Here is a 71,436-nt window from a genome sequence, read left to right as displayed (position 1 = left end):
TACCTTGCTTTACCAAGTTTTACATTCTTTACCATGATTTAAAAAGCTTGACTGTGCTTAGCCTTGCTCTACTCTCTGTTTTGTTATGACACAAAAAGAAGAAAAGTTCAATTATTAAAAATTTCATGATGTCTTTACAGTGTTGGATGACAGGGGAGAACACTGTTGTAATCATTTTCATTTTCATTTTTCAATCATGTGTTAATGTTCACATCTTTTAATGTTCAACTATAACCGAAATTAAAGACTATTGTACTGTATATACAGACAAGAGTTGTTGGGCCGTCTTGCCACTAGAGGGAGTATAGCTGCTGCTGTCAGGGGGAAATAGGACCATACAGTACATTGTACTGCAGTGCAAAGAGAAAGACTGGACAGAAACATTTAACATTTAACATTAACATTTTTTGTGAAATTCAATAGATAGATAGATTCATAGATTTTCAAATTAGTTGAAATACAATACATAGTAGGTGTTGGTATTGATGGTATTGATGGACCTGTTTTTAATTGCCCATAATAAATTAATTTAAAGAGTGTTTTTTCTCAACATGACTATTAAGAAAGAGACCGCATGTTTATTGACAAATGATACTATTTAAAAAGAGTACAGTTCAGATATTCAGATTTGTATTTCTATTAATAGCAATTCCTGTATTTCTGTGAATATAGAACATCCTAACTAACCTATCGGCCTAACCTTAGCTCAAACAGCAGCCATATTTTACAATAAACTGTCAAATAAGACAATATCTACTGTATGCCTAAACAGAGCAAGAATTAGAGTAATAGTCTCTTTCCAGAACCATGTACACCCCCAGAAAGTGTCATCGTAAGGAAGATTAATGTTTTAATTTCAGGAAAATCTGAAACGTCATGGACATTATAGGCCTCACCAAAACACCCCACTAGTTTGTTTCCCCCAACAGATATCTAGATTTTCATAATACTGATTCATTCTTTATTCCTTCCTAAAGAAAAATGATATCACTGCACTGTTTTATGCTTACAGCTATACAGCTGACTGTAGGAGGTCCAGAAAGAGAGGCAATGCTGAAGCTTGAGAGGACATGGGCAAACAAGTTTTCAAAGAGGGAGCCATGCAGTGGATGAGAAGTAAGCAGAGAGGGAAATGGGGCAATAAGGGAGTATGAGATGCAGCATTTCAGCATGCTGGGGCAGATGTTGATAGGGAAGCCCATTGCATCCTCCCAGAATAGGTACTAAAAGAGTAGGAAGCCACAACTGAAAAGGCACAATCACCTTTTTTTCAGTAGTATTTTAGTCACCAAAGACCTCCCTGAGGTCAGAGGACGTAGTAATGCTGTAATATAAAGTGTAGCCACACTGTGTAGAGCTTTATAGGTGATTAAAAGAAATATAATATCAGTTCTACATTCAAGTGGTAATTAATGTAGATTAGCCCATGCTGGTGTAATGTGTGACCTGCAACATGTGTTAGTTAAAAGTCTAGCAGACACTTCTTGAAGCAGCATTACAGTAGTTAAGACAGAAAAAAACATGAAAAACACATTCATTTTTTATTTTGTCAATTCTTCGTAGTTGGAGAAAAAAAGGATTGCTCCACAAAAGTTCATGTTGTTTTGAGGCTGCTAAGGCAGCTGTGGATCAGGAGGTAGAGTGGGTTGTCCACTAATTAGATGATCGGTGGTTTGATCCCCAGCTTCTCCAGTCTGCATGTCGAAGTGTCCTTGGGCAAAATACTGAACCCCAAATTGCTCCCTGTACGTTGCTTTGGATAAAAGCATCAGCTAAATGACTAAATGTAAATACACTAACTTAATAACTGTTAGGCAGTCTTGCAGAGAGAATTTACTGAGGCAGTTTAATTGGCTTGATTTGATTTGGTCATCCTTGTGATGAGCTGGCAACTTATCCAGGGTGTACCTCACCTTTCATCTAAAGTCAGCCGGGATTGACTAAGCGGTTACAGATAATAGATGGATGGATGATTTGGCTATCATCAGCACAACAGAGATAAGAAATACACACAAAAAAAGGAGAATCAAATCCTGTGTAGCATATGCATCAAGTGCAGCATATTTGTAAATCAGTAATAATGTACCTTTACCTTTAAGTTTCACTACTTCCACACAGGTCTGGGTTCTGTACATTATTTAAGAGTGGAGATTGCTCCTGAAAACAGACATAAGAAATGCATGAAAACATTTTAATCCACCTGTTTTCTTCCAGCTGGATCTCACATTTAGACTCAAATGCAACTTCACAGAAAACAGTGACATCTTCTGGTCATGTGCCATTAGATGACCTCTAGTCATTCTGTTGTCACTGCCACATTCTGTTGTCCTCTTTAGTGCGCAGGACACAGCACCCATGGTTTACAAAAATAATTTTAATTTTTCATTGATCTGACCTCAGAACAGTTTTCCATTTTTCCTCAGACCACTTTAAATGAGCTTTGTCCCAGAGAAGATGAAGGCATTTCTGGATCATGTTCACATGTGACTTCTTCTTTGCATGATACAGCTTTAACTTGCATTTGTGGATTGCACAATGAACTGTGTTCACAGACAGTGATTTCTGGCAGTGTTCCTGAGCCTGTGCAGTGATTTCCAGTCGAGAATCATGCCTGTTTTAATGCAGTGCCACCTGAGGCCCTGAAGATCATGAGCATCCAGTTTTGTCCTTTGCACACAGAGACTCCTCCTGATTCTGTGAATGTTTGATGATATTTTACACTGCAGATGCTGGGATCTTCAAAGTCTTTGCAATTTTACATTGTTACACCATTTTTAGATGTAGTTTGTTCAGATTGGTGAACCTCTGCCCATCTTTACATCTGAGAGGCTCTGTCTCTCTGAAATGTGTCTTTAATACCCAGTCATGTTACTGACCTGTTGCTAATTAATCTAATTGACTGTCAAATGCTCCTCCAGTTGTTTTTGATTTGTGCCGTATAGTTTTCCAGCCTTTTGTTGCCCCTGTCCCAACTTTTTTGAGATGTGTTGCTGCCATCAATTTCAAAATGATGATTTTTTTTGTTTGTTTGTTTGTTTTTCAGTTTTGCTCCTGGTACTATAAACAACGTACTATAACAGACAAAATGACTAAACTCCAAACAGCAAGGAAAACAAAGAACAAACAATAAACAAACAACAAACAAAATAAAATAAACAACAAACGAAAGACACATTCAATTTCAAGACCTAATACATCAACTACAACGCTTAGCAAAACACCAAAACACACAGTGTGTTCTTTATGTGAATTTTGCCATTTAGAATACAGTGATATATTGATGATTTAAAATGTTGTGTTGGGTAAAGTTTGTGATTCTTGGTTTGTAGAAATTGTAAGTGATCCATAATAACATTTCATTTTCAAATGTCTTTGTGCATGTCAATTTTGTGATGTTTTAATACAGAATGTGAGATGTAGACATATTGTAAATGTTCAGGAAAAGAAAGCTTATTGAGTTTGTTTGTTCAAAATGAGGGATGAGAATAAATGTTACAAAACATGAGTAGCTTTCGGCCATTTTTATTTTGTAGAAGTAGCTCTCGGAGGAAAAAAGGTTGGAGAAGCCTGTTCCAGAGCAATATTGAACAGTAAGGGAGATAGGGCGTCGCCCTGTCGCACACCACAAAACAAAAGACAAACAAAACAAAAAAAAACACCAGATTTTGATTTGATTGCATGGATGGCCCGATTAACTTGCTCACCTCTAAGCTGATTTGCTAATAATCTTTCTGGTTTATTGCCCAGTTCAAATTGTTTCTGTTTAAGCTTTAGTCATAGCCTGTTCACACGTTTGCTCAGAATACTATTATATTCATATTTTGATTTTGAGATCTTATAATAGTCAGACTGTGAGAAGTAGGATCTATATGATTCTTCAAGTGCTGAAAGCATTTTATCAGTTTCCATAAGATGGTTATTACGTTCTTTTTTTAGATGCTTCATATGATGTAGCCTCTCATCACAGCCTTAAGGGCCTCCCATAGAGTGAAATCAGAGACTTCCCCATTATCATTGATGTTTAAATTCATCTAGACGTGCATTTATATATTTAATAAAGGATTGATCATTAAGGAGCAGAGGATTGAAGCGCTAGCTGTACTTTTGTTTGGTTCAAATGTCCTTAAATTGAAGTGATACTGGACTATTATCAGAAATCACAATATTATGATAACTTATAATCCTAGATAGTAATTCAGAAGAAATCAAGAAGTAGTCAATCCTAGTGTATGATTTATGAATATGACAGTAAAAAGAAAAATCCCTGTCAGTGGGATGCTGCAGTTGCCGGACATCCATCATATTCCTTGTCTAAATTAAATCATTCAGAGTTTGTACTGAAGCTATGGACACAGCTGGTTTTGTTGAAAGTCTGTCTAGAATTGGATCCAAATAGCAAGTAAAACCACCTGCAATAATAACATTGGGGCTAGAAGTGGGAACCTATCAAAGACCTTGCAAAAGAAATCAGGACTGTCAATATTTAGAGCATAAATATTGAGCATTGTTATTGGTAAAGAATTTATGTGACCTGAAACCATTAAATATCCTGCCAACATAGAGTCAAAGCGAAATGGGACATTTTTACGGAATAGAATAGCAACACCCCAGGCTTTACGGTTAAAAGTTTCTTGAAAAACTTGAGAAATCCACTTTGCTCTCAGTCTACACTGATCGTTCACCTCACTAAACCCTCGTCTTTGTTGCATAACATCTGGTGTATAGTCTGGGAAAATAAGCACTTTGTTTCCTTTATACTCCATCTCTCGCACCCTCCGAAGACGCTGTATCAGCTCCTTTTCCCTGTAGAAGTGCTATGAAGGCTTGGCTACCTCCGGAGGTAGTCGTCGCAGGATCTGATTTGCCCGGTTGATGATCACTCTAGATTGAAAGTTGTCTTTTCCCAGACGTTTCGGTATCAGAGACTCGATGAATTCAGTTTTCAATTCAGATTTCCCCCCTTCCTCTCGCTCAGGTATGCCGATAATTTTGATGGTATTGTGACGAGAGTGGCCCTCTAGGTCATCTACTTTCGGCTTTAGTACGCTATTTTCATCCTTCAGGCCGACAAGTGACTTTTCCAGACTGCTGATACGGCTTTCCTGTTCCAGTACCTGCTCTTAAATAGTCTCAACTTTGTCAATCAGTTCTTTTTGGGAGCTTTGTACTGTCTGCAGGGTCATCTCCAGTTTATCAAACCTATCGTTCATATGTTTGAGGATCTTATCGGAGATCTTCCCCCACATCTGTGGCAAATCACCGGCATCATCACCGCCTGTAGCTTGATTAGGAGATTGCTCTCTAGTGTTTTGAATTTGAGTTGAGCAGCAGTGTCCATTTTTAACCACTAGATATCGGTATTCTGCATCCTACATATTGTACCTTTAACCACAGCTTTATTACAGCAGGTATTCATGGCAAAAGACAACAAAGTCTTAAAGGCCTTAAACAGCTCCTTCAACAACAGACTGCTACTCTCACCATGTAAGAAGGAGCACTACAACAGGTCCTTCATTCCTACAGCTGTCAGACTCTTTAACACCAACATGACTTCGTGTAGCATTAATAAATTACTAAATTACCCTTTACCGTGTACATTTAAGGTTATATAGACATCTTATCTTATCTCATCCTAACAGATGATAAAATGTGCAAGTTCAAATTATTCTGGATATGCTGCATTATTAAACTGGTGGTTTGAGGGTTTAGTCATTTAAACCCTGGTGGCTGTGGTGGAGAAACACTGTTCCTCCAAAGGTTCCTTACCTCTAGACAAGAAGGTGAGAGTTCTCTACACCCTCCAATTACTCTGTATTAGGGGATGCTACTAGTGACAGAAAAGAGAACATTTGGATTTTACAAAGTATGAATTTTATGGAATTCATAAACTGAGATATATCATATGTATGTTTCAGTTCATTTAGTTATATTATGTATTAGGTAAGAATGTCACTGTAGGAATATTTTCTCACTTTGAAATGAGGCTGTAAATGCTTCATCTGTGACCCTTACCAAGTCCATCATTCTGACAGTCATTCATTAAATATGACGATATAAAACAGGTTGAATATGTTCATGTGCACCTCAACTACTGAAACAGTTCAAACTGACCCACAACATGAATAATCCGTGAGTGGAGAGTTTACAGGATAACATGAACACACTGCCTTCTTCTTCTGCATTACTTCCCTGTCAGTTCTTTCGTGTGTGTGTGTGTGTGTGTGTGTGCATGTGTGTGTGTGTGTGTGTGTGTGTGTGCGTGTGTGTGTGTGTGTGTGTGTGTCCAAACAGTAGATGAAAACCTGATTCTGCCCTGAAGATATATTAGTGATCTAATTAGGCACACACTGTCACAATGTGTCTGCTCTGTCACTTCAACACATGAATGGAAGCAATATGTAGAAAATTGACCATTTGCATTTTCTCCAGCGTTAAATCTGGTTAAGTGTCCTCTGCATGCTTGACCAGAACCAATCAGAGTCACTGCTTTGCATGTGCTTCTGTGCTCAGGCTGGGTCCAAGCTGTGTTCACTTCCTCTACCCTTTTCTCAGGGCTTCAGAATCAAAAGACAAATGGCTGAGTACACCCATCAGATGCTTTCAGATCAGAGTGTTGGTGAAAAGTGCACGGCCCAGTGATGGGAATAAGCTCTGACAGCGTGAGGTCACGTGATCCGATGTGCGAATTAGGGGCTTGTGCATTTCACAAGATTAAATAGATAACTCATCCTCATACGGGCTGTTGACCACTATTTACATGATCTTACAACAACACACACACACAGAAGGCCATTCCATTAAAAAATGAAACATCAGCCAACCAACACAGATTAATAATATCAAATAGGAATGTTAGAAAAGTGTGCAGATGTGGAAGGGAGGGTAACAGTAAGTCTAGCCCTAAGAGCAGGCACCTAGGACAGCAGCTGAGCCAAGGCCTTGTTTGGAGTTGATTTGGTAGGCTCCATTTTTAAATGTTTGAAAGCATAATTTTAATATTACTAGAAGAAACTAGAGAACTATGAAATAATTATTTTGCTCTTTATTTGTTGTATAAATAGTTTGTAGATATTCTATGTGGGTGAGGGACTGATTGATTGAATGATTGTTTAAAGACTTCAACCAAGAAAAAGTTACACTCAAGCAGTGCTGAGAACACGATTATCTCTGAATGTAAACTCCAGTCACCTGCATGCCCAACTGGGAGAAGGGATTATGTTCATATTCTTAATATGATCATCCAGTGATGTTGAAAATGAATTTGTGTTGAATCTTGAATCTGAATCTGTGAGTGTGTGTCACAGTAGAAGCACCTTTAGCATTTAACGGCTTCTGGAAGAATACATTACTGGTCTAGTACTTCTCTAAACTGGAGAAGCATCAACACACTACAGTGAATTTAGGCTGTTGGCATCATCAGTATAAATGAGCAGTGGTCTTTCAAATGTTTTAATAAAACAGCGAGAGAAACAGTTTAGGATTGTCAGATGGAAAGCACTCTATTACACACTGCAGTAAAACAGGATCTTCCGCATCATAGACAGTGACCCATCCCAAATAGTGCTGCTCAACTGCTCAAACAAAAAAACCATGAATCATTAAAATGACTGCCCACAAAGCCACGGATGCTCCATAAAGCTTGTGCAACTCTGATGCAGGTCAGCACCAGAGGTGTAGTATTCTCATTCATTACTAAGTAGAAGTATAGATTCTAGGGTTTAAAAAGACTTCTGTAGAAGTTGAAGTATCAACTCAAGCTTTTTACTCAAGTAGAAGTGTAAAAGTACTGGCTTCAAAACTACTTAAAGTATAAAAGTAAAAGTAATGTAAAGAAAAAAAAAATCCATCAAATGCCACAGGGGCCTGTAGTTCTCTACACGACCTCCCCCCAAAAACCCTTTTCTAAAGGCCATGTTGTTCTATTAAAATGTCCATGTTGAAAAACACATTAACATGTGTTTCATGGAGCGGAAGATATGATGACTAGTTATATGCCTATAAGTATTGTAATGGTAACATGCTATGCTATGTATAACAGCTCTATACAGTATAGTGCTGTCAGAATGAATGATTAATCCAAGTGATTCATCAAAAAAATAATAATTCTGACTAAAAAACAACAACTCAGATTTCTCTCCAGTCTCTGCCACGGACACTTTCGCACTAGGCTACATAAAGTCAGTGACAGTCAGTCAGCTCCTTGCTTGCATGTGACATGATTTGTAATGTGCAGGCCGATGCATCACGCACAAACCAATAGTGTGTCAGAATGGTATATGTTTATACTTCTCATCCAATCACAATCAAATTCACTCTATCATGGATTAAAGCAAAAAAAATCTTTTGACTGAAAGTTTTTCAAGCTGCAGCCAAGTCATATTCCACATTTGCAATTAGTGAAAGATGTTACAGGTAACGTAAGAAATAAGATAAGTGCTCTGATAACCATGTTCTGTAATGCAGACATCAAGTTTAAATATTTGACCGACAGTTAAAGAGCTGTTCTCTAATCATGCCAAGCTTATCTCAGGTTTTAAATAATCAAGCATCTACAGAACTTCAGTACATTCTTTTTCTACTTCATCTTTATCATTAATTATTATTATTAATATTTAATATTGTTTCCAGTGAGCCTCTTGTCATTTAACAGACAAATACATCAAACAGCACCAGGATTAAATAACAATCAGAGCAGCTTTTGCAGCCTTGTGACAGTTTCAGTGTGATGGTGAGCTCTCACCTTTCTGCATCACTACATACTGTTGATAACAAAGAAGCTCTGAGGCTTTAAATTTACACCACTTTCTGTGAGACATCAAAACTTAAAGTAGTCTTGAGCAGAGCAGTGGACAGGCACATCAGTGGACTGATGCAGTGACCTGATAAAAATGTGGTTTTGTGTAAAGGAAGCATTTGATCTGAAATTGGAAAAAAGAGTGTTGGTGTGTTAATGAGGCTACCAAACATGTCCACAATCTATGTATATAAGATGGTATATTACATATTTGTATACAGTTATTACACCAAAGATACTACAGTTAATCTGACAATGATATATTGATGTATGCACCACCTAACCTTCCAACTCTTCACTGGCAGTATAGAATTATTCTGAAAGAGCTCATCTATTTCCCTCCACACCATTGCTCTGTACTCGCCCATCTCCATGCCTCTCTTTTTCTTACTATTTAATTAATCATTTTTTTTAAATAGATCGTGGCCACTGAAGATAAGAGTGCAAATGTTATTCTGTGGAACAGCTAATTATGACTTTCTCTGACATTTTTTAGAGAAAATTATTAAAAACCCTAGACAGATGGCTTCTTTCTTATGTAAAACTATGCAAATAAATGTCTTTTCTATTAGCATATAATAAAGTGTCAAAGACGGTGTCAGTGTGCCTCTCTCTGTGCTTCACCTGGCTCTGCATCCCTTTACTTTCCAGCTAGAGACAGACCTAATTACCTGCAACATTAGGCAGCACATAATAAGACGACAATTTCTAGTCCTAAAAAGGAGGGTGGAGCAGAGGTAGAATATTGAAGAAAGTAGAGACAGATAATGATTTGACTGAGGAAATCCCCATGTCTCCCCTCTAGTCTGAACAATACAAATAGCTTTAGTACCGTTATTTAACAGAGTATTACAGACATTTTTGCAACTTTAGCATGACTGTTTAGATGAAGTTTACGATTTCATTTGACTGTTTATTGACTGATTATTCATAGTTGTGATGCTGCCTCCCAGGGAATTCGGACACAAAAGGGGAGAGTGGCACAGGTGTCTCAGATCAGACAGGGGACAGCCATAATGTTTTTTGACCACTCTCCTTTTTGTTTTTGTTTTGTTCCTATTGATAATGGTGACTTAAGTTGTGGACACTGAAAACCAGACACAAATAAAACACTGTAACTCAAGAGAGGCAGTGATTGTTTTATTTGGAGCGCGTCACGACCACAGCGACCCCCGAACAAAGGACGGTGTCTAGAAGCCGGTTGCCGTCACAGTTGTCAAAAAACAATCTCAATCTGTGGATGATTCAAAAGTGCTGGACTTTTATGGACCTAGACACAGACTTCGGCCTTAGAGGATTGTGAGTAAATGTTGTGCTGGAAATTATGAAAGAATGATACATTGTTACAATAATGGAGAGGGTTTATCAGCTTCATCTGACAAACAAAACGAAATCCAGTGATATCTCGAGTCTTAAAGTTTGGAATGGAAAATATGGAAGCTGGAAATGTTTTGTGGAAAAGTTTATCATTCTTTGGGGATCAGATACTTGTGAAGTGATGAAATGAAAATGTATATAAATTAATTTTACAAACACGGGCTAAACTTTATAAACAAGTTGAACTAAATGTGTAAATAAAGATGGAAGGAAAATGAATGCTGATGAAATTCCAGCTGATGCTGGCCCAGAGGAGAGACTTAAATCACTTAGTGCGCCTGCAAAGGGAAACTTAGAGCGTGCATGCGCAAAATTAATGAAATAAAAGCCTTGATGGAAACCGAGGGGAATGTTGAAAAGGTGAATGAGTCTGTTGCCTTGTTTCAGAGATAACTTGAAGATTTCAATGAGATTCATGAATCAGTCCAAACGTTTTTGTCTGAGGAAGAAAAGGAAAATGAGAGAATTGATTGGTATGAACCAAAAATGTCTACATTTGCGGATTTCCTTAAGGATGTGGAAAAGTGGAAAACTTCTCAAACAGATCCTCAGTTCTTCTGTTGCCTCAGCCCTTCTTAAAGTTGCCACAGAAAGAGCTTCTCTGCTGGCCCGGGCAGCAGCTCTGGAAAGGAAGCATGCCCTGGACATGGAGAAGGCTCAATTAAAAACCAAAATGGAACAAATGGAGTTGGAAATGAATCTGGCTGAATCTGAGGCAAAATTAAAAGGGCTGGACAACTTTGAATCTCAAAATGAACAACAGCTACCAACACATGCACCACAAGCACAACATGGGGATGGCATGAATGGATATTTGGAAACTTACCATGAAAACACAGATGCAACAGCAAATTCAGAAACATCTCCAGTTGAATTTGTTAAGCTTGGAGCAATTCCCAAAACGCCACTTCAAAGATACTTAAACCAATAATCCAAACCAATAATAAGCTCCACCACAAAATGAAAACAGAATAACACACATTTCTCTACCACAGCATGGTCCCACTGTTCATAGTTCTCCACAAACAGCAACAGGTGCTGGGATTAACATGACAAACAACAATGACAATTTCTTGACTGCTTGTCTTGCAGAGACAAAATGATACTGCTGATTTATTGGTTTTACAGCATAAACAAGTATCACTTCCTGCACATGAAATTCCATTTTTTTATGAAAAAGGATCAAATCTTTTAGGGCATTTCAGCGTAACACTGAAGAGAAAATAAATAACTGCCAAGACATGTTATATTACCTGGAACAGTATGCATCAGGACCCTGCCAGGAGTTGGTCCATAGCTGTCTTCATATGGATGCTGTAGCAGGCTTTGCAGAGGCCAAGAAACTATTAAAGGTTCATTTTGGAAATTAAATAAAGATTGCAAATGCATATGGCTAAAGCTCTGAACTGGAACAATATAAAGCCAGAGGATGGAAAAGCACTGCAAAGTTATACACTTTTCTTAAGAGGCTGTTGTACTGCCATGAGAGGTTTGCAGGACATGGAGGAGCTTGACCTACCGTCCAACTTAAAGCTCATTGTGTCAAAACTTCCTTATAAACTGAGGGAGAGGACCAAGGTACTTTTTATTATTCTGTTTTCTGGGCATAATGGACACAAGCTGAAACCAGAAACGAGCCGTTTTTTCGTTTTTTCGTTTTTGACAAAAAACGAAAAAACGAAAATTCGGCTCAATTTCTCGTTTTCTGTTCCAATCACCAAAAACAACATTTCCACTTCCACTTTCCGTTTTAGTGGTGGGCGGGGCTCGTACGCTTCTTTGCCCGGCACTCTTCAAAATAAAAGTTCTTCCGTTTGACAAAAATATTACTTTATTAAAGGGAGACCAAACGTCCTCTTTTGGCCGGACATTTTTTGTCTGGGGCTCCTGAGGATTTTTTTCTTTATAAGTTCATGAAAATGTCCGGTTTTCAATTGACTGGCGCTTTGCACAGGCTGTGTGTGGACCTGCGATGCGCACACTGGCTCAATTCGTGGCAACGGCCACTACTAGATGGCACTATCTGAGGCATTGATTAATCTCTCAACTGCTGCCGCTGTGTGTTGGCGCAGCGCAGTGCGCACGGCAGTTTGCTGGTTATGGTTATTTGTTTTATTTTATAAAACAGTCATTGTGTATACACGCGATGGAAGTAACAATTCTTTTACGTGATTTCCGCATTAATTTGCGAGGTGTGGCGAACTGCCACGGACCTGCCGCCGCAGCTGCCGGTACCTGAGGCTTTTTAAATGTCCCAAGGCCTACTCCGACTGACAAGTAGGTGGGCGCTCGCCCCCTTTCGTGTCTGAGTTGACCCCCAATTGGTTGTCAGGAGGATGAAGCTAATTTAAATATCCGATCTTAAAATCAACCTAAAATGTTCCAACATAAAAGGTATGTTATAGAGTAAAAAAGCATTCGGTTCATACCACTTATGTCATAAAGTGCATATCCTAGGACGGTGTTGTTTCTTCTCACACTTGATGGTCATTTTTAGTTTTTATAGATGAATTAAGTGAAAACAAATGACCCGCAAGCAACCACAAATAATTGCACTTTTATTTCGGGGTAAGCATTCCATTCTCCAAAGTGTCAGAAAAAAAACACAATCTAGCACCCATTCAAATATTTATTCTTTAAATGAACAATTGTTTTCACACTTTATTTAGTTGCCTACCTCACACCGCTTACACACAGCAGCACAGCGGCGGTCGTGGCACTGCAACCACACATGGTTAAGAGATTATTTTAAACCTCCCAATTAATGCGGAACTCACGTAAAAGAAAGTTACTTCTCATCGAGTGTAATACAACAAGGACTGTTTTATAAAATAAAATAAAAACAAATAACCATAGCAGCAGCAAACTGCCGTGTCCGGCGCCGCACACCACGCACAGCTGTCGAGTTAGGTTCTTTATCTCTTAATAAAGATGCTGAGACGGATTTCACGTTGAGTCTTTACTTTCCACATTCACATGAACTTTGACCGGCTCTATAACAAAAACATACCTAGTTCCCCTGTAAACCGCCCCCTGTTGTCCTGGCCTAATGCTACACATATATGCCATATGACACAGATTCACCACACACACGCCCACGCGCACACCGCGATCACAGTTGAGAGATTAATCAATGCCTCAATAGTGGCATCTGGCCTCTACAGGTCAGCGGCAGTTGCCTCAGATAGTGGCATCGTAGTGGCATTTCGGGAAATGGCCACTACGAGATGCCTTTAGATGCACGAATGAGCCAGGTGGCGTGTCGCAGGTCAACCACAACAGGACATCTGGGCAAACGCGCAGTCAATTGAAAACGAACATTTTCACGAATTTAAAAGAAAAAAATCCTCAGGAGTCCCAGACAGGAAGTAAAAAAGTCCGGCAAAAGAGGACGTTTGTCACACCTTTCATAAGAAATACTTTGTCAAACGGAAAACTTTTTTTGAAGGAGAACCGGGCAAAGCAAGTGTACGAGCCCCACCCCCACTAAAACGGAATATGGAGGTGGAAATGTTGTTTTTGGTGAGTTGGAACAAAACGAGAAATGAGCCGAATTTTTCGTTTTTCGTTTTTTGTCAAAACGAAAAAACGAAAAACGACTCGTTCTTGGTTCAGCTTGTGTCCATGAGCACGAAAACACAGAATAATAAAAGACTTGGTCGGAGAGGTAGAGAACTGCAGCTTGTGGCATGTTTGGAACAGCAAAACACACAAGCAAGATTGCAGGACCTTGTGGCATTTTAGCGAAAGGCGAAGCTAAGAACTACAATGTTGTGGGATATTATTTATGTCATTGTTAATATATTATTCAAAGTATCTCTTAGTGACATTCGTGGGTCCCTAATATGGTTGTGTTTAAATAAAAATCACACCTCCCCTCCACGCTTCTCAGTGGGACGACCAAGGTACTTTTTATTATTCTGTTTCTGGGCATAATGGACACAAGCGAAACCAGAAACGAGTCGTTTCTTCCGTTTTTTTCGTTTTTGACAAAAACGAAAAAACGAAAATTCGGCTCAATTTCTCGTTCTGTCCCAATCACCAAAAACAACATTTCCACTTCCATATTCCGTTTTAGTGGTGGGCGTGGGCTCGTAACTTCTTGCCCGGTACTCTTCAAAATAAAGTTCTTCCGTTTGCAAAGTTATTTCTTTATGAAAGGGTGACTAAACGTCCTCTTTGGCGGACTTTTTTACGTCTGTCTGGCTCCTGAGGATTTTTTTTTTCTTTATAAATTCTGAAAATGTCGGTTTTCAATTGACTGGGCTTTGCACAGGACTGTCCTGTGTGTGGACCTGCGACACGCACACTGGCTCAATTCGTGGCATCTAAAGGCATCTAGTAGTGGCATTTCGGGAAATGCCACTACTAGATGCCACTACTGAGGCACATGCCGCTACCTGTGGAGGCAGATGCCACATACCGAGGCATTGATTAATCTCTCAACTGCTGCCGCTGTGTGTGTGCGCGCGTGCGTGCGGTGTGGTGGTGTAATCTGGGTAGTGCAGTTAGTGTAGCATTAGGCCAGGACACCAGGGGGCGGTCTTACAGGGGAACCTACAGTTATGTTTTGTTAGAGAGCCACGGTCAAAGTTCATGTGAAATGTGGAAGTAAAGACTCAACGTGAAATCCGTCTCAGCATCTTTTAAATAGATAAAGAACCACTCGACAGCGCGTGTGTGTGGCGTCCACGGCTTTGCTGCTTATGATGGTCATTTGTTTTTATTTTAAAAACAGTCATTGTTGTATTACACTCGATGGAAGTAACATTTCTTTTACGTGAGTTCCGCATTAATTTGGGAGGTTCTTAAATAATCTCTTAACCACTGTGTGGCGCAGCTGCCACTGATCTGCCGCTGTGCGTTTGTATGTGTGTGAGGTAGGCAACTAAATAAAGTGTGAAACACATTGTTAATTTAAAGAATAAATATTAAAATGGTTGCTAGTTGGTGTTTTTTGCTGACACTTTGAGAATGGAATGCTTACCCCGAAATAAGTTCATTCAAAAGTGCAATTATTTGTGTGCTTGCAGGGTCATTTGTTTTCACTAATTCATCTATAAAAACTAAAAATGACCATCAAAAGTGTTGAGAACAACACCTGTCATAGGATATGACACTTATGACATAAGTGGTATGAACCGAATGCTTTAACTGTTATAACATTACCTTTTAGGTTGGAACATTTTAGGTTGATTTTAAGATCGGATATTTAAATTAGCTTCCATACCTGACAACCATTGGGGCGTCAACTCAGACACCGAAAGGGGGCGCCTGCCCACCTACTTGTCAGTCGGAGTAGGCCTTGGGACATTTAAAAGCCAGGTACCGGCACTGCGGCGGCAGGTCAGTGGCAGCTGCGCCACACACCTCGCAAATTAATGGCGGAACTCACGTAAAGAATGTTACTTCCATCGAGTGTAATACAACAATGACTGTTTTATAAAATAAAAACAAATAACCATAACAGCCGCAAACTGCCGTGGCCGCCGCGCGCCCCCACACACACGGCAGCAGTTGAGAGATTAACAATGCCTCAGATAGTGCCATCTAGTAGTGGCCGTTGCCACGAATGAGCCAGTGTGCGCCGAGGTCCACACACAGCCGTGCAAAGCGCCAGTCAATTGAAAACCGGACATTTTCATAAACTTAAAGAAAAAATCCCAGGAGCCCCAGACAAAAGTCCGGCCAAAGAGACGTTTGGTCTCCCTTTAATAAAGTAATTTTTTGTCAAACGGAAGAACTTTATTTTGAAGAGTGCCGGGCAAAGAAGCTACGAGCCCCGCCCACCCACTAAAACGGAAAGTGGAAGTGGAAATGTTGTTTTGGTGATTGGAACAGAAAACGAGAAATTGAGCCGAATTTTCGTTTTTTCGTTTTTTGTCAAAAACGAAAAAACGAAGAAACGACTCGTTTCTGGTTTCAGCTTGTGTCCATTATGCCCAGAAAACAGAATAATAAAAAGTACCTTGGTCGGGAACCACACATGCAGATACCATTTCATATTTGACCCATTGACCAAATCCAGATGGTCTAATGTCCATTCTTTGTGTTCTTGGTCAATCAGTTCTATTATCTCATTGTTGTTCCTCTTTACTAGTGAGTAGTCCTTGCCATAATATGAATGACTACAGTAGTTTAGCATTATCTCATTAAGGTAGTTATTGTTCATATATACTGTATGTTTGCAGTCCAGAGCAGTAACATAAGCAGTCTCTGATATCAAAAACACACCAGTCTCAGCACTACACTCTAAGGCCCTGTTTACACGTACACGGGTATTTTTAAAAACGGAGACATTTCCCTTCGTTTATACCTATCTTTTACACGCAAACGGTGAATTCGCCTCTGAAAACGAATCTTTCTAAAAACTCCGGCTAAAGTGAAGATTCTGGAAAACTCCGGTTTTGCGTTTGCGTGTAAACTGAGATAAACGGAGTTTTAGGCAGCGGATGCGCCAAAAGTGCGACCAATGTTTACTTGTTGCTATGACGATGCTCATGGAAGCATTATTCTGATTGGCTTGCAGAGGATTCGCCTTCTTCCTACACTGCCACCCACAGGCTTGGCGTAGTTATGACGGCGCTCGATGGCGTATTTATGCGGGTTGACTTTTTTGAAAACGATGCTATGTGCACGATGTTATTTTGGAAAACGGAGGGAGGGAAATATTCGTTTCTCAACATACCCGGCTACGTGTAAACGTAGCCTAAACACTGTAATATTGCAACAAACAGTGCATCAAGTCTGACAACAGATTTCCACACATAGTGAAATAAATAGAGAGCAAAGCTGTTTGACAGTACCAGCTTGTAGTTTACAAATGTTCCTGAGCTCTTTGTGTGTTATCCTCTTTTACTGTTGCTGTGTTTTTAAGGCCTTTCTCTCCAGCAGACAGCAAAGAAAGGAGCTGTAAAATGTTTCTCCCCACTATCAGCTACAACTAGTGCATCCAATGTCACCTGCTCTGTTTCCCTGCTGCCCCCATTCAGAAGAGAGGTGTGTGCTGTAAACAGTGGGAGCATGGAGGAAAAGGAAGAACAATATGAAAACCCATTTGTAGAGTTCTTTTTGTTTTTTGAGGACGCGAAAGAAGGTGAGTGTGTCACCTCCCTTGCTGTGTTTTCTGAAGCTAACTAGTGGAAGGAGAAGCATAGTGGTGTAACAAGCTTGTAAAAAGTTGTGTGTAGGAAGCGGTTTTGCTTTGAAGCTTTCAATGAATACATTTTGAAAAATATTTTCCCTCTTTTCTCTTTACTGTAAAACCCCTAAAGCATTTGCAGGACTAGGAGTATAGGATTCTTCCCAGCTTTACAAGACAACTGAGAGCCATGGCAACACTGAACCATGAAAAAATCAAACCTATGGAGGACTGTCATTTACCATTTACAAAACACATTGTTTTAAATGTAATGATGAGTTTCATTCATTGATAACATTCAGTGGCAGTGAATGAATACTGTGACAGAGTGAGAATGAAATGTCCGTATGAGCTGATGCTGACCCAGTCTTCCTCCTACATGTGGCCATGTGGGAGGATTTTCTTTGGCTCTTTAATCTTGTTCATATCAGGCCTTCAAAGAACCAAAGGAGGCTCAGGACATGCTTCAGACAACCAGTTCACTTGAGCAGGACAGAAAGCAAAGATCAGCACTCTGAGCTTCCTTCCCCTGGATCAGGGCATCTCTTGTCTGAGCCTGCCTCACAGAGCCGCTGATCGGAGTGCTGAAGCATGGCTAAGTCTGGACTCTCTGAGACTGTCAGGCATGAAACTGGATTATTAGCATTTTGGCTCTGTGTGTACACACACAGTGGCTCGTTGGCTGTTTCAGCACTGGAGCAGAGAGGTTAACAACTCAGCTGAAGGAAGACAGACTGGGAGCCAATGAAGCATGCACACTGAGTCCATCTATTTGTCCACATATCAACCATCTGCCTCTGACACACCGCTCTGTCACTGCTTCACCTCCTCCAGCTGCTCGTCATCAGCATGTCTGCATTCTTTCAATTGGCTTTTGAAATCAAGATTTCTACTACTTCCATGTTGTTCATTCATGGTGTGCCTGACTGGAGAACCTCGACAACAACAGATATGTATTTTAGACACTGTAATTAGGGTTCTTGCCTTCAGAGTTTTCGAGTATGAAACAAGTCCATGTAGAGAGGAGGTTGTTGTGGATGAATGTGTCAAACACAAGATACTGAGTTATTGTCCCATAGCGTTATTATATAAACATTATTATTCATTTTAGTTTCCACACATGGCCTGGTTAGGTTTAGGAAGAATCATGGCTTGTGTTCATATTATGACGTCTTTGTTTAACTTGACTTTTGGTTCCATGCAGGACAAACAGTGGTCTCTTATCTGTGAATGTGTTTCTGGCAGGAAGCAGAAGGTAGACTTCTTCAGTGTCTGAGCCGGGTGACTTCGGGAGTGCTTCAGTGCTATAAAGAGTTGTACTAAGGGGTGCTAAGGGGTTTCTGCTGAAGAATAAAATGTCAAACTCTGTACACTATGACAACATGTCCTGCATGGATTGTTCTCTTACAGTGACTTCAGTCTATTCTTCAGCCTGCTGAGGCTTTTTTTCTATTTTTACAGAGATGAAACAAAAAGTTTACTGTTGTGTACTACAAATGTTCCACTGGTGCAACACATAAGCTATACATATTTTCTATGCATACATTACTAGCTACAGATGTTAAGCATGGAACAGTGTGGGCCGGTGTTTAGCTCAGTTGGTAGAGCAGCCGCCCCATGTGCAAAGGCTCAGTCCTTGCTGTGGAAACCCAGGGTTTGAATCCGACTTGTGGCTCTTTCCCACATGTCATCCCCCATCTCTCTCTTTCCCCGCATTCCTGTCACTCTTCAGTTGTCTCTATCAGAAATAAAGCTTTAAAAGGCCCAAAAAAAAATAAGAACAGAACAGTGCTTATGAACCCTGCTACATGTGGCCACATGCTTACTCTTCTCTGAAGACATCTGAAAAATGATCTTCTTGCATGCCTGTCCCTTCCCTGGTAATCATCTGCAGACATGTCCACACATCCAGCATAATGTCCAAGAAGATCTGATCCTGTGGCTGGTGTTCATCAACTTTCCATCTTATTTTGTCTTGAATAAGACCATTACTTTGCAGGATACTGTTCAGTTTCTCCACTAAAGGTAACATGTTCAACCATAGACATATATACATAGACATATATACATAGACGCCGCATTGAGCAGGTTGGTCGCGATACGTCAATGGGTCCGCCATATTGGATGTGGCAGATCTGCCCGTAAACTAATACAAGGAAATGGACTGAACTTCATAAAGCGCCTTTCTACAAAGTTCTTTAAGTTAATGTCTCTTATACACCCATTCACACACACACTAATATATCTGGGAAACAAACAGGCACCAAAAACAACGTATGTAACTTTTAAAGTGATGATTATAAATGTTTACTCCTTATGTAAGCACCAAACCAACGTATGTATTTTTCTAATGCTGAGTGTTTACAGCTACTAATGTGTGTAACACTGTTACTGTGATGATAAATATTGAAATATTTATATTTAACATTTAATCTGTGTCTATAATAACCAGATCCTGAAATGTAGATGTGACATGAGGGTTTTCTGAATAAAGAGCACTAACGTGTAACATTTACACGTGAACATATTACATACATATAGTATACACACACACACACACACACACACACACACACCACACACACACACACAATATATATATATATATAGATATATATATATATATATATATATTATATATATATATATATATACTTGTATATATGTTATACTGTATACGTGTACATTACACGTGTATATATATGTATATATGTTCATGTGTACATTACACGTGCACATATATACATACATACACACACGCACACATATATATGTGTATATATATACACACACACACACATATATATATATATATGTATATGTATACGTGTACATTACACGTGTATATGTATGTATATATGTTCACGTGTACATTACACGTGAACATATATACATACATATACACACACACACACACACACATATATATGTGTATATATACATATATATATACATATATATACACACACACACAAACATATATTATATACACACACAAACATGCCTGTTTGTTTCCCAGATATATTAGTGTGTGTGTGAATGGGTGTATAAGAGACATTAACTTAAAGAACTTTGTAGAAAGGCGCTTTATGAAGTTCAGTCCATTTCCTTGTATTAGTTTACGGGCAGATCTGCCTTATCCAATATGGCGGACCCGTTGACGTATCGCGACCAACGACCAACCTGCTCAATGGGGCGTCTATGTATATATGTCTGTGTGTTCAACGCCAATGAACATGTGGCCTTGTTCCATAGAGCTCTACTGCCCCCTGTAGGTAAACCATCAGATTTCAACAGACAATGGAGGAGCTTTTTAGATTTAGATTACAGTTCTTTCCTGCCATGCAGCTCAACACAACAGATCACCTCACATCTCAGGATCAACTGAAGTACTGAACTGAACACTGATAACACTCACATTCACCTTTTGATCTTCTGCAGACATAGACAGAGGTTGTATTAAAAGGTCCAGTCTGTAGGATTTAGTGGCTCATTCTAAGGGAACAAAAACATATATTTAGATTTGGTAAATATAGCCCCTTAAATCTGACACACTGGACCTTTAATGTATTGCTTCTGTCGTCTGAGACCTGGTTGTAATACATAATGAGAGTAGTGACAATCATTGCATGCGTGCAGTTTTGCTGTTGTCATTTGATTTCTTCTTTTTTTCAATCCAACACATTGGTCCTTTACAGTTTCATTTGAAAGTGTCAACAGATTCAGAGTCCTTAAGACATTCAGTGCTGCCTTTTACCTCTGAAGTCAGGAACAATCAATAGGCTCAGGTCAGAGGATCTGAGAGGCCAGGTGGATTTGACATTGGATTAATGTGGACTCTTTGTCTGGTATAGGAGCCGTATCTGACAAAAATCTTTCTTAACCCAACTCAGTGGATTAACATTTAGAGGAAAACGTGGGGAATGAAACATATGTGGTGCTCCTCTGCAATGAGTGACATGACAGTGGTCAGGGACTTGGTTATATTTGAGGTCAAGGGAAAATGATGGAGTCAATTTATTTTCAGCATTTAATTTTACAACTTAGTGTGAAAATACCTCTTGACACTGCACAGACAGACAGATTGACAGATAGAGCTTCTGGGTCTGTGAGGTGAAGCGAACACTAACTGTGATGTTACTAACTTCACATGGATTGTGGCTGCTGCACGACGTTCACTTCTTATATAATTTTTATTATTATTCTTATTATTCTTATCATTACTGCTGCCATATCTCCAACAAAGGTTGTAGTTACTTATTATGTTGCTGCTGCTATGCATCTGTGCCCCCCCCCCAGTCAAACATGAACCCATGATGACGAAATACAAAAAAAAATACATTTTATTCACAAATATTAAAATATGCTCACTGAGTTACAAAATTTTTTTTTGTTAATTATTAAAAATATAAAATGAATTAATGAATAAGTTTGACATCTTTCAAAGTAACATATCACACATTTAAAGTCGAAACTAGATTTTTATGGTTTTCACTGAATGTTTTCTTTAAACAGTTTGTTGACACAAAGAGTGTGAGTTGGTGTGATTCACGAGTTTGTTAGTTCTCTGGGTCTCAGGTCTGTGTGTTCAGGGTTCAGACTTGGAAAGACACTGCAGTCCTGGCAGCCTCCAACGACGAGTGCTGCTGTGGATCCTCAGGTCCAACCAGTCCTGCTGAGCAGAACCCAGAGCTAGACTGGGACAACAAAACAAAGACATCACAACAGCTTTTCCCAACTTTCGACCCACAAAACACACTAATAACAGAGCCATATGATGTCCTTTAAGAGGCCCATTATCCATTATCATCACTGTGTAACAATGTACCTTGGAGCGAGGTAAGGCTCTCTAGGGTTGGATTGGTCCACAGGAGAGAGGTCAGTGGTCACAACTGAGGGATGAGACGGAGTCAAGTCCTCACCTTCCATACACCTCAGGTTGGTTATACTGTTCCCCACCACAGCATCAATGCTATCTCTGCTTCTGTTGGCTGGACCTGAAGAGTCACACACATAGATCACAGAGTCCAGAATGTGTCCAAACTTGGAAAGTGCAGTTTATTCATGGTCATATCATTGCTTCAGCAGGTCCTGGCCATGAAAATCACATCTGATCATTCACATCATCTATTCGCCTTTCCAGTTCCAATCCACAGAACACTGTCACTGGCTTTCACAGGACAAAAACAAAATAATGACAATGAGCAGTATGAAGAGAAATTATGTGATTTCATTGGATGTCAGATATTAAATGGACAGGTTAAGGTACCTTTCTGGTCTACTGACCTCTCAAAGCTCTTTACTTGTCCCACCCATTGACACACACATTCATACACTGAACTCACAGTACCTTACTACCCCTCTAGAACACTGCGCTCTCAGGACGCTGGGTTCCTTGTGGTTTCTATAGTTTCCAAAAGTAGATTGGGAGCCAGAGCTTTCAGCTATCAGGCTCCTCTTCTGTGGAACAAACTACCATTCTGGGTTCGGGAGGCAGAAACGGTCAACACTTTTAAGAGTAGACTTAAGACTTTCCTTTTTGATAAAGCTTATAGTTAGGGCTGGCTCAGGTCATCCCTTAGTTATGCTGCCATAGGATTAGACTGCCGGGGGACTTCAAATTATGCACTGAGCTCTTCTCTTCTTCTGTTACTAACATAATCTCCGGAGTTTCTGCCTCATAAAGGAAGTTTTCACTGCTTGCTCATGGTGGAATTGTTGGTCTCTGTAAATAATATTATAAGGAGCACGGTCTAGATCTGCTCTGTATGGAAAGTGCCGTGAAATAACCTGTTATGGTTTGGTGCTATAGAAATAAAACTGAATTGAATTATGTTTTTTTTCACTGACTGGTGTGATACTCACAGCAATGTGTGAAAGACTCCCACCTTCTGGAATGTAGGTATGGTTTGGCTTGTGGCTGCTGGAGCAGACACACCACTGCTGAGTCCACTTGCTGAAAAACCCTGCAGACGGAGAGAAGGATTACCAAAGGTGGTTTGGAAAAGGATCACCACAGGTATAGGACCTTACCTTGGCTTTTACGTATTAACAGGGGTGGAAGTAACAAACAGTAACAAAACAGTGTGTCTGTAGCAGGAGAGCAAAGCTCCATACTCAATCTTTACTCAAATAAAAGTACAATTACTCCGATAATAAACTGCTTATGTAAAAGCAGAAATTACCATTTGACAAACCTACAAAAAGAAATGTGCAAAAGCATTTAGTCAATAAACTAAAAAGTACTATAAACTCAAAGTATAAACTCAAAGTACTCAGTTACTCTGTCTTTTAATATTGTTTAGTGTGTGTGGGCCAGAGATCTTCACAAGTCTCAAAAAGTCTCTTGGAATAATCATTGTTCAGTCATAACAGCCACAATGCAATGTGGTTATTTCTAGAATGCACTTTGCATTGCATGTTGGTTATCGCTAGGTTAGTTATTTCCATTTCATCCTATTATTATAATAATGTAATTTTCTTATAGCTCAATTGCCAATAACACAGACACCCAATACATTATGATGAATATTAATGTGAAGTTTGCTATGAGTAGTTCAAAGGTAGGATGTAACAGACTGTGGTACCGGAGGCTGAGCAGTCGTTGGTGGAGTTCAGCTGACAGACCGTATTTGTCTGACTGGATCAACTCTTTGATAGAATCAAAGTCCTGCTTCAGCTGGAGAGCTCCCTGCACACTAAGGAGGAACAACACAACACTGCTCAGAGATCTGAGTCAAGAATATATCAGCAGTATGTGCCCAATTTAACACACACACACACACACACACACACACACACACACACACACAACGCTGGATGTTGGATTTTGTTGTGGGATGTCGATGCTGGATGTTGGGTGTTGATGTTGGATGTTGATGTTGGATGTTGATACTGGATGTTGGATGTTGATGTTGGATGTTGGTGCTGGATGTTGGTGCTGGATGTTGATGTTGGATGTTGATGTTGGATGTTGATGCTGGATGTTGATACTGGATGTTGGATGTTGATGTTGGATGTTGTGTTTTTGGGGTATGCGCACTAACCATTCGTACAGGGCTGCAGATTTTGTAGAATCCTTAATCTGTTTTAAAATCCCTATGACGGGATGTTAAAGTATTTTTCACCTGTCCTCTATCCTCCACTATCTGGACCAACACTGATGAATAGTATTTTCAAGGTATTCTTCATGGTATTTCAGAGTTTGTCATTTCCTGATAAATGATAAAAAGTTGTTGATGACTCATCCTGCACTCAGGGCCATGTACTAATTTTACATCTAATGAAACGCTTTATCTGTTCTGCTGCTGCTGAAGTGGAGTGCTTCCTTTTTGATATGGTCTATGAGTGATTGTGAAGGTTGCTACAGTCATTTATGTCCGGGACTCACTGATTACTGTACAAAAGTACAAGTTTACAATTCTATTCAGTGATTTGGTGAAACTGGATCAGATTTAATACAACAGAACTCTGCTTCCTGTTTCATGGGGAGCTGTGTCATCAGTTTGGGGTGGATAACATTGTAGTAGACATCAATGTATGATGTATGACCAATACATACCTGAATTTAATCCTATGTTTCAGGATGTGTTCCATCCATGCCTCCATGAAAGCTGTCATCGTTATACTTAGTGCTTGGACACGGGCATCATCAGACAGTGGTGCTACACCCTCTAAAACCTGACCAATGACAGTCTGAGCTGCCAGAGATGCATACTCACTGGGACTGGTGGGAAAACCTGTGAACAAACACATAAATACACCATTATCAATCCACAGAGAAATGTATCCAGGGTTGGGTGAGTCTATCATTATGCCATACAGTAGATTCATGGTGGCCTGTGTTGCAAGCTGCACTGTTCTCAAACCCTGACCTACTCTGCAGCTGATCCAGCTTTACATCTAAATCGTATCTGCTTAGGCTAGACTACCAAGGCTGGCCCCAGTGGCTTGATAGCCAATTTCTTCTGATAATGTCTAAAATGAGGAATGGGTCAACCCTGCACTGGTGTTCCAAAGCAATCAAGACAGCATCTCTGTATTCTTTAGTTACAACTTGACCTATCAGTAGTCACAAGTTTAATCCTTTGCAAGGGAACAGCAGATCTGAGTGCATGTCATAGACTGCCCAATAAAAACAGTCAGTACTTGTCCTGAGGCTCGGTCTCCAGTGTACACCAGAAGGCATGGTCTGTTCAAAGATCTCTCCTGACATCCTCTTGCAGTCACTGGAGAAGGTCTTTAGCATCAGAGCAGAGAAGGTCTGATTGATAATGACAGAGCAGAGGCATCAGGGTCAGAGCAGAGTCCTGACTGCAAACATTTAAATACAATACAACAATTTAAAAAAAAAGACAATCCATATAATATATACATACAGACATACACAAATAAACAGAAGTAGACAGGTATTAGGTCATTATCACTGAAAGATAAGTGTCTCGCTGAAAAACACACATCACATCCTGTTTCTATAGCCAGCAGCTGCTGAGATAAAAGACTTCTGTATCTGTTAAGAATAAAATGAAAGTCACTACATAGTGCCGGGTGTTCAACAGATTCATGTGTACTTCTGACTTTATACAAGTGGAACGCACGGCACACTTTTGTTTTATCTTTGACACATTCAGTGACAAATCCTCCTTGATTCTTGATCACTGCATAAAAACAGATGATTACAGAGTCATCTGCAAACCTGAGAACATACACGACTTTATAACGGGCGTGACTGTCATTTATATACAAGACAAGTGAAAGCAGAGAAAGGAGTCCTTGTGGAGGATGAAGGTGTAACTAGACAGTTAGACAGTCAAAAGTCTATGAACCAACAAATATAATAAATATAATCATAAATACAAGGGCATGAGGCCAAAGTGAAGTTGTCTGTTTAATGAATTTAATGACTCAGCCTTCTACACTGGTCTAAGAAGCCTCTACACATGACATCATCTTCCACCATGCCGTCAGGATGAAGGAAAGAGAAAACATCTCAGTGTTTTCATTCATGCACTATTCTAAAGTCTTGGTGTCAGATCATATAAATGTATTACAGATTTCTAGCTCATTGTAGACTACTTGGTTCACTGAATGATAAGCTGAATTGATTGTTTTATTGTTTAATATTGGGATTTCTATTTATACATTGATGTGCCTTTACTGGTCGCTTTAGTCCTCTTCATATGGAACTAGCATTACCTGTTGATCTCTAGTTATTAGTAATAATTTGCTGTGGTCATCTGTGATGTTATGTCAGGTCCATAATTTGTAAAGTAAAACATTTTACCAAACACGATCATGTGATAATATTAGTTCTGTGTGAATCATCAGCATCTTTCCTGGTCAGTGATGATGAAGGCTGCATTGGCAATTATAAATGGAGGTTTTCAGGTCCAGGAGGATTATCTAAGTACACAGCATGGAGGGCCATCCATCCACCACGAGGTTCTGTTCGAGGTTTTTGCCTCCTAGAGGAAGTTTTTCCTCACCACTCTCTCCAAACCAAATTATATTGAACTGGAAACCCGTCAACAGAATCTGTTTGTCAGTTGACTTTGATGCTTTGCATTTGAAGCAAGTATAATATGTGTGACTCTGATCAGCTGTGTGGAAACAAAAGCACACATTCCACTGCTGTGCAAGAAGTAAATGAAGAGGGGTCAGCTTTCAGATGTTTTGTGAGAGTTTTAGAAAAAATCACAAAGGTCACCTGCAGCTTGGATACAGCGCCCTCAAGTGATTTAAGTTGCTGCCTCAGTAGAACCTGGTTGTGGTTATGAAGAGTGGAATGATGGTCACTGTCTGAATTCATCATCAGTGACTTTGTCTGATGAAGCAACTCCTCTAATGACTCTGTCAGTACCTGCAGAGACAGAGAAAGAACACATCACAAACACACTTCATCAGACAGATGCTGGCTTCTTTTAATGGACAAAACAACTGTGAATGAGCTGACTGTGATGAACATTTTTTACACACCAACAGAGCTCTATCACACCTATCAGGCTTTCATACACACATTCATTGTTAATAGGGCGAATTCATTATATTTAATAATGCTTCAGATAAATAATAATACATTTTCAATCCGGCCCTGATTGCAGCATCACCTGGCACGAGTGTCCAATCCACGAGACCCAATCTGAAGAGGACTATTTAAACCAGAACTGCCTGAGTGGAGGTGGCTCGTGGTTATTGTGTTGGGCTCACCTCGTTTTAATCTGAAATAAGCTTGTGAATGTTGACTGTCTGTTGGTTGAGGTTTTTGTTGCTACATAGAGACTGGGCTTAGTTTAAGTTACTGATTCACACATCAACTAGTTTCTGTTATTAGAAATATTTGTTATTAGAAAATAGTTTAACTAGTGAGGTGTTTCTTTCTCGTTTAAGATTAGCATAGACTTTTCAGAGACTTCTCTTTTTTGTTAGATTTGTTTTTTTGAACAGCAGTTGTTCTCCCTTTGTTTCCCTCATAGTACATCACCTCCTTTCGTGTAATTCATTCAGATTTCATTTAATAAATAACTCTGTTTGCACCAAGAAAAAAGCAGCATGTGCCTCAGACACGTGCAGACAGAGTGGTGTGAAAACTGTACATCTATCCATCTCTGATCAAGATCAACAGGCTTCTTCTGGAGTCGAATTATTTCACCTCCGTCGACTAAAACATATAAAAGTGATGTGGTCTTTCATGTAAGTTGTTTTGATGAGTCACCAACTTTAAGGTCTCCTTGTGTGATGAGCAGGAACTTTTGGAGGCTCCAAGAAGAGAGGAACTCATGGGACTTGGACATGACCCACATGGCAGATAGCTGTACTGTAGCTAATGCTAAGCTAACAGTGTTTCTCTGCAGAGCAAGCCTGGAGGAGAAGGGGCTACAAGAACCTGAGAGGGTAGAGAGAGAGAGAGAGAGAGAGAGAGAGAGAGAGAGAGAAACATTACTACATCATCATCACCATCATCATCATCATCATCATCAATCATCTGAATTCAGGGTTCAGATTATGGACACATTCCCTTCTGTTTATGATAATTTGCCAGAGCTCCAAAAGTCAGAACTACATTCAGTAGATATATCAATATTTATGGGTCAGCTAGTCAGTCCTCATTTTCACAATTTAAATCCACTCTTGAGTGTCTGTCGTGAATCCAGATCCAGCTCCCACAGACAAACTATCCTGTGTTCAGCTCCAGTGTGAATATATGAGTGCAGTAGCTTCGTGCATGGTCACTGACTTCTCACACCACATGAAGTGGAGCGGTGGAGTGGTGATGATGCTGTCTCAGTGACTTTTTGATCACAAATCCCAATTTTTCTTAAGGGCTTTAATAAACTGATAGGATGCATGAGATGTGCTGCTGATGGGACTGAATGACTGGAGGGAACTTGGTGTTTTTACCTGAGGCCCTGCTGTCTGAGTGAAGGCAGCACAGAGAGGACAGCAGGACAAAGTGTTCCATGGTCACTGACATCACACCTCTGGTCATCACACCTCTGCGTTGATTTATATCAGTGAGACACTTATCTTTCAGAGCTGAACCTAAGCTTCTGCACAGCACTGAAGAAAGACAGGCAGGAGGAAAGTAAGACATGCAGTGTGAGAGAGACAGCTTTTCAAAATAATACAACAGAGAGACTGAAAAAGTTTTTTTTTTTATCTACAGCCCTGATTTCCAAAATAGTTGAAAAGAAATAAAATCGAAATGCTGATTTTCACTTCTATTAAATTCATTTCTGAACAAGATATTTAATGTACAGACTGGTGAACTTTATCATTTTTGTTTGCCGCAACATGGTCCAAAAAATTGGGACAGGATCAATAAAAAACTGAAAGTTTAGAATGCTGAACAAACACCTGACCTCATCTCCTAACAGGTGATAGTGTCATGACTGGATATGAATGGGGCGAGTTTCACCACCACCACAAAAACTATATAGTCAACATCTTGAGAACAACGTTTGAATTTATAGATTTCAACATCCACAATCCAGAATATCATTAAAGATGCACCTACACATCTCAGGCAGCGCGACATTAAAAACCCACATGACTGTATAAAAGGATATTAGTCAACATTTCAAACTGTTCTTCTGAGCTGAAGTTAGAGTAAAGCATCCCAACTTGTTTTAGAAGGTTTATTTCATGAAAATGATCTTCAGTTTACTGCTTGTGATTTAATCTAATCATAATTAATTATCCAACACATCATCAAATACAAAACATGCATGGAACACATTCAAATACTAAAGCCAGCCCAACTAATGCCACAATCAATCACTGAGACCATTTCTTTTTCTGTGTGTGTGTGTGTGTGTGTGTGTGTGTGTGTACTAGCCTTGGTCCCACTGAGCATGTGCTGTAATGGTGAACAGACACAGACTGAAGTCCTCCAGCATGGTCCTGGACTCCTTTGGAACCAGATCTGCAACAAACAGTCAGAAAATTCAGCGAGTCATGAGTCACTCATCTCTGAGAAACAAGTCATTTTAAGCCTAAAGACTTGAATCAGATGTGACGTTAATATGCAGTCTATTGTACAGAACCATTCAAAAATATTACTACATATAGCAATCTAGAAAAAAAATAAAAATACAGTACAAGTCATGAATTCAACAACATCAGTTAAAATAACGACACTCCTATGATTCAGTCTCTAAGTCTGTGAATATGGATTTAAAAGCATTCAAAGAACTCAGATCTTTGAGTATAAAACTACATCTCAGAACACCGGAGTGTACATGGTGCAAAGAAAGTAATCACCTGAACAAATAATGAATGAAAGACATCATCTTCTTACCTGTGTTTGAAGCTTGACTGATCCTGTGCAGGATCTGGAACCTCGTGTGGCTGTCTTGGAGGTTGATGCTTCCTGCACTGTTTCCTGCCTGTGGAACATGCAGCTGCAGCCACAGAGCCTTGCTGCAGAGAGTCCACAGCAGGGTGCGGTACTGTCCAAACAGGTCAGCATACACTAGTGACTGCCCAAGGTCCAACCACTGCACAGAGTGAGGCCAATGATGACAGTCTGGCTGCACTGCTGTCTGTTCTGCTCTCACAGTCTCCTCTCTCTCTGGGTCTCCATCCCGCTGACAGCCAGAGCTGAAGGACAAAAGTAGTACAGTTATCACACAAGGACTGTATATCTGGGAGCGTGATCACCAAAAACAAGCTGAACTCACCAGTAATAGAACATATTTGGCCACATCACTGAGTATTTACCAACATATACAGTGAACCTGAACTGCTTGGTTCAGTGTTTCATCACCCAGCACGTGTTTGTGTCAGAGAAAACATTTGAAAACAGGAATAGATTCAGACCTTCTGCCTCACAGTCTCAAAGACACACCACACATTTAGAACCTTGTGAGGCTGGACCCAGCTGGTGGCTGGTTAAGCCAAAACACAACAATATGATGAGAAGACGATCTAACAAGAGAAAACAAAAAAAGAAAGAGCTCTGGTTCTTTGTGTGGAACACAGCACCAAATCTCTTTTTTTGTTTTCTCTCGTCAGGTCTCTTTGTTATAATCTGCAACTAAGAAGCCCAGAACAGCCAAAATCTATTCTGTCTATTCTCTGAAAGAGCAGATAGAGTAGAATCCAAACAGGGATGATGTTGTGTTGATACTACAGCAGTGTATAATGGGCTGTGTGTGGATGGACATCAGACATTAATGGTGTTGCACTGTTTACATGAAAAATGAAGTGGATGTAATTATCCGTTACAAACATGCTGTCTGTCTTCACAAAGGCGGTCTGAGGCAGTTTGCCTAACAACAAGCATGTCTAACAAAGTGGCTGGTTGATGTCGACAGTACCTGGCGGTGGCTTCCACTTCTCTCCATTCCTGCTGAGTTCCCTCCACGTGTTGCTCTTTGTTCTGTTCTGTACTCAGTCTATTCAATTCCACTGAACCAGCTGTATTTATGATTGTAACAGGTGAAGTCATTGTGTCACGCTTTCCATTTGGTGATGACACATCAGTTAGCAGTTGTTCGGTTGGTGCCACTGGTTTAGGTGTATGTGGAGCCAGCAGGTCACTAGAGGAAACTAGCAGCTGAAAAAGAAGTTCTACTGAGGAACTGAGGAAGGCCTGTTGGCAAACCCCTGACAGAGGCTGGGCTGAGAGATGCTGAAAGGTGGACAAAGGAGGGGAAAGAGTCTGCAACAGTTTACAGTTTTCTACACTGGTCTGTCTTTCTAGATTTGGTTGGACCGAGACTAAAGGTTCCACACTGCTCTGGACTAGACCAGTGTGGGATATGCACGTTTGGCACAGACTGCTTTGGTCTTGGTTAGAACTCTCTGTTCCAGAAGATGACTGCAAAGGGAGGAGATGATTAGTAGAAAACAGAGGAGAGTACATGAGGTAGGTATGCTGCAGTTGATCCCAGGTCCACTCAGATCTCAGAGTAGCAGTCCCAGCCTGAGAACTATCAGAACATGTGAACGCCTTGTGGTTGGTGTGGACCTGACAGTGACAGCTGAGGTCAGAGGCCCAGCAGTGCAGCTGTTTGGCTGCCCTGTCTGCATGATGCAGAGCTAAGATCATCATCAGCTCTTTGACTGAGAAGGCTGCAATGCAATGCCCTCTCCTGTTTGTCAGACTACAGTCCAGTGTGGAATAATGTGCCAGCTGTAACACTGTGGTCCTCAGCTGGGTGGAGCTATGCTGTGCTCTTTCCCACACTGCCTGGTTATACAGGTCTGTTCCAGCTAAAACATCCTCCAGGACTTCTCTTGGTACAGACTCTAATTTAGTCCGGGCTACAGCAGACAGGACCACATAAACATAACTTTCCATCAAAACCAGCGCCTGCAGACCAAGTAAGTCTAGAGTCTGTTTGATTTCCACCAGCAGCTTGGTGTGCCGGACCAGAGCAGGCCTCAGATACTGGTCAGACTGGACTTTGGAGAACAGGCAAGACCAGTGGTTAAGATGGATCCGGAGCTCCTGGCTCAGTGAGCCAAGGCCAACCCTCAGTGAAGACCAGTTGGACGGGGCCTGGAAAGGACCAAAGAGATGAGAGTCGAAAAGATTAGAATACCAAACATACAGTACATTGAGCTCTAGTTCAAGATGGTATGTGCTGGCAGAGACCAAGCAATGGTATGGATGAAGCAGCTGTAAAGGTAGGGTAAATGAAAAAGAATGAACTGTATGGGCTGTCCCTGTACCAGTCACCTCCCCTCATCACAGTTTATCTAGAAATGTTGTATCACTGAGCTCCATCAGCCTGCTGACAAACTGTTATTTCCCTCTAACTGCTGACAGAAATCTGTAGACAAACACTCACTCATCCACTTCTAAATGTAAGCATCATTTCTGTAGTAGCCTATATAACCAATTCCTAGTCCGTGATGATACAAAATAACTAGCCTCAGAGCAAAATGTTCAGAATCATGCATATTATAATAAATGGGGTGTTGTTTAGCTCAGTTGGTAGAGCATCTGCCACATGTACAAAGGCTCAGTCATTGCTGCAGCGGCCCGGGTTTGAATCCAACCCGTGGCTCTTTGCTGCATGTCATTCCCCTGTCACTCTCCACATTCCTATCCCTCTTCAGCTGTCTCTGTCAAATAAAGCTTGAAAAAGGCCCAAAAAATATCTTTAAAAAAATATCACTTTTGATATCACTACAGAAATTAAATTCTGATCATCTGATCATAGTGAGTGTAACATACATTTATGCAATGTGTAATGTAACTGTAATAAATAGACATTTTTAAACATCATTGCTCTATTATAAATAAGTCAGGATTTGTTGCTGTAACAGAGGTTGCTTACAGAAGCTGTTTGTCCTAACCTGGTTGAGTGTCAGGCGTGATTTCTCCAGCAGGTGGCGAACTCTGGATATGTATGCTGCTGCTATGCGAGCCCTCCTGGTGTACTCATGAATGAAGATCAGCAGGGATCGCTGCTCCAGAAGCCTCCACAGAGCTCTGTAGTTCTTCTGCAGGGAGGAGGAGGAGGGCAGGAGGAGAACACCGCCCTCTGCTGGGAGGCATTTAACAGAGACCTGAAGAAGGGGGAGAAAGTGGAGAGAGGCTGTGGACTCATTATGACACTGCTTCTCCTCCCTGACTGTGTTTCATTTATCAAGAGTTCTTTTTTGAAACACCTACATATAGAGTCATACTTATTCATTCATATCATTGTTATAGGTGTTGCTCCTTTTTTCATTCACACAGTTCGTTCTGCTGACAGTCCAGAATTGCTATAGTCTTTGTATGTTCTGCCTGGTTCACATTTTATGTCATGTTACACAAATAAAAACAAAAATACATACACTACATGCTAAAATGATTATATAGATATAAATCATCTGATGTATATATGCATTACATGACTGCACTGTTTAGCCTATACATTAAATACACATGTCACAGTAAGGAAGTGAAGAGCAGTAATGATAAAGGCTAAATCATCAAGAGCAGCAGCACAGTGCCTCCTCATGCTGATGCCGTTCTTCCTTTTCAACAGTTTCCCTCTCTCCTCTTGCTTCTTTACACCTGTTGAACTCAGCTCACCTGGGGAGATCCCATCTGAGCCCCACCGACCAGCTGCCACTGTGGGGCCACGGTCAGGAGAGCTTGTTGCAGACGCAGGAGACGAGCAGAGGACCGAGATGCCAGGTTGTGAGCGACTACAAAGTTTTGCTCCTCCTCTTCCTCATCTTCGCTGCGGCCATGGAACAGCCACTTCAGGCTGGGATTAAAGGTGCTTCTCAGTAAAACCTCAGCTCGCTGCAAGGAACGGGAGATGGACCTCTGTGACGAGGGACCTGGAAAGGCACGCATTCAATATTAGCATGGTGTAAACAAGACTTTCAGCATGCTGAAAAGACTAAAAGAAGATGATGAGCAATATTTAGCTTCATTTAAAAGAGGATGCACCATGAGGGGACAGAATCTTTTTATTGGGCAGAAATCAGCATTTAAAAAGAGGAAGTGTGACATAATAAAGCATATGCATAATAAATAGCGTAGCTTTTTGAGCTTCTCGCTGTTGTAATTGTAATGAATTGTATGTGGTGGTGACACAGCCCTAAAGAGAAAGTTCTTTTCAGCTGCATGCTGCAGTGCTGTCCTCTATCTGTTGCTGTCACATGTACACACAGTACCATCAGTGGGCAGATCCTCTGTCACCGAGCAGGACCTGCACCTCAGCTGAAAGACAAACAGGAACATTTACAAAACTATAATTGAGCAGTAGTTTAGTTCTTCAACATGTTTCCTTCCTTTCATATACAGCTGACACAAGATAAATCCTCTTCCTCTATATAATTCTGTATTATAGGAAACTAACTTCACTAAGCCACGTTTCCACTGCATGGTGCAGCTGATGATGACAATCAGCTAAGAATCCTGCCCATTCAGCGGCTACTTTTTGTATGTAGACAAAAGTACCTGGTATTAAAAGCGAGCTGAGCCGTGCCGTGCCATGCAGTGGAAACACAGTTTTAGTGTGTGTGCTGTTTGGTACAGATTTATCAGAGCTTTCTCTCTGCAACCAGCTGCTTGCTGCTGGTCTGTGCAACAAAGAGCAGCACAACGTTAAAAAGCTTAGCCGAGGTGCAGACTGAGGCTTGATTAATACAAAGAACCGCTTTTACTTTACACATAGTGTTAAATAAATGATTAGTGCAACGTTAAGCTTCTTCAATAACTACAATTATTGTAAACATGGCAACCAATGATGTGTTAACGGTAATAAAGAGTAAAATATGAAAACACACCGACCTGCTCCTTTTCTGGAATCAACGATTCAGAGCTGTCACAGTCTGGAAGAAACAAACCAAAGCCACAGTCAGCAGACAACATCACACTGTCACTACTGGATGGATTCATGCTGAGTACTTTTCAGCATTTCTCTTTCTCTGCAGAGATAGAGTGTGTGTGTGTGTGTGTGTGTGTGTGTGTGTGTGTGTGTTCTTGACTCATGGACAGTTTCCACTGCTAAGCACAGCACAGGGGCCTGGAAGCTTTTAGAAGACAGAGACTGGCTCTTGTGGTATTTTCCACGGCTCCTAAAGAATCATGAAGGTAATGAAATGCAACAAGTAAAGTCCTGTTCAAGGATGGAGACTCAGTGCATCTCTCCTGAATGATAAAGAATGTGTCTCTTCTTTGCAGCACCTCACCAACATCAGCCTCATACTGTACTGCACTAAAGCATCATTTCATTCACACATGTGAGGTAAAGACTGTGTGTGTGTGTGTGTGTGTGTGTGTGTACGCACGCATCACCTGCTGTCAGACCAGGCCCTCCAGGATCTCTCAGTATGTCTGGGCTGTTGGGATCCATCCCACACAATGCAGCAAAGCTGTGAAGACACGACATTTAACTTTTACTGTTCCATGTTCCTGATATTGTCTCATTTCTAACTCAGCTAAATTACACCGCTGGACATCCTGTCCTATAATAATGGTTTTGGAAAATGATATACCCATTTTGAATTTAATGCCAGACTGGAAAAGTTGTGAAATGCTGAAAGCAAACAGCTGGTGAAACATCTCACAGTGAATGAGGTCAACTGGCAACAGGTTAGTAACATGACTGGTTCTAAAAAGAGGATCCAGAGAGGCGGAGTCTTTGTCAAGATGAGGAGGGGTCCCCCACACAGTGAAGGCCTGTGAAGAATAATATGACCCAGGGTCTTGCGATGCTGTTGTCACTGCTGTGCAGTGATTTCGGCTAGAGAAGATGGATTCTCAACCCCTGAACTAAAGGATTCAATCCAAAGGAAGGGACAAAAAAGTGTGAGGACTTTCCAAAGAGTAAGTCCAAAGGTATATATCTGGTTAGATTACAGTCTGATTTCAAATCAAATCAAATCAATTTTATTTGTATAGCCCAAAGTCACCAAGTGATTTGGTGGGATTATACTGTTCACAAATGATCCAAGGAATGTCACCTGTACAGCTGCTCTCATTTTTGAGTAGGACAGGCTTTCATCATTGCCGCTGATTTCCAATGAAAAGGAGAGACGTGTGAAATTAAATGCGCCAAACCAGGAGGACGTCTTCTACAATCAAGTTAACAGCAAGTTCGTGTAGAGGGACAGGTGCATGGATTTCATCTACAAATAAAGTGTGCCCCCACTTGCTTGCTAATGGTGCTGTATGAAGCACCAACACCAAAGCTTTTGTTACCTCTCTCCTTCTTTTTCAGTAGGGGTTTAATGGTATGTGATCAAGAGCAAGCAGTATTTATAATGTTGGTCTTACAGGTACACCAGAGCTGCAAGTCCTGTGTTGTTGAGATACAGGTGATTTCTTGTTGTGCTCTTGTCTTTGGGTCCTGTAGAAATGCAGGTGAATGTATGTCTCTGAAAAATTGTAATTGGCAGTAACTGTGTGCGCGCTATAATCCGCTGATGTCAGTAATCAGATACATTTTTGACAGCAGCATTTTGACTGACTTTGCAGTGGTTTTTAATATTGAGTTCTACATAATAGATTTTTTTGTATGTGATTTTAGCTCTGGCTGATCCTGCCTACCCACTGCACGTTACTGGCTGAGGAACACTTTCCAACCATCGTCTGTGAACACACTTCATCACTACATCCAAGAATGGCAGCTGAAACATGACCATGCAAATAGGAAACCATTTATGAAGCAGATACAGAAAGTCTTGCCTCCTTTCTGTGGGCCTGAGCTTATTTAAGATGGACTGAGAAAAAAACTGTCCAGTGGTCTCCACATTTGAAATCATGGATGCTGCATCCTCCAGGCTAAGAGGAGAGGGACCATCCAACTTGTTATCAGCACACAGTTCAAAAGCAAGGTGGTGCATTAGTGCACATGGCATGATGCATGATGGGTAACCTGCACATTGTGTAGAGACCATTAATGTATACAAAACAATATATACATGTATATGTTGCCAAGTGAACATCTTGTTCAGAGGCTGCAACACAGTGTCAAAGCACAGCTGTCCAGCTGTCTGCAGTCCACACTGTCACCTGTCATTCAAACATCAGCAGGTCTGTTACTACCACGGCCGTTTGTACGCGTGAAGACAGCTGACTGGTTCCTACATGATGACACAGTTCGTATCCTCACTAACACTGTGAATGAGGCGCTATCCTGGTGACAACAGAACAACTGTCTGGACCTCGGACCTCTGTCTCGTGTTAATGAGAAGCCTGTGTTGATAATCCCACTGAACTATTGTGGACAGTAGCAGCACATCTAGCACAGTTAGCAACAACTAGTTCTACTAGAACTAACTCACACTGGTTCAGTGGACCGGCCGCCGGCAGCCGAACATCTTCTTGTTCATCTCAGACTTTTCTGACATGGACTTGTTCATCCGGTGCTCGCGAGGGAAGGTTTTAAAATAGCAGCTGTTAGCCAGGCCTGAACAAACAGGATGTAACGGCAGCCAATCAGGAGGCAGCGTCCCCGGTTGTTATGGCAAACAGAGTCGGGCAGGTTCGGGATGAGCCGGGCTGACGCAGACTGAGCAGAGTCCACCGCAGGACGGTCAGAGGTCTGTCCGGTTTGATCATGGGACTGTTACAGACGGTGTGTGCTGTGTCGCCATGGTTTGCTGTCACCCTCTTAGGCCAGGGGGATGATGGGACTGACGCTGCTGCGCACTGCGCATGTTCAGTCTCAGAAATAACCCGGAAGCTTAATCATTTTTGGGGGCGTGTGGCCCGCGCGCTGTTCGGACTGCTCACGTCAGTCTACATCTGGTCCTGGCTGGAGGAACACCGTCTGTGGTCTGGTTAGGCCCGTGTCAGCTCTTGTATGACGCGGTGAAGGCTGCAGGAAACAGTCTGTCTGACTGTCCATGTTGTTTCCGGAGGAGGGAGCTAACTGCTAACACCTAGCAGCCGCCATTTCCGGCCACGTGACTTGTTGGATTGTTTGGGGTCGCGCGTCTTTCTGTGTTGGCGGGTATCTGTGGAGCTCGAGCCTGAGAGACACACTAACTGAACCACACAGCTCACCCTGAAGAATATGTCTGACTGGACCAGGAGCAGACGGCGCGACGCTCACAGCAGCGAACGCGACAATGAGTGAGTTTAAGTTTAAGGTTTAAAGTTTAAGGTTTAAAGGTTTGCACTTTGAGCCGCTTAAAAACGGCTTCAACAGTCATTACGAGCTTCCATTGTGCCTGCATCCCTCTGACGAGCAGGCAGGTTGGCTTTCCATTGTTGTTTCCAAATATATTTTTGCTTACTACAGAACAATTGTACTGCTGACGAATACTGCTGTGGCTGTTTTTATGACTTACCGGACACTGTAGCGTTATGGCTTCACAAACCTTACTGACCTGAGAAAGGCGGCGAAACACAGCCTCGAGTAGGAACAACAGAGCTGGATAGAATTTGTGATAAGTGTTTAAGTAACTCGGGTGTTCTTTAAATGCGCTAACAGGACTGATGGAGTGGGAAATGACAGGCGCTGTGCTGACTGAAGTAGATTCCCATACAACAACTGTGGATTTGTAAAGAGACTACCTCGAGCAGCGTGCTGTAAACTGGCTCTTGTAGTTTATGAATGGATGAACCGCAGCAGACGACAGAGCAGTCGGAAGTAGAAAGTCTGTGGCGGGAGAAGGGTTTAAACTCTTTAAACAAAGGACAGCGTCTGCAAGTAAGACTGCAGCTTATATTAGCAATATTTTCAGAACCCCCAGTGTGTCTGTCGAACTATCTGGACGGATAATATTCCGCCTGCCACACTGCAGGAGAGGTTAGTAACCCGTTTCCCGGGTGTGACCCAGTTTCTCATACATGTAGGTGACGGGCTGCCATCTTTGTTTGGATTCCACCATTTGCAAAGTGGCTGAGGCCAGGAGACCTTTCCATTTCAAAGCACGCCTGCGAGCCAGGAGTTAATGAACATGAGCAGCTTATTAGTGTGTGTTGTTTAATTTTGTGTGGCTGTGGCTCAGGAGGTACGAGGACGTCCTCCTCTGTTCTGCAGGTCTTAGTGTACTGAGGCTCCCAGAGAAATGTGGATCAATGCTTATCTTCCTCAAGCAGCTGGCACCTTGCATGGCAGCTAATGCCATCAGTGATGAAGTGTGAATGGGTGAATGAGATATTAGTGTAAAGTGCTTTGAGTGGTCAGAAGAATAGTAAGGAGATATAAGTCCAGTCCATTTACCTTTTATTGTTCCACATGGGTAGAAACGTTCTCTCTCAACATGCTTGTAATGAAGCTGACCATAACTGACCCTAACCATGTGTATTTAAATCCAAGTTGTTCTTGTTTCCTGTTGAAGCTCTGGCCCATCTCGGTGGTCGCACTGCAGGAAGAGGGGTGTGGATGGAAGCCTGCGGGCCAACAGAGAAGCTGATGGTCACCATAAGACAAACTGTAGTCACACTGACAACAGACATGCCAGGTAAGAACATGTAGATTTCTACTTATATGTGGACGTGAACTGAATTGTAGTATATCGTGATGTGAAGATATGAAATAAAAATTAGATTTGAAGACGTTGGACAGGATCAATTTGAGCATCAGCTCTTCTTTTAACACTGTAAGGATCTGTGACTCTGCTGTCATCTTGAAAGTGGAATATTTTCATATTCCAGCTTGATGTGGGATTTCAGCTGCTCAACACTTAATGTCAGATTTGACATTTCATATGTTGCCAGACATTTTCAATGTTGCTTTAAAATGTTCGCATTAGGGATGGGCATTCGAATACATTTCTTTGATCGATCATCTGGAAAATTAACGATCAATTATCGGTTAATCATTATATTTTTTATATTAAAAGTGCAATAAAAATACAAATACAATGTTTTTTCCTCAATGAAATCTTTATTAAAAGAAGAACAGTCCAACTCTTATGGCAGTTAAGCCCAACGTTCAATGGTTAAACGCGGTGCGGCGATCATATTAAACAATAACGTATTAAAAAACATGACTTTGGTCAAAATGTACTTAACTTAAAACCGAGTCTAGAAAGACTGGGGAAAATCAGGGACAGATTACGTAACAGTTAATTACTTACCAAAGCCTCGTAAAAAATAACTAGTAACTCACATACAGGCTGCATTGGTGATGGACACCTAACAGTAACTTCAGCACCAGCCTACTGATTTTTGTTGAGGAAGATAAGCATGTTAACGTGCTCTGGGGTCAGACGCGAGCACAGCCTGGTGACCATCAGCCCAGCAGCCGAAAAAACACCCGCTCTGAGGGGACTGACAGTGACGGGATGCACAGGTACCTCCACGCTAACTTGACCAGCCTGGGGTGCACTGACGTTAACCAGGGTCGGATGCACGTTGTTCAAGTGGTACATCATTGGAGTCGTGGACGTGTTGTGCTTATACACGGCCTCGCAGTGTTTGCAGTGAACTTTGTTATTTTTTAATTCAAAATGGTCCCACGCCACACTTCGCCGTGACCTCTTCATGATTAATTTTGAAATCTACGGAAACTCACAGGTAGCTGAGTATGCTGTTTTTTAATATCGCCCCCGGTTGGTAAAATGTTTTCATTGCTGCCACACAGTGAAACACATTGCATTGCTTCAAGGCTCACACTATACAGCACCTTTATTTAATACCAACGTTTGATCGATTAAAAAAAAATTAACCAACGTTTGATCGATTTAAAAAAATAATAATAATAAAACGTGATCGACACAATTCTTAACGATCAATTAACGATTAATCATGCCCATCTCTAGTTCACAGCTTTATGTTTAGAAACATCACTTCACACAGACTCTGCCTCTCTGGATCCTCTTTTCAGATGTTATGAAGCTGCTGCCTTCACTTTGAGATGTTCCAGCAGCTGCTTGATTTCAGCATTTCACAACTTTTCCAGTCTTTTGTTGGCACTGTCCAAGTTTTCTTTCAAACATGTTCCTGACATTAAATTCAAAATGGCCATATCATTTTCCAAAAAAGTTTCAGCATTTGATATGTGGTGACATTTTCAATTTTGACACAAGGTTTTGATGTTTTGTACATCATCACATTTAGTTTGTATTTACACAGTGTGACCAGAGTTTCATTTCACTGCATTTATCTCAGCTATAGTTACTGAGTTACAGATCACACATGCAGGTCTTTTAAATGAAGTCTAATAGCAGTCCTTAAGACTGGACCCAAGTACAAAAACACTGTGTGCACCGTGAACACAGTGTGAAGCTGTTTAAAAGACACCTGTAAGAGGAGGCCAGTGCTGCAGGACACTTCAGAGAACACTGAGGGCGGAGCAGCTTTCACTTTGTAATCTGATCGAAGAAGAAAGGAAACTGAAATTTGCAGTGTGTAGGATTTAGTGACATCTATGTACAAACAGTTGAATAGCGCTTGCCTTGCCACTCCCCATTTAAACTGCAGTGACACTTTGTCTGAGCTGGTTTACTGTAGAAACATGGCAGTCCAACACTGTGACCCCAGTGTAACCAGAGCATAGTGGCCCTTATGTTGAGCTCATTATACACAAACGAAAACAGAGTTATAAATCTGACACGCTGCTCCTTTAACAGAGAAGTCATGTGCAGCCTCGCTGGCTGGTATGCAGCGTTCTCACATTGTGAGCTTCTTGGTTAATAAGTTGGTGGCCACTGTTGAAAATGTGTGTCTCCATCTGCTGGTGCAGTCACTGTGTTTATGCTGTGTGTGTTGTATCCTCAGTTTCACCACTCCTGAGAATGCAGGCCCAGTGTCTCGCTGTGCCAGACGGGCTGACTGGGGCAGCCAAGTGGAGGATGATGAGATGAGGAGAGATGTGCACAGAGACATGCAACGGTAACCGCAACGGTGCTTCTGTTTCATTGTTTGTTTTTTATCTCTGTTTCATTCAAAGCACTTGCCAACATTCACTGTTTTGTGTGTTCAGTTACAGGAGGAGGATACTGGGTGCCGAGGTCACCCAGAGAGAGAGAAAGACCTCCTCTGGCTCTTCTGGGAGGTATATTGCTTATGAATATTAAAGTGTGGCTTTTAACAGCAGGCTGACATGCTATAGATCAGCCTGTTGCTCTACTTTATTGTATGAGTGTGTACGTGTGAACAGACAGTAAGCCTGTGTGTCTGCTACAGCTGTGACTCCAGAGAGGGAGAGAACATGGAGACAGATGAGTCTGTGTTGCTACGGCGACAGAAACAGATAAACTATGGGAAGAACACTCTGGCCTACGACCGATACATCAAAGAAGTCCCCAAGTAGGCACACACACAAAAGTCTGAAAATATTCTGACACAGATGCATGTTTTCTAAGTAGAAGAATAAACTAACTAGTTTTCATTGTTTTATCTTTTTTCTCTTCCCATTGTTGTTTCCAGGCACATGCGTCAGGCGGGGGTTCACCCAAAGACTCCCAATAAGTTCCGGAAGTACAGCCGACGGTCTTGGGACCAGCAGATCAAACTCTGGAAGGTCAAACTGCACGCATGGGACCCCCCAACAGAGGGCAGCCCAGACAAAGTCCTCAATAACATGTATGAAGACACAAATGGCCCGAGGCCTGTGAAGAACTGGTCCTACAGTCTGTAGTCTGGATCAGCTGACTGTCATGTTCATGTGTTTGTCCTCTTGTTCCTCCAGTGATGAGCTTGGTCTTGATGATGTAATGGACATCGAGCTGGACTTCCCAACGTTGTCAGACCCCCAGGATGCCCCAGCCTCTGTCACCACACGTAGCCTTTCACTGGAGGTCAGTTTGATTATTTCATTTTCTTTATATAGAAACCGATTCTAACAGAAGTTATCTCATGACACTTTTCACACAGAGTACTCTTATCATATCTACAGACCGACAATTCATATTATATTCTAATATTGTTCAGTAGAATTGTAGCACATCTAAAGCTCAGACCAAAACAGACATAGTGTTGAGGTTTAAAACCATTAGAAAGGGGAAGAGGAGAGATACAATGTTCAGTCTCTTGGGACATATCTACAAAATGTTGATTGTTTGTGCTCTCTTGCTCAGGGTGAAGAGTGTTTGGGTACTCCAGTTAAAGTACAGAAGACAGACACCACAGTGGAGCCTGATATGGCATAGCTGGCAGCGTTGGCCCTCTCCAAGAAAATACCTGTTCCCATACATCTTAACGCTCCCCTCTGCAACACCTCGACTTCTCACTGCCCTTTAGAATACCCAGAATGACTCTTTTCAGGTACCAGCTACTCGCTCTGATCAAATCTACACTATGCTTAGTTCAACACTGTAACATGTTTGGTGTTCTTTGTCTTTCTATCGGGGCTTCTTCATTCTTACTAAGCACTAATAACTCAGGGAGTCTTCTTTTATGGCAAGGTTTCCAGCTGTATGTTGGGTCAGGACTCAGTCAGTTGAAACAGGATTTGGAGTTCACAGAAACACTTGTTGCACTGATCTGTGGCCTGTTAATGCAGACACCAATCACGTGCGATCACATCTGTTTTATATTTGCAGCAACAATATGCAGTGACTGAGCTCTAAGTAAGTACTTTAAAGGAGATGGGCAAGCCAAAGGTTTTACTTTTATTCATTCATAATGACAAGATTTTTTTTTCAAGTGTGTGTATAGTTTAGAGTGCTGAAGAGCATCCGTTCAGTCCTCGTTGGCTGTGATTTGTTTTTACATTGGCTGTTTTTTAATATGATGTAATTGTGTTTCTTATTGCTGTTTCCTTCATAGTGAAGAATTTCAAATAAAAAACAAACTTGAATGTCTGATCTTTGCACTCTTTTTTTTTTTTTTTTTTTTTTTTTTTTTTTTTTTTTTTTAAATGCAGGAAGTGATGCATAAACACTTTAGTAACACTTCACAATAAAGGTACAAATCATATCGTTAAATAATGTTTAATAATAATAACAATAATGATAGTGAATGTCTTTTCCTATTATTGGGGGCGTAGCAGCGAAGCACCCATTCTGTTTGTAGCTATTCTTATTATTGATCGGTTTCTGCTGCAATTGAAGTCTATAGCAGTCCCTAGAATGCGAAGGTGAAAAGTTTTTAAACTTGGCACACTCTTCAGGACAGTCCTATGGTCAACCTCAAGAAAGGCCGTACATTGAACTCTAGCGCCACCAGCATGTCAAAGTTTGAAGTGCATTCAGCTTCATAACTTTGGACCCGTTGGTCCAAATTTCACAAATGAGAATCCTTGGATGACGAGTTCAACGAACCCTATGACGTCAAAGTTATCAGGTGGATTTTTAAATTTCGCTTCCGTTTCCCCGTAGCAGCCAATCAAACTCAGCGGCAACGTCACCAAACAGGAAGTGAGGCAAAAGTATCTCTGCATATCTCTGTATATCTCTGCAAAAGTTTGATGCTTTGACCTGAAACTTCTAACACAGACTCATGACCACTTCTTTGAGAGGCCCACGAATTTTGGTGACCTTTGACCTTTGGGGTCTGCATTTCTGCTCATATCTTCATATTGCTTCATACTTTAACTGTAATTCCAGTGTTGACTGATACTCTCTGACATCCCAATACATTTGCTATAGGCGGATTTGGCGGCCATTTGAATTTAATCACAAACACGCTTATGATGATTACAGAGGACACACACTTTGTCCGATTTACACAAAACTTGATGGATATGGTCGCCTGGCTGATGGCTCATGCCTCAACTCCAAACCGTTTTGCCGCCAAACAGGAAGTAAGCCAATATCTGCGATGCATTGATGTACGACACGACGCGGTGTCATGGACTCATGACACCTTCCTGAGCAGGCATAGGCTTGTCTGCTGGCCTGCTATATCTTTTATTGACTTTGACAGAAGTCCGCGTTCATTGCTGCTTTAGCCTGCAGGGGGCAATGTTCGCACATAAGCGTTCATGTTGTCTGAATAACGCCGAAGAAGAAGAGGGAGGAGGGGGCAGTGAAGGAAAGTGAGGAGACGTCAGGTAGTTAGAGCAGTGAAAGGTTAAACACAGACAGACACAGCCGCAGCCGCAGCTCACAGGACATACTGAACCATGCTGAGAGCTTGTCTGAGAGGAGCGAACGCCACCGCCGGGGTAAGACTCGCGCCTGCGCGGATAACCTCTGCTCACTGCGGTCAGCTAGCATGTTAGCATGTCGTCATTCAGTGACCCGCAGACAGACAGCCTGAAACACTGACTACAGCCTGAAACACTGACTACATGACGTTACATTTTACAATCCACACTTTCAGACTGTCTGAAGTTCACCACACAGAACACTGCATGTGTCAGTGCTACCTCGTTAGCATCAGGTGACAGACGGCTAATGCCGTTTGGAACATATGCAAGCTAACCTTATCGCTCAGTGTGGTGAGTGTGGAGGTCAAAGCTCACCTGGAGGCTCACAGAAAGCTTCTGTCCGCCTGTCTGTCCGGTTATCCCCGGGCCAAGAGAAGGGACAGCTCATGCTAACAGCTAGTTAACGTTCAAAACACAGCTAACTTTAGCACCATCAGAAATGTTTTCATATGAGCAAGTGACGTGACAGAGCTGAGGCCACAAGTGTGCGTGTAGATGTGGGCTTCATGTCTGCAGCTCCACGATCACATTTCAACACACACACACAGGTCCCTGTCACTGCTTCATTTCATATGCACTGTTTACATTCTGGTGTAATGCCTGTCACGTGATGAGGCCCTGTGATTTTGTGTGAGAACCTCACACACTGTGTTGTACTTGACGTGTGTGGAAACACAAACAGCAGCAAAGCATGTAATGTGTCAACACGTGTCTGCTCACATGACCTGCAGGAAGTGTCCATAACTGAACCCTGCAGTCATCAATGATGACAAACAGCTGCTGTTTGAGATTCACGATTTACAGTTCAGACTTGTAGAAGTCACCCGTCAGCCCTCTCTGTCCTCTGCCGCTCTCTAGAAGAACTTCAGGAGAACCCGTCTGACCAATGTGCATCACTGCCGGCACTACACTGGAGGAGATCAAAGCAGGTAACACACACACACACACACTTCTGTCTTCATTCATTAAACGTTACAGCATTCACCTGTAACGTCACTTCACACTGACTCATCAGCTCAGCATGGACTACATTACAATACATGTATTATTGTCAGAGTGTTCTAACACAAGCAAAGTGTAGGTACACACACACACACACACAGCTCTTCCATTATCAGAATTATGCAAATTTGACTACACAGAAAAGAAGTGACAAAGCAATTATTGTGAACTAATGAGCAATAATAATTTGATTTGCAGGATGTTTAGGCAAAGAGCATATCATACTGTAGTGGTCAGCACAGTTCTGTGGATGAATGTTAATAAATGTGTAACTACACTGATCTGCAGTGGATTTCTGGTGGCATAGATTAAAAATAAGATTTAAAATAAGTTTAACATTTTTTAAGGATCTCCAGTGATTCAGCTTCAAGTTTCAACATTTCATCAACGAACAGCTGTCTGTAAATACCAGATATCATCTGTCTACCTGCAAAATGCTGTTAATATACCATGCATCCGTGTGTGTGTGTGTGTGTGTGTGTGTGTGTGTGTGTGTGAAACAGTGACACAGCCTCTGCAGAATGAAATAAATGTATCATCTGATTGGTTTATGGAAACCATTAATCAAAGTATTTAGAAGAATATAACAATCAGAGGGTGATTATTCAGAGCACTCTTACTGTACAGATATGATTGTGCAACATGAGTGAGCAAGTGAGTCTCATGAAGAGCTCGCAAGTTACATTTAACCCATTTGATGATAACAACATACTGACTTTAAACTCATGTCTGTCCTTCTGCTGTCCTTCTCCATCACAGTGGTGCTGCTAAAGTGTTAGTTGCTGGCTTGGCGACAGTAGGTGGAGGCATTGGAGGTACGATACTCTACGCCAAATGGGACCACAAGTTCAGAGCAGCTGTGGAGAACAATGTTCCGTACTCAGACCGGCTGTTAGGTCTGGCTTTGGGACCCCCCCAAGATGTCAGCCTGCCCGTCAAGAAACAGGTCAGGACAGATCCACAGACTGCTTCCATGTGTGCTAAGACAGAAATGAAAATCCCCTCATGAATAAAACTTAAATAAATCCATTCATTTTGATTTAGAGTTGTCCGTGGCCCAGTGTCACAGTATCCAGGCATATTTAAGATCCAAAGCAGCTGATCTGACCTGAGCCTTAGCCTGGTGAAAAGTAAAAAGTATTTGACTGTAATTGACTCCATTCTGATTCACCATGGTCTGACCTTTTAGTTTCTCTCATTGGTTAATATCATGGAAACGTTAACAAAACATTTAGAAAACCGCAGCTGAGGCTACTTTGACTAGTTAAAATGATAAATGTCGTCATGTTTACTGAAAGCAGCAGGTTTGAATGTCTGTGTTTGTTCTATGTTCTAAGCCTAAAACAGCTGATGGTGATATGTGGTGTGTAAAGACTGTCAGTCAGTTCATATGGCTGCTGTTTCTCCTGATTAGGTGGAGGTGATGCAGCCTCCTTCCATGATGGGGAAACAGGTGAAGGGGTCTAAAGCCAAGCCAGAGAAAAAGGTGACGGAGGCAGCAGAGAGTCCAGCCGAGACCAGTCCTGTCCCCCCTCAGCCTGCACAGAGCATCGAGGGTAAGTTCTCATCTGGCCTGGTCTCTCTGGTGCATTATGTACTGGAAGCTGTTGGCAACAGCTTCTACAGAAGTGACTCACTGAAGTCAGCATGCTGCCACTTGTTTGGACAGTAGAGGGCAGCAGTATGTCAACTCTACTGTTTGCAATTTAGATGTCGCTCAAATGTTTTGGACGTGCCATATTCAGGATGATCTTCATCAACACAGTGTGCATGATTCACTGCTGCACTCCATCCTCTTTGGCCTTAAATACAAGCTCACCATGACATTATGATATGGACATTTTGCCTCAGGAGGCCAGATGTATTGAAATCTTCATGCACGCCTAAAGTGCACAGTCATAGTTCACAGGTCTGATCTAAGTTGACAGACATAAAAATAAACAGTTCATGTCCATGTGTTCATTCATGTAAACGAGCTGGAGAAGTACTTTTTTTCAAAAGGTTAAGTCTGGGGCAACTGGACTGTTTGAAGAGTCCAGTTGCCCCAGGAAGCTTCATCAGTTCTGACTGACTAGTGGAGTCTGGGTATTTAACCTAGGAAGGATCATAGATCAGACCACTTGGTCTGTTAGTGCTCATTGTGTTTGTGATGACTGTGGTCTGGTGTGGCTGATGGTCAGAGTCACATGAGGCCAAGTGTGAAGTGCTGTTCAGTCTCCTGGGGAGGGATGGAAGGACAGCACTGTAGGTAGGATAGGCTGAGTGAAGGTTTCTCTACTTATACATAGATAGTAAAAAATTGGATGAGCTGCAACTTTCTGATAAATGCACAAACTCCCCACCAGTCATCAGAACTGAAGAAGCTTCTTGGATGAGAGGCGAAACGTCTTTACAGATCTACAAACATTCTAGTTGTCCCAGACTGAACCTTTTTGAAGAAAGATGACCTGGATGACTGAGAACCTTCACAGACTTCCTGAGAAGTATTCAGTTCTATTTTCCTGTTGTTTGTTTGCCCCCACAGAGTCTGTCAGGGTAAGCCGTCCTCTGCTGTGCTCCAGCTGTCCTGTAGAATTCCTTTCACTAGACATATATTTTATCATTCTTCTTTTTATTCTCCCTCTTTGATGCATGTTCATGAAACACTTAGTAACAGGGTTCCAGGTTAATTTCCAATAGATGTGAATGAGAGAGTGAATACTTGTTTGTTTCTATATGTCAGCACTGTGAGGAACTGATCACACATTTTAATAACAACTCATATATATTATGTGCTGCTCATCTACCAGAAGCTGGCCTTAAAAATGCATCTGCTTCATCACTTTAGATCCTTCAGATCGGTCCTCTCAGTGTTTACAGTATTCTCATCACTTGTCACTTGTCACAGTGGTGCAGAGCATCCAGCGGTCAAGGTCTGTCATACATGCACCCTCACAGACTGCCTGTGTCTTTCTGTATGTATGTTCCACCCAGAGGCTTCAGCAGAGGCCACGCACATCATCTCAGCCATCAGTGAGGTCCCAACAGTCCCTGCTCCATGTGACACAGAGGCAGCAGCAGTAAAAGGTAACATTGTCAAGTTGCACCAGTGCTACCACTGTACACTGTGTCTGGACATTTAAATCAGTGGATCTAGTGACGTAGTCTGTCCAGACTACAATAGCATAGAATGACATCAGGTCTGACCACATGAGTGGTCATGTTTGCTGTTATGGTCCATTTTTATCCAAATAAACACTGTCTGCATCTTCAACATAACACCAGATAACGCTCTGTGTGAGGAGGAGATGTGTAGAGTGTGTGTGTCTAAATAATTTTGCTAGATACAATCAACAGAGATATTGTTTTAAATGCTTAGAAAAGTATTGATACTTTTGACAACCCTAGTGTATCTGTGTTCAAGATTTTTGGCTAGTGTTTAGTGACAGTAATTTATTTATTTTTTTCCCCAGAGGAGTGCAAAGACTGTCATAAGGACACCTCAGTGAGCTCAGAAGTTCCCCCTGACACACAGTCACCTGCAGCAACAGAACCACTGAAAGAACGTCCAGTTGAAGAAGTGTCAGCTCGACTGGCTCAACAAGAACAGAAGGAACAGGAGATCCTGACATGTAGGCTGGCAACAGCGCACACACACACACACACACACACACACACACACACACCACAACCAATCACATGAGCGAGAGATAGATATATCATATGCATATATATATATATATATATATATATAGCATGTGAAACATTTCTATGTGCAGACAGATGAGCTTTTCCTCATCACTTCATGACAAACTGTTGTGACTGTTGGAAACAAACACCCTGAAGTCCATAGTAGCGTTGTCTAGCTAGCATTTAGCATTCAGGATGTGACGTTTAAATTCTCCTTGACCTCCTTTTCTTCTCTCCTTCCTACTCTGCACCCTCTGTTTGTCTCTGTGTGTGCCTGTCTTGCAGCTGTATCAGCCAGTCTTGAAGACTCACTCGCCAGCTCGGCTAAAGCTACACTTCAGGCCATTGGAGCTCAGGAGGCAGCCCTGCAGGCAATCACACATCACACACTCAAACTGAAGGAGGCTATGGAAGCAGAGGTACTGACCACAAAGATGTGGTATGATGGCCGTAATGCTGGTACACATGAAAAGTCCGATTCTATTTCTGTAAACAAGTGTGTTTTTGTACAAATAGCTCATTGTTCCACAGACCAATGTTCAGTCGTAGAATGCACCTCACCCACCAGCACATCTGAGGTGTTAATAAAGAAGGTGGAAGCTACCAGCACAGTGGTTTGGACCAAGCAGAGTCTTTGTTTTCAAGTACAGTGATTCCAGTTCTTCTAAATCCAGGTTCCAGCTCAGGAGAAGTCAGCCCAGTGGAAGGATCTGGAAGCTGCTCTTGCTGATAGAACTTGTGCTGTGAACGATGCTGAAGCAGCTCTGTTGAAAGCCACGTGAGTAAAAGATATGTCTAAACACACACACACAGTCTGAATCAAGTAGATCCTCACACACACACACACGGACGGACGGACGGACGGACGGACACACACACGGACGGACGGACAGACGGATGGATGGATGGATGGATGTGTCTGCCAATACATCATATGTTTATGAAACTGTGATAGTAATATTTCAGACCAGTGTGCTCAGTTTAGAATTTATGATCCCTGAGAGTCTTTGTCTCTTTGTGCCTGCAGTGAAGCCTTGGACAGTCTCAGGTCTGTGATCGACGAGTCAAAAAGCTCAAAGGTCTCCTCTGTCCGCCCGCTGGTTTTAGCAGCAGAAGAGAATCTCCATAACATGGTGGTGGACTTGGACAAAGTTGTCACTAAGGTAAAAAACAACCAGACACTGGAGCTGTCTATGCCTGCTGAATGTGACCGCTGTCAAACAATCAGGAAATAACTTTTTATGTCTCTGATTAATAACAGCTTTATCGAGGCCGTCTCTCTCTCACTCACTTACTGACTGACTGACTGACTGACTGACTGACTGACTGACTGAATTGAAAACATGCTCTCCCAGGATCCATCAGCTATTGTCTGACAAAGATTGGACTTTTTAAAGGTTATTGACAAACAGATGAAGAACGGTGGATGATTTATCAGATATCAGTCATTTCACATGGTCTCCTGAAAAAACTTTGACAGTTGAAAAATCACAAATTTCATTTTCTAGCAACAAGTTGAACTGTACAGTTCATAACTGTACACCTGATTATTTTAAAGCAAGCCAATAAGGATTTTTGAAAATGAGTGGGAGGAACTGAAGAAACTGGATACTACACTAACCTGTCCATCATTCTCTGTAGATACTGACAACATCTATTTATGAAGGTGTGCAGATTTAAAGTTAAGGATGTGCAAACTGCAGCCATGGACACGGTTAAATGACAGAATGCTGGAAGTCAAATGTGAGCAACTGTCAGATTCTCCAATTCTGAAAGAAAGTCTAGAAAATGTCATGTGACAATATTGGTGGAAGTGTGAAAAAGGATAGCTAGAATAGAACCAAGCATCAGAACCAAAACATCAACATGTGTGTTTAAGACATGGTTGATGTTGAAGTTCATGGAAACTGTATTCAGTCACTACGCAGAGCTCAGGACCAGGTGAGCGTCACAATGAAGATCTACTCTTACAGTACATAAAGCGTGTGTGTGTGTGTGTGTGTGTGTTTGTGTTTGTGTTTGTTTAGGTGCAATCTGCAGAGTCAGAAGCAAAGATTGTCTCCCAGTACAGTGAACTGGTTAATGAAGCCAAACAACAGTTCCAGAGGGAAGTGAGCAGCCTTACTCCAGAAATCCAGGCCAACTGGAAGGGACTCAGTAAGGCCATCCAGAATAAAATCTCATCACGGCTAAGTGTTACCATGCACATTTGATAGTGACACCTGAAGCTATCATGTCAAATGATTGTGTAAACGTCAGTATGAGTACATAGTGTATCCTTTATACTGTTAGTACATACAGTATGTGTGTTGGACACATGTTGAGTTCTTCAGATAAAGCGACTTATTTTCAAAATAATTTTGTGTCTTTGTGTGTGAGCTGGTAAACTGTCAGCCGATGACCTGAACGCCCTGATCGCCCATGCACACCGTCGCATTGACCAGCTGAATCGAGAGCTAGCTGAGCAGAGAGTCAGAGAGCAGATCCACATCGATACAGCACTGGAGCAGCAGAAGCTGGAGGACCAGAGAGCCCAGGAGAAAGCTGTTAACACTGCACTGCAGCACATCAAGGAGGAGGCCCGACTGGAGCAAGAGAGGAAGGTATGAAGGAGATGAAGGCTGGTGCAGTGTTGCTGACCTTCATCTTCATTTAAAGCCACCAAGAATTAACAAGTGCTACTGTATGTAATGTATTATATAGGCTGCTGACACCATGAGATGGCTAAGGCTGGAACCTGTGTGTGTGCATGTGTGTGTGTGTAGCTGTCTGAGTTAAGGGAGGTGATGGAGGCAGAGATGAGGACTCAGCTTCGGCGTCAGGCAGCTGCTCACACGGACCATGTCCAAGATGTCCTCAAAGTCCAGGAGCAGGAGCTGAGAGCTGATGCTGAGCAGGTGACCACACATCCATCCAATCAAACATCAGAGCACACACACACAAGTGAATCATGTGAATGGCTACTGATTGATAGTATACTGGAAGCTAAGAGGAAATGCTTGGTCATGTCTTATATATCCAGTCTAGTCACTTGTCGTGGTGTGTGTGTCTGACAGCCTGAGAAGTAAACATTCCTCAAAGCTCTATTGTGGGCTGTGTTCAGGTTCTGAGCAGTAAGATGCTGGAACAGGAGACCCGATACCGCCAGCTGAGCCAGGAACAGCTGGATAACTTCACTCTGGATATGAACTCTGCCTACGCAAGACTGAAGGGGATGGAGGAAGCCATAGACAGTAAGAGATATATGATGCTTTTCATGCAGAGCAGGTCTAGACCATACTCTTTATAATATTATTTACAGAGACGAACAATTCCACAATGAGCAAGCACTTAGTGACGGTGGTGAGGAAAAACGGTCATCCCCACAACCGGTTGACTTAAAGATAGAGAGAGAGATGTTCAAGTTTAACATGAGCCAGCCAGTCATGTTCTGTCCAATATGTCATATTTACAAAGTCATCATACATCATCAATAACTGGAGCGGTTACATAAATGTAGAAATATCAGTACATCCTCGTTTGACTTTTACACACACAATGCACAACGTGTGAATTCAACACTAACTTCTCTGTATGTAGGTCTCTGTCAGTCCATCAGGACCACATCAGCAGGCTCAACCAATCACTGATCTAGGTGCAGATCCATGAGAACCTGCGAGACGAGAAAGCAGAAAAACTCAGGGGAAGAAGTTTAGTTAGTAACATGCAGTAAAGAAGAAGAGAAGAGCTCAGTGCTTCATGGGAAGTATAGCAGCAGAACTAAGGAATGGTTCAGACTCACCTGAGCCAGCCCGAACCTACTTGATAGCTGAAAGCTCTGGATCTACTTTTCAAAAAGAAAGCACAGTAGTGAAACTAACATCTGAAAAAGAATGTGTTGATGTTCCACATGTTCTCAGATCGCCTGCTCTGTTTCATCCCGTCATGTAAACCCTGTTGTCTCTTTTGAATGCAGGCCATGTGGTAGCAGAGGAGGAGGCCCGTAAAGCTCACCAGCTCTGGCTCTCTGTGGAGGCCCTCAACTACACTTTAAAGACTGCTGACGCTGACCATCCCACCGTGCCTCTGGAGAGCGCTGCTCAGGCGGTGAGAGACAGCTGCCATGACAATGACTTTGCCTTGGCTCTGTCATCGGCTCTCCCTGAAGAATCCCTGCAGCGTGGCGTGTACAGCGAGGCCTCTCTCCGTGCCAGGTTCAATTCCCTGCGATCGCTGGCACGCCGGGTCGCCCTGATCGATGAATCTCACAACTCTTTGTACCAATATTTCTTGTCCTACCTTCAAGCTGCCCTGCTGTTTGAGGCTAAACAGGAAGCCCCACCTTCCAAGCTGTCCAGTGAGGATTTAGACCCTTTCAAGCTTCTGTCATATGCAAGCTACTGCTTAGAGCATGGGGATCTGGAGTTAGCAGCTAAACTAGTGAACCAGTTGAGAGGAGAGGCCAGGAGAGTGGTGGAGGACTGGCTGACTGAAGCCAGACTTACACTGGAAACCAGGCAGGTAGTGGGTTTGCTGTCAGCTTATGCAAATGCTGTGGGGTTAGGAACCACCCAGGCTCCATAGACTCCCACTCTCATTTAACCTGGTCATCCTTAAAGGAAAATCTTTATCACGTAGTCACCACCTGCAGGCTTGAATGGCAGCTCGGTAGGCGTTGTAGCTGACATGTTTGTGGAAGGTAGCTTGGTTTTACAGCAGGGAGTGTATACTCAGATCCCCACCTCTCAGTGTAGTACTCATTCAAGTTGACTGAAGTTAACCTAGTGATGGATGTTAAAATGCAGCATAAGTTTATTTGTGTTAAAGCACTAAGTCACTGACCATTATTTGCAAAGAAACATGGTTGATGCACCCTCTCAGTCTAGACGTGTCAGTTCAGGGCCACACTTTTGGTTCAGGTATTTATTTCTGGCTAATTTCCTTTTTTTCCTAAATGATCTGAAAATGAATCCTACCACTGATTTAATCATTTGTCATGCTGCATGTTACAATAAATCATGAACAAGAAAAGTCATTTTTCAGAAGTCTTAATCCTTCACCCCTACCATGGACACAGTGTGAGTTCCATCACATTACAGGCCATGATCACTGTCACATTTCACTCACTGCATCACACTGTTAAAAGTCTTGTCTTTCTTCAACTCTCAGACAGCAATATGAGTAGCCTTCTTCTCTCAGGCATACATGAGTATGTTTATGCTCGGCTCCATTGTAACAGTAGGACAAGAGAGGAAACAGGAATTATTCAGTTTCTGAGTAAAGACTAGTATACTGCTTACTGTAGCCTCACGACCAGCCTGTGTGAGTCCACATGTTCTCTGTCTGTTCGGTCTTCCTCCCACTGTCCAAAGACATACAGGTTAACAGGTGACTTTAAAATGCTGTATGGTTGTCTCTGTGACAGCCCAGTGATGACCTGCCCAGGATCTCTCACTCAGTGTCCAGACCCCCGTGACCCTGATAAGAATAAGCAGTTATGGAACATGGATGCATTCAAGTGGTATCAGTCTGTATATGTGAATGGGGACAAAGCTTATTTTCCAGAGGCTGAACAGGGTCAGTAAATAACCATGTACCTGCACAAAAACCTGGAAGGGTGAATAGGTAATAATAATAGAATATTATTAACCCTACATCTGAAGCTTAATACACATATTAATAAAGAGTGTCTTTTTGCTCAGTCTGCTCAATCTTCTAGTCTCTTGAAGTCCACGTGGTTATCTGCAGTGCAGTGCTGGGGTCCACAGGGCTGCATGTCTGCAGTCTGGTCACTTTTGAATTGAAGCAACTCAACTTGAGATTTAAAAACATGACATGATGTAATGAAACCAAAACCTGTCAGAGTCGGCCATCTTGAGCTGGTTCTTAAAGAGGAAGCACACCTCAGTCGTCCTTTTGTGTGGTGGATGAGCAGGTGGGTTCTCAGGTTTCACTGGATACTGGATGTGTGACAAATGACAGCTAATAAGATACATACTGAATAATGGTTTGTGGCGACACGGGGGTGATTACTTTGTTATATTTAATACCGACAGCGCCACCTTGGGTTAAGGCCCGAGGACCTGTACTAGGATTAAACTACACCTACTAAAAGACGCTCAGGTTCATTAACTCAGGGAGGGCAGGAGACGGAGTTCAATGATCACATACAAAAGTTTATTGTTTAAAACTGACAAGTGTTCAGCATGATACTAAAAAGGAGGAGGAGGCCCGACAAACGAAAAGGTGGAGTACAGGCTGAGGCCTACTGATTGGAGGAGGGGTCAAAAGGAGGAGAAGGTGAAGTCCAAAAGAAAAGGAGAACACCCCACTCACACAGCAAAACGTGATGTGCACACAAAGAAAATCTTCAATGGGGATCACACACACAAGGGGATCACCACCACCACCGTCAGCCATCAGCTCTAGGGGAAAGAGGACAAACTAAATTAAAAGGGCTCCAGGTAAAGAAAAGCAGACAAAGTAAACAAACTGATTGATGATTAATTAAAGAACAACAGTATTGAGTTAAATTAATATTAACCTAAACCAAATAAACAAAAATAATAAACCAAAGGGTCTCTGGCCAGAGATATCAACTCAATCAACCAATATTTGTCTGTTAGGGCAAATAAATCACAATTGAAAATAAACCACAATAAATTCCCCAACAGAACAATAAGCAACCAAACTAATAAATTACTGAAAGGAACTTAAACAATTAATCAATTAAAAGATAAACACAACAATTGGGCCAAACCTTAGTGACACACACATACACAGTCTGAGTACGTGGCTGAGAGTTGGAGAAAGTTCGTAGCTTTCCACACGAGCGGCAGCCACACACACACACACACACACACACACTCAGGGTCAGCCGCAGGAAGCGAGTCAGTCAGTCAGCTGGCAGAACCAGAACCAAGCAGCAGAGCGGCAGCAGCAGGCTGGCAGCGGAGGAGCGGCGGCAGCGGTGTGTGTGTGTACTATATGTATGTATATATGGAGGGGCGCAACTACCTCCTTTCTGAGGGGTATGCAGACACATTACAGGTGCCCCCCCCCCCCCCCCCCTCTTCAATGTTTACGTGTATAAATCTTATTTATTCATGGACTTATAAAATATTAGACTTTTATTACAGACTTTTATTTTGTTTTATGTATTACAGCAGGTGATCAGCTCAATCAAACACAAAAAATAATGTATAACAATGTAATAACATAAATACCATAAACAAAACATAAATAAGTCCTCTACCTACCACTAAATTGTTACATGTCGTGCCCTTGCACTCGCCCATTTGTCAAGAATGGCATCAAATGAAATAGACCGTGCCACACTGTTTTCAATGGAGATCACTGCTAACTGGGTCAGGCGATCATTGCTCATACTTGAACGAAGGTATGTTTTGATAAGCTTCAGCTTACTGAAGGATCTTTTGGCAGATGCAACCGTCAGAGGCATGGTCAGGAATACTCTAAGGGCTACTGTCAAATTTGGGAACACCAAATCAAGATTCTCCTGTATGAGGAAATTCAACTTCTCAAGAGCCTTGTAACCCTTCAGTAGACGGCTTGCTGGGTATATTTCTTGAATGATATCTCTGGAAACATCACAGGTAGTCAGGGCATATCTGGTAACTGATTCCTCCAGCTCAGCTTGTGTCATGTGCTCCATTTTAGTGATGAATTTAAATTTCTCAGACACAAGCTGAAGATTGTAAAACCTGTCAGACAACTCTTGCAGGACTGTGTCGACAGTAACATTGAAAACCATGCACCTAAAGTGCCTCTCTGGTTCCTTTTCATGATGACCAGTGCTGGAATTATCATCTTGGAACCTCTTTTGCTTCCTAACACGTCTCTCTTTGAATTCTGGAGAAGCATCCATTTCAATGGCTATCCTGCGTGCAATGTCAAGTGACTTCTGAAAGCCATCCTCTCTATACTTGAGCAAAAACTCTTTCAGAGAATCGATCAATCTAATGGCTGTGTCCATTGAGACATCTGGTGCTTGTAGTGCCTTGCTTGCAAAGTTGATCTCTGACAATAAGTCATACCAAACCAAGAGGCACACTAGGAACTCGATACTTCATTAACTTACATGCAGGTAGGTAGGAACCAAAAACAAAATAAGTAGGAACTTATATTAAACATCAACTGACACAGAGGCAGTTATATCAATAATATCTCATTGGAAACTAATCTAAAACGTCACTAAATGAAACCATATTCCTGACATCTAAATAAAGTGAAGTTTTGAAAGAATGAAGAACGTGTATCAAGTCCTTTCTCCCACAGTTGGACCTGTCGTTTTGCTAGTAGCTTTGCTATCCTGAATATTTACAAGCCTCCTCTTGATACACTGACATAACTTACCCACTGTCTTTCAACCACTTCGAAAAGCTTTTTTTTTCATCCCCTCAAAACCTTTCTCCTTCTCCCTCTTCCGTTTTCTGCTTTGTGCTCCGGACAGCTTTTTTTTCTGCCTCTCCATCTTTAGCTGTGACAACGCGATTCAAATGAATGGAAAAAAAAACCGCGCCAGCGCGTGCCCGGAGGGGCGCGCACTGGAACGCCTATAGTGCGTGTGTGTGTGGGGGGGAGGGGAGGAGAGGGGAGGTGAGGTGAGGGAGCGAAGGGGCGCCTAATTAGTGACATGCCCCTCTGTTATTGATCATATCATTTACACATGCACAAACAGCTGTTAAATACAGAAGATGCCGACTCGAAATAATTGTTCCCCCATCGCTTTGGCGCCCCCTCTAACGCGGCGCCCCTATGCGCCGCATATAGTGCATACCCACTTTTTGCGCCACTGTATATATGTTCACGTGTAATGTACATGTTAGTGCTCTTTATTCAGAAAACCCAGGGCGCTGTCGGTCGGTCGCCATGTAAGACGTGTTTCGGCGTTGCTCCCTGAGTTTGTGACTATTTTCGATATTTTGAGCGTCTTTTATTAATAGATACTTGTTGATACCTTTAATTTATTCTCCCCTGGTTTGATTTTTGAATACTTTTTGTATTCCTGAGTGGACAATGACCTCTACTCGCCCGAAGACAGAATCATCACGTGGAGGCCGTGCTAAGGCCTCGTCCTCGACTGACCCGGGCTCTCCGCCAAAGCCAGATGTTAACTTTCCTGACTGGGACCGGCTCGAGCGTATGCTCGCCTCCATGAAAGGGGATATATGCGGAAGGATTGACTCACAGGCTTTTGACCTTCGCACTGAGATCGCTTCGGTAAAACAAGATTTGGAAAATACAGTTGAACCTATGCTACAGCGGCTAAATGAACATGACCAGACCATGCGCGAGCTGGAGCGCGCATGCACCGACAACAGCACCGAGTTGTCCAGGTTGGACTCAACGGTGAATTCACTGAAAGCACAGGTGAAACTACTGAACGACAAGTGCGAGGACCTAGAGGGGAGGTCGAGGAGGAATAACATCCATTTGATTGGTGTCCCGGAGGGCGTGGAGGGCCCTCGACAGACCAACTTTATTGCACAACTCCTAAAGGACATATTGAAGCTGGATGAGGCGCCACTCCTTGACCGGGCCCACCGCACCCTCCGCGCAAAACCTAAGGATGGAGAGGCGCCCCGTCCTTTCATCATCAGGATCCATTACTTTCATGTCCGTAATGAAATTTTGCGGCGTGCCGGTGAGATGTCTCGGGTCTCTCCACTTCTCTACGAGGGGAAAAAAGTCTTCTCTTTCCTGAATACACCGCGTCTGTCTCCAAGAAGCGCGCTGCCTTTGCAGGGGTGAAGCGGCAGCTCCACTCCTGCCCCGGAACAAAGTTTGGACTTCTCTTCCCAGCCGTCCTAAAGATAACCCTGCCAGGCGGATCAACTCACACATTTGATGACCCGGACTCTGCCATGGACTTTGTCAATGCGAATATTAAGAAGTCCGTTGCCCCAGACGATGTGGTGTAAGTAGGGTATTGCGCCACTTTCGTTTTATACATTTTTGCTTAATTGTTAATTTATTGTTATTATTATTATTATTTTATTTTAGTTTATTTTTAATTATTTATGTATTTTCGGTATCAACAAGGACATAACATACAATGTTTTCCATTCAAATATTAACGCTCTTTAGTATAAGCATATAACCCAGTGGTATGTCACATACCTCTGACGGAGCCTTAGTTTAGGTTTAGTAGAGAGTTTAAGTAGAAGAAGGAGAAGAAGAAGGGTCTAGCGCGCGTCTCGTTTGGGGAGACGCTTATGCAAAGGGAGGTGGGGGGGTTTGGAGGGGTTGTTCCCTTGTTCCTTGTTACTTGTTTTGTTCTGTTGTTATGTAATGTTTATGTCTTTAGGTCACCATACTTGAACCTATGTAAGGGCTGTCCGTTTATTACCAATTACACCTGTACACACATTTTCCTCGAGATCAGTATGCGCTATGGCTCAGAATAGCCAGTCCTGTCAGTCCGGGAGGAGATTAAAATTTATAAGTTGGAATTGTAGAGGTCTCAATCACCCGATTAAGCGTAGTAAAGTACTCCATCATCTTCAACACTTAGGAGGGGATGTTGTCTATCTCCAGGAGACTCATTTAAAGGTATCAGATCATGCTAAATTGCGTAGGAGGTGGGTTGGTCAAATGTATCATTCATCTTTCCAGGGTAAATGTAGAGGTGTTGCAATCTTGATTCGGAAGTCAATCAATTTTACTTGTTCTGACATAGTCTCTGATGCTAATGGAAGATATTTAATTGTTACTGGTCAACTATGCAATACCCCTGTTGCGCTCATTAATATTTATGGTCCTAATTGGGACAATGAGGCTTTTTTCCAGTTAGTATTCTCTAAATTAACCAACATGACCTCATATTTCCCCATACTTGGAGGTGACTTTAACTGTTGGATCAACCCAACATTGGATCGTTCCTCTACCAGAAATGTAGCAGCTTCGAAATCAGCCAAAGTCATTCAATCCTTTATGGATGAATTTTCCATATCAGATCCCTGGCGCCGTTTTAACCCCTCGGGAAGAGCATATTCCTTTTTTTCTAATGTGCATCATACCTTTACACGGATTGACTACTTTCTGTTAGATAACCATCTCTTATCATTAGTACATTCCTGCTCTTATGACACTATTGTAATCTCAGATCATGCCCCTGTTATTTTGGATATCCGATTTGAGGATTACAACGTTGCGCGTCCTCCTTGGCGCCTTAACACACGGTTGCTATCCAATGGAAATTTTGTGAGTTTTATCTCGCAACAAATAGACTACTTTCTATCGTTAAATAAAACTCCTGATGTCTCCATGTCCGTGATTTGGGAGGCTCTGAAGGCCTATTTACGAGGGGAAATTATCTCGTTTTCAAGCTATGAAAGCAAGCTTAGCAAGGGAAAAATGTCGGAAGTGAAGCAACAAATAGCTCAGCTTGACAATGTGTATGCTACTTCGCCTTCACCTGATATTTTTAAAGAGCGGCTTTCACTGAAAGCAGAATACGACGTTCTCGCTTCTGCTCAGGTTGAGGACCTCCTGCTGAAATCCAGATCCACGTACTACGAGCACGGGGATAAGGCAAGCCGACTACTTGCTCACTATTTACGTCAGACAGCGTCCTCTCACCAAATTCCACAAATTAGGACCTCATCAGGTGTTACAACAGATCCCAAATTAATTAACGAACACTTCAGACAATTCTATATGTCTTTATATTCTTCGGAACATTCGATCGACTCCTCTGCCTTCGACCACTTTTTTAGCTCTCTTAACATTCCTAAAGTAGACCCTGAGTCTGTTAAGACTTTGGATGGACCAATCACTATCTCTGAACTTTGGCAGGCAGCTTTTTCTATGCAAACAGGGAAATGTCCAGGTCCGGATGGATTTCCAATAGAATTTTATAGAAAATTCTTTGATAAATTAGCTCCAATTTTAATAGACATGTTTAATGAATCTTTTTCGTTATCTAAACTCCCACCGACTCTCATGCAGGCTACAATCTCACTCATTTTGAAGAAGGATAAGGACCCTCTACTGGCTGCAAGTTATCGACCCATAAGTTTGTTATCTGCGGACCTAAAACTTCTGTCTAAATTACTTGCCATGCGTCTTGAATCAGTTCTTCCCTCCATCATCTCACCGGACCAGACGGGGTTTATCCATGGTAGATATTCTTTTTCTAATCTCAGGCGGCTTTTTAACATCCTGTACAATCCCTCTTCGTCACACACGCCAGAGGTCTTAATTTCGCTGGATGCAGAGAAGGCCTTTGACCGGGTGGAGTGGGATTATCTTTTCTATACTTTACAGAAGTTCGGTTTTGGCAATAAATTTACTTCCTGGGTGAGACTGTTATACACTTCACCCACAGCATCTGTTAGAACCAATAACACCCTCTCAGAACATTTTCCTCTCCACCGCTCCACCCGGCAAGGCTGTCCTCTGAGTCCACTCCTGTTTGCGATTGCCATTGAACCTCTTGCTGTGGCCCTTCGGTCACACCAACGCATCAGGGGTGTATTCAGGTATGGCGTTGAGCACACTGTCTCGCTGTACGCGGATGATCTTTTGGTGTACATCTCGGACCCTGTGATCTCAATCCCAGCTGCTTTAGACACGTTAACTTCTTTTGGCCGTGTGTCTGGCTATAAACTTAATTTGTCCAAAAGTGAGATTTTGCCCTTGAATCTAGCAGCAAGAAATTTCCCACTGCACAGCTTTCCATTCAAGGTTGCTTCAGATAGTTTTGTATACTTGGGTATTCAGGTCACAGCTCAGTTCGAGGATTTATTTAAATCTAACTTTCTCCCATTGGTCGTTAAGATGCAGGATGACTTTGAGCGCTGGACTTTATTAAATTTATCCCTCGCAGCCCGCGTCAATTCTATCAAAATGAACACCCTCCCAAAGTTTTCCTACTTATTCCAGTGTCTACCTATCTTTATTCCACAGTCTTTTTTTTCCAAGATTGATAAATTAATATCTGAATTTATCTGGAGCAAGAAGACCCCGAGACTACGCAGACCCTTGCTTCAGAAACTAAAATCTCAGGGCGGTCTGGCATTGCCAAATTTTAGATTTTATTACTGGGCCTGTAACCTAAGAGCAATTCAGTTCTGGCTCCATCTCGAGGACTCCGGTTCTCCCCCAACATGGATAGTTATGGAATCCATGTCTGCCAACCCAGCCTCTCTGTCTGCACTTGTTCATGCTCCTGTAAATCACCCCATATCACCTTATTCAAAGAGTATAATAGTTAAATCCACTGTGAGGGTATGGAGACAATTCAGGCGATATTTCGGCCTTCAGGCTCCTTCTCGACTGGCCCCGCTAGCACCAAACCTGTTATTTCACCCTTCAATGACTGATGGAGCGTTCTCTTTCTGGCAGGTGCGAGGTATCAAAACAATCAAGGACTTGTATAACGACGACATATTCTCATCTTTTCAGCAGCTTTCAGACAAGCTGGCCCTTCCTAAAAATATATTTTTCAGATATTTACAGATCCGTAGCTTTGTTAGGAATGTTTACCCTAGCTTTCCTAATTTACCAGAACCTACTGGCCTGGACCCATTCCTGACTCCGCTGCCCGCCACGAAGGGCATGATCTCTGTGTTATATAATCTCATTCACTCTATAAACCCAGCCTCACTTCGTACTATTAGGACGCTATGGGAGAACGATTTACAGTGTGAACTCACAGATGATGTATGGGATGAGTGTCTGCGGCTGGTCCATTCCTCCTCCATATCTGCTAAACACGGGTTGCTACAGTGTAAGATTCTTCACTGTTGTCATTTAACTAAGGTCAGACTGTCAAAAATATTTGGTGTTTGATGTTGATCCCATCTGTGACAGATGCCACCAGTACCCGGCTACTCATTTCCATATGTTTTGGGCGTGCCCGTCCCTGAATACCTTTTGGTTGGAGATTTTCAATACTATTTCACAGGTCACCTCTGTTTCTTTCACACCATCGGCGGTTACTGCCCTATTTGGAGTTACCCTCATCCCTGCTATACCAAAGTATAAGAAGAACCTGGTGGCCTTTGTGACCCTCTTAGCTAGACGTCTCATTCTTATAGAGTGGAAATCCCCGACTCCACCAACCTGTCAAATGTGGATGAAGGACATTTTTTACTTTATCAATATGGAGAAAATTCGCTGCACACTGAGAGGATCGTCTGCTTCTTTCAGGAGAACATGGGGACCATTTTTTGAGTATGCGAATAAATTGACTTTTCCTAACATCCCGGACTGACAAACAATCTCTTGTACATTGTCTGATCTGTTTTTAATGTCATGCTTTGTACAGGTGTGTGTGATTGTTCTCTATAATGTTCCGTTAACAACAGCCATCTATGTAGCTGTCTAACTCCTTATTTTGTATAGGTGACCTGCCTCTTTTTTTTTTTTTTTTTTTTTTTTTTTTTTTTTAAATTATTATTTTGGTTTGTTTGTTTGTTTGTTTGCCTATATATTTATACACAAGTGTCTTGTACATTATTTGTTTTTATCTGAGTTTTGTGATAACGATAATGAGAAACTTGGTACTTGCTTTCTTATAGCTGTCATTTATATGTTTAAAAATTCAATAAAGTCATTTATATGTTTAAAAATTCAATAAACAAAGTTGGGAAAAAAAAAATTTATTCAGAAAACCCTCATGTCACATCTACATTTCAGGATCTGGTTATTATAGACACATATTAAATGTTATATATAAATATTTCAATATTTATCATCACAGTAACAGTGTTACACACATTAGTAGCTGTAAACACTCAGCATTAGAAAAATACATACGTTGGTTTGGTGCTTACATAAGGAGTAAACATTTATAATCATCACTTTAAAAGTTACATACGTTGTTTTTGGTGCCTGTTTGTTTCCCAGATATATTAGTGTGTGTGTGAATGGGTGTATAAGAGACATTAACTTAAAGAACTTTGTAGAAAGGCGCTTTATGAAGTTCAGTCCATTTCCTGTTATTAGTTTACGGGCAGATCTGCCACATCCAATATGGCGGCGACATCGACGTACGATTCAGTGCTCAATGCGGCGTCTATGTATATATGTCTATGTATATATGTCTATGTATATATGTCTATGGTTTTATCCCCTATGCTCAAGCAATTATTGGCTGATAAGCCAGAGAGGGTGTGATGCAGCAGGTTAATATTCAGTGTGGCAGTGGTGCCTCATACCACTACAATCTAAATAATGGGTTTCTTCTGAATGCACTTGTGTTTACATGTCACATGTTGCATCATAGATCGTAAAGGCACGGCATGTGTGCAGACAGCTGTGAGACAGGAGCCCATGCAAAGAAGATTCCTGAATAGGATGAAATGAAAAACCTTTATTTAGAAGGAAATTAGCTTTGACAAAAAACACAAACATACACGATAATATGACAACCAACAGAAGCATAACAACGACATGAAAGCATCATTTGGGAAAATGAAAGATATCAAGTACAGACCATGTGATCAGAGCTAGCTAAGCAGCAAGATGCTGTGTGGGACAAAGGATGTGAGGTGAAGGTTAAAGTGCATGTTCAGACCATAGAGGGTGCACTGGGTCTGCTGTGATCTGAGCTAAATACATAGTGGACTGCCATGTCAGTGTCATGTCAGTAATACTGCACACTGATTCCCTGTCCTGTTTTTGACTTGTGTTCAAGAATGATCCTGTTCCCAGCTAGTCATCCAAGTCCCCAGCAAGCCATGTGAATAGTCTGTCATTACATCACTGCTTTTTTTAGCACATACAGATGAACTTTAGCTCTCCATCAGTGTCTACACTGGACGTATTCAGTCTCGGTACTGCATTGAGGTCACTTGTACCAGTGCTCGATCCATGTTCTCTGGGACTGTCCAAGGCTCCATAACCAAAGAAAAAATGAGTTGAAGAGGAAGACGTAAGACACACATCTGCTGTTGTTGTATTTTCCTGGAGCAGCCCCTGAATAAAGAGCCCAGTGATGTTAATACTGCTTCTTACTTTGCAAGTTTGTTCATTAGGTGTTGATGTATTATGATGTATATTGTTCTTTAGTGCATAATAAGAGCATAAGGGAGCAGGAGGAGGAGACGCACAGTATAATCTGAGTGAACAGGTGCTGTGACTTCGTCTGGTTCTGTTGAGAGTTTGGATCTCAAACTTCATATCCTGGGAAGAAAGTGTGTCATGGTCATGGTGGGTGTGACCCGGTTGCCTCTCTTGGTTTTACCAGTCTTGCTGAGGCCAATGTACATGCCAGGGTAGGCAGCTGATTCATACGCATTATAGTTGTTGGCCAGGAGATTCTCCTTGAACTTGGATTCATCATTGTAATGACCCTGAGGAGAAGGAAGGGGGATAAAGACAGACAACACAAGACATCAATAATCACCCTTTCACTTTCTCCAGTGGGACAATTTGTGTGTTTTCCTCTATTTGGATTTTTGTAGGACGTGTCTCACTTCTTCCATCTTTGCTCATGACGAAGTCATAATTCAGACCACAGAGATCAGTTGGATGTAAACATGGATTCTTTAAGGCTTGTGAAGAAATGTCAGATACTGTTTTTTTCACACTCGTGTGTGTATCGATAGTGAGAAGTCAACTCAAATCTTTGTATGATTAGGCTGTGTATGGACAGGATGTGTATTCTCATTCATTACTAAGTAGAAGTACAGATTCTAGGGTTTAAAAAGACTTCTGTAGAAGTTGAAGTATCAACTCAAGCTTTTTACTCAAGTAGAAGTGTAAAAGTACTGGCTTCAAAACTACCTAAAGTATAAAAGTAAAAGTAATGTAAAGAAAAAAAAGCCATCAAACGCCACAGGGGCCTGTAGTTCTCTACACGACCTCCCCCAAAAACATCGACAGGGCGGGATCCAAACATGGAGCATCGGCACTAAAGTTTAGCTGCTCAGCTAGCATGGAGTCATCGTGACTGCGTCACAGAGCTGTGACGTCATTGTGAGACTCGGTTAGTAAAGTTTAGTCCACGTGTGAGAACTCGTGTGACACAGAGTCTCCTGTTGTGTGTGTGGACTTTGTCTGCAGTGTATCTGTGTGAACGCCTTCATTCAGCGTGGTCCTCTGGCACTGAGTTACCATGGTTACAGGAACGCCCTGAAACTTTCCAATGATAATCAATAAGAGGTTTTTAGGTTACAACATCATGAATGTAGCCTGATTGCACTTCAATGCTGAAATCTTGTGTTCTAACATATAGAACAAATGTAAAGCCTCAGAGCTTCTTTGTTATTAACAGTATGTAATAGTAATGATGCAGAAAGCTGAGAGCTCACCATCACACTGAAACTTCCTCTTAAATGATAAGAGGCTCACTGGAAACAATATTAAATATTCATAATAATAATTAATGATAATAATGAAGTAGAAAAAGAACGTACTGAAGTTCTGTAGATGCTTGATTATTTAAAACCTGAGATAAGCTTGGCATGATTAGAGAACAGCTCTTTAACTGTCGGTCAGATATTTAAACTTGATGTCTGCATTACAGAACATGGTTATCAGAGCACTTATCTTATTTTTTACGTTACCTGTAACATCTTTCACTAATTGCAAATGTGGAATATGACTTGGCTGCAGCTTGAAAAACTTTCAGTCAAAAGATTTTTTTTGCTTTAATCCATGATAGAGTGAATTTGATTGTGATTGGATGAGAAGTATAAACATATACCATTCTGACACACTATTGGTTTGTGCATGATGCATCGCCCTGCACATTACAAATCATTTTCTTTACATTACTTTTACTTTTATACTTTAAGTAGTTTTGAAGCCAGTACTTTTACACTTCTACTTGAGTAAAAAGCTTGAGTTGATACTTCAACTTCTACAGAAGTCTTTTTAAACCCTAGAATCTGTACTTCTACTTAGTAATGAATGAGAATACTTTGACACCTCTGTATTTGTATTTGTACTTCGTTACTTGACACCTCTGATGGTTATACTATCTTACATGTTTGATTTGAAAGAATTGTGATTATAACTATTTGAACTCTGCTCTCTCATGTATTTCTGTGTTTGTATGTTTGTTCTATGACTCACTGTGTGCTGAGTGTACCCTCGTGCCTCTGGCTGCATGGAGAGCTGTTTTCTCTCCTGCTCTGCTCTCTGCTGGACTGCTGCACTGCATAACGTTTCTCACAGCAGGCTTGATGTTGTTTTCCAGCCTCATTCCCTCATGGTGTGTGCATATGATGTACTGTGATGCTGGGTCTCTCGTTATGATCCAGCTTTTTATTCCTCAATTTGCTTCAGTTCAAACTAAACTACATGTTTCATTTATTAGTCATAATGATGAGAATTGAAATGATTCCAAAATCTAAAAAACAGAAGTGTTCTTGTTATATGAAGCTGACATATTTTTAGGTTTCATTCACAAATGTAATTTTGTTGACTGATGTTATTATGTGGAATTGTATTTCATGGAGCATATACAGTATTGTAGTTGAGTATGCCTGAGAAATTCCCCATGCTTATAATTCATATATTTTTTCAGGGTAATTTTTCAGCATGCTACTCCTCTCTGGTGCTCTGGTGGCACATACATTCAAAGGGTATTGAAGGTACTCTGACTTTTCTAAGCATTTCGCCACATGGTTTTCGAGTTAATCAGCAAAAATTGCTGAAAATTTCCCATAATGTTGGCTTATGGAGAGGAGAGGTCAGAATGAATGACATCAATACTAGTGAAAAATCTGCTGAAAAATACATTTGTAAACTGCTCCCATGGCCATAAATTCCAATCCACAGAAATAATATTAAAGTTAGTCGGACAATTTGTCATCTCACTCACATAAACCTGCTGAAGCTGTCACACTTGACAGTTTTGACTCCCATGTAAATTGAGAGGAGAAATTTCCTAAAGGAGCACAGCAGACCTGTTCTTTTCCAATCTCCCCAGGTCACATTTTTTAAATTTAGTCCTTAAAATTCGGTATGGACATGCTCAGAAAGATAAGGATGCTGATGGGCATTTTGGTAGTTTGATATAACATACGGTTTGGAATTGGTGGCCACTAGTTTGAAGGTGTCATTTCAAGGTTTTCTCTGTCTCTCTGCAGTCACTCGCAGACACAGTGTATCACATCTCTCCCATTTTGACTTCCTTGCACTGGCTACCTATTAAATCTAGAATAGAATTTAAAATTCTTCTCCTTACTTACAAAGCTCTTCATGGTCAGGCACCATCTTATCTAAAAGAACTCATAATACCTTACTACCCCTCTAGAACACTGCACTCTCAGGATGCTGGGTTCCTTGTGGTTCCTATAGTCTCCAAAAGTAGATTGGGAGCCAGAGCTTCATGAGTTAGTGTTTGAGCACTGTCGTTGTCCTGTGGCACCATCAGATATTCTACAAAATATGTGTCAGTGTAGTGCTAGCCTCATAAACTAATAGTTCTACAATACATCTTGTCAAGACATTAGAAAGCCCTGTTCACTTCTTACCGAACCATAGAGTTTCCCTTTGTTGTTCATGGCGATGAAGAGACCACTCCTCACCCCAAACAGAGTTACCACTCCTCTCTCCACTGGGGAAATTTCTAGAAGACCTGCAAAGAAGCATGACAATCATCAGCAGCATATAGAGTACATCATCACTTTAAGTGCTGTCCCCCAAAAAACAACTGAATGATCACAGTGTGTTTAGTTTCTCAGATGGCACAGGATGGATGGATATGTTCTTCTTCTTTTTACTCCTTAAAACATATTTATTTATTTATTATTTAAACTGTCTAAACTGTCCTTGGTTGTAATAGAGTTATTACATATACAGAGTAAAGTCTAAACATTGCACTCTTCCCTGATGATTTAGGGAGTTCACAGCATGACATTTTCACAGTCTACTTCAGGGCTGCTTCCTGTTTGGTTCCCTAAGCATAATTGCTTTGAGGTTCCCACCATAAAAATTAATTAATACATAAAAATGACTCAGGGTTTCCTCTTTGAACCAGAGATATGTTATTCATTTTTAAATAACACAGAATTACAATAACAATAATATAAATAACAGTAAAAGTGCAATCTGCTTCAATAATATTCCAACTGAAAAACAATATTTTTATGTTATTAAATAATAACATTTCCCCACATCCCTTTTTTTTCTTCTTTCTTTCTCAGCACCAGACTCCTGATGTCTTTTTGATGCCATGTTTTCATTGCTTTAGGGCTGATGTCAGGTGTGTGTTTGACTGCTGTAGCCTAATTGAACAAACCACTGTGTGATGGGGGATGTTGTATTTTATCATTCTGAGAAAAATAACTTTAATTAGAGCAGCCGTCCCACATACGAAGGCTCAGTTCTTGCTGCGGAAGCCCAGGGTTCCAATCCGACCTGTGGCTCTTTCACACATGTCATTCCCCATCTCTCTCTCCCCACATTCCTATCACTCTTCAGCTGTCTCTGTCAGAAATAAAGCTTGAAAAGGAAAAAAAACTAACTTTAATAACCTAATCTAACTCCTGCCACTAACCTGAAGCTCCTCCATCCACTCTCTCTCGCTCGTCCACTCACACCTTACACACACACACAGTCTGAACGTGTTCAGTTTCATTCTACCACTGAGCCCTTAAAACTGCAGGCTGAGATTGAAGGATTTTAAGGTTGTAAGAAGTGAAAGCTCTCAGGCCACCTAAACACATTGCTTATGACCAGTCCCACAGTCATTTGCCTGATTTTCATGGACTTCAACAGGGAATGATCAAATACTTACTGTATCTGTTTTCATTATGCACGCCTGTGATCTTCCCGTTTGGTAAGACCTGAATGTGGAAGCCGATGCCAACATTACAGTAAAGCCTTCTCAGTCTCTTTATCCCCAGCAGGTACTCTCCATCTCTAGGCATCACCTCCCTCTTGTCCCAGGAGTTGCCGCTGGCCCAAACCAATGAGCCGGTGTTCTGTATGTTTTGTCTCTTACTGCTAATGACTGGGAGAGGACCAAAGGAGCTGCACAGGAGGATCCCATACAGGAACAGAGGGAGCTTGGACCTCAAAGATGACATCCTCTTCTTGCCAATTCCAGGAATCACAGAAGTACACAACTATTGTGTATTTATAGGCCACTCAAATGTTAGTTAGTATGAAATCTTTGCAGCCTCATTCTCACAGAGAAACACTTTGAAGAAAATGCCTCACTTTTTAAAACCCAGAGAAAAGTTTCAGTATGCATATTTAAACATCTCAAAAAGAATAAAAACTGAACCAGTGCAGAGTCCCGTGTTCCATTGGTTTGTTTCCTGCTCCCCAGTCTGGCTTCCTCCTCAGGTAGATATCCAGCAGACAGACAGACAGCACACTTATATGTTCCCCATATGACATCACACACCACCTGCTGCTGTGTTTGTCTGTGAGTCACAGATGCTGTAGAAGCACACAAACTGAGAAATACATAAAACACATAGTGACAGAAAACAAAGAGGAACACGCAAGTATAGTTAGTAAAGAGAGTATACTGTCCCGCAATGTGTGACACTTTTTTTACACTTGATGTCCTTCAAAAGCTTTATTTTGTAGAA

At 41.6% G+C, this 71,436-nt stretch overlaps 4 protein-coding genes across 8 annotated transcripts; 2 read left to right on the top strand and 2 right to left on the bottom strand.

The window, feature by feature from the left end:
• Nucleotides 1–21,342: 21,342 nt before the first annotated feature.
• Nucleotides 21,343–38,828, bottom strand: ccdc142 (coiled-coil domain containing 142). 5 transcript variants are annotated; one of them, XM_027279697.1, is made up of 18 exons: nucleotides 38,604–38,828; nucleotides 35,563–35,639; nucleotides 35,056–35,096; nucleotides 34,437–34,482; nucleotides 33,844–34,097; nucleotides 33,120–33,332; nucleotides 31,130–32,316; nucleotides 30,109–30,410; nucleotides 29,647–29,733; nucleotides 28,710–28,868; nucleotides 28,028–28,194; nucleotides 27,019–27,171; nucleotides 25,461–25,575; nucleotides 24,874–25,051; nucleotides 23,900–24,010; nucleotides 23,178–23,278; nucleotides 22,141–22,309; nucleotides 21,343–22,009 (listed from the first exon to the last, which is right to left on the bottom strand). In XM_027279697.1, the coding sequence occupies exons 2-18, from the start codon at nucleotides 35,618–35,620 to the stop codon at nucleotides 21,901–21,903; spliced, it is 3,450 nt and encodes a 1,149-aa protein (XP_027135498.1). In that variant the 5' UTR covers nucleotides 35,621–35,639; nucleotides 38,604–38,828; the 3' UTR covers nucleotides 21,343–21,900. The 5 variants fall into 5 exon arrangements, with proteins under 5 accessions (XP_027135498.1, XP_027135497.1, XP_019109901.1 ...); XM_027279696.1 differs by lacking the exon at nucleotides 38,604–38,828 and adding an exon at nucleotides 37,554–37,814; XM_019254356.2 differs by lacking the exon at nucleotides 38,604–38,828 and having other exon boundaries at nucleotides 35,556–35,639.
• Nucleotides 37,999–43,966, top strand: slbp (stem-loop histone mRNA binding protein). Its single transcript, XM_010751242.3, has 8 exons — nucleotides 37,999–38,346; nucleotides 39,561–39,683; nucleotides 41,944–42,057; nucleotides 42,149–42,220; nucleotides 42,352–42,474; nucleotides 42,595–42,750; nucleotides 42,857–42,965; nucleotides 43,245–43,966. Exons 1-8 carry the CDS (start codon nucleotides 38,288–38,290, stop codon nucleotides 43,314–43,316), a joined length of 828 nt encoding a protein of 275 aa, XP_010749544.1. The 5' UTR covers nucleotides 37,999–38,287; the 3' UTR covers nucleotides 43,317–43,966.
• Nucleotides 43,967–45,078: 1,112 nt separating this feature from the next.
• On the top strand, nucleotides 45,079–54,944 carry immt (inner membrane protein, mitochondrial (mitofilin)). Its single transcript, XM_010751241.3, has 14 exons — nucleotides 45,079–45,274; nucleotides 46,118–46,188; nucleotides 47,021–47,207; nucleotides 47,676–47,817; nucleotides 49,235–49,327; nucleotides 49,714–49,872; nucleotides 50,216–50,349; nucleotides 50,605–50,708; nucleotides 50,958–51,093; nucleotides 51,958–52,087; nucleotides 52,310–52,533; nucleotides 52,696–52,827; nucleotides 53,034–53,163; nucleotides 53,886–54,944. Exons 1-14 carry the CDS (start codon nucleotides 45,233–45,235, stop codon nucleotides 54,491–54,493), a joined length of 2,292 nt encoding a protein of 763 aa, XP_010749543.1. The 5' UTR covers nucleotides 45,079–45,232; the 3' UTR covers nucleotides 54,494–54,944.
• An 11,113-nt stretch (nucleotides 54,945–66,057) lies between these two features.
• Nucleotides 66,058–70,923, bottom strand: LOC109137067 (fibroblast growth factor 4). Its single transcript, XM_019254349.1, has 3 exons — nucleotides 70,632–70,923; nucleotides 69,367–69,470; nucleotides 66,058–66,234 (listed from the first exon to the last, which is right to left on the bottom strand). The coding sequence occupies exons 1-3, from the start codon at nucleotides 70,921–70,923 to the stop codon at nucleotides 66,058–66,060; spliced, it is 573 nt and encodes a 190-aa protein (XP_019109894.1).
• Between the last annotated feature and the right edge of the window lie 513 nt (nucleotides 70,924–71,436).

This window comes from Larimichthys crocea, chromosome I, assembly GCF_000972845.2.
Source record: "Larimichthys crocea isolate SSNF chromosome I, L_crocea_2.0, whole genome shotgun sequence".
NCBI classification, from domain to species: domain Eukaryota; kingdom Metazoa; phylum Chordata; class Actinopteri; family Sciaenidae; genus Larimichthys; species Larimichthys crocea.
This window is presented reverse-complemented; position numbering and strand designations above follow the sequence as displayed.

Bases quoted from the DNA above. Each gene is read 5' to 3' on its own strand.
- ccdc142 (XM_027279697.1), bottom strand. From the start codon at position 35,620: ATGGATCCCAACAGCCCAGACATACTGAGAGATCCTGGAGGGCCTGGT. The intron at 34,098-34,436 runs GTACTGTGTGTA...GTGCCTTTCCAG, and splicing joins AGAGGATCTGCCCACTGATG to GTCCCTCGTCACAGAGGTCC. The intron at 23,279-23,899 runs GTACCACAGTCT...CTCCGTCTGCAG, and splicing joins CAACGACTGCTCAGCCTCCG to GGTTTTTCAGCAAGTGGACT.
- slbp (XM_010751242.3), top strand. From the start codon at position 38,288: ATGTCTGACTGGACCAGGAGCAGACGGCGCGACGCTCACAGCAGCGAA. The intron at 42,058-42,148 runs GTAACCGCAACG...TTGTGTGTTCAG, and splicing joins GTGCACAGAGACATGCAACG to TTACAGGAGGAGGATACTGG. The intron at 42,221-42,351 runs GTATATTGCTTA...TGTCTGCTACAG, and splicing joins TCCTCTGGCTCTTCTGGGAG to CTGTGACTCCAGAGAGGGAG.
- immt (XM_010751241.3), top strand. From the start codon at position 45,233: ATGCTGAGAGCTTGTCTGAGAGGAGCGAACGCCACCGCCGGG. The intron at 46,189-47,020 runs GTAACACACACA...TCTCCATCACAG, and splicing joins ACTGGAGGAGATCAAAGCAG to TGGTGCTGCTAAAGTGTTAG. The intron at 47,208-47,675 runs GTCAGGACAGAT...TCTCCTGATTAG, and splicing joins GCCTGCCCGTCAAGAAACAG to GTGGAGGTGATGCAGCCTCC.
- LOC109137067 (XM_019254349.1), bottom strand. From the start codon at position 70,923: ATGTCATCTTTGAGGTCCAAGCTCCCTCTGTTCCTGTATGGGATCCTC. The intron at 69,471-70,631 runs GTAAGTATTTGA...GCTTCTTTGCAG, and splicing joins GCATAATGAAAACAGATACA to GTCTTCTAGAAATTTCCCCA. The intron at 66,235-69,366 runs GTAAGAAGTGAA...CCTTCTCCTCAG, and splicing joins AAGGGAAACTCTATGGTTCG to GGTCATTACAATGATGAATC.